The 72,089-nt window shown below is 42.0% G+C and overlaps 1 long non-coding RNA gene and 2 pseudogenes across 1 annotated transcript; all 3 read right to left on the bottom strand.

The window, feature by feature from the left end:
- Nucleotides 1-23,598: 23,598 nt before the first annotated feature.
- Nucleotides 23,599-24,137, bottom strand: LOC148021125 (uncharacterized). The gene is made up of 3 exons (XR_015694730.1): nucleotides 24,017-24,137; nucleotides 23,818-23,919; nucleotides 23,599-23,725 (listed from the first exon to the last, which is right to left on the bottom strand). It is a non-coding gene; the product is annotated as an uncharacterized LOC148021125 (long non-coding RNA).
- Nucleotides 24,138-26,766: 2,629 nt separating this feature from the next.
- LOC148021126 (protein phosphatase EYA pseudogene) lies at nucleotides 26,767-27,568 on the bottom strand (annotated as a pseudogene).
- Nucleotides 27,569-35,748: 8,180 nt separating this feature from the next.
- Nucleotides 35,749-36,470, bottom strand: LOC148021127 (protein phosphatase EYA pseudogene; annotated as a pseudogene).
- Between the last annotated feature and the right edge of the window lie 35,619 nt (nucleotides 36,471-72,089).

The raw sequence follows: 72,089 nt of genomic DNA on the forward strand, positions 1-72,089 counted from the left end.
ACGAACTAGAGTAGATAAGTATAGCTGTCATCTAGCTATTATTCATGGGCGGTGTACCAACCGCATCTGCAACTGACAAGTCGATGACATAAATGCATAACGGTCACCCTGGCATATCACGAGTGGAGCTCGATATCTCAATACTCCCCCTCGAGCTCAATCCCAATTCCTGCACACCAAGCAGGTCCCTGAACTTGCGCAGCTTCTCTGCGCCCAATGCCTTCGTGAATATGTCAGCTACTTGATCCTCTATGCTGACATAAACTAGATCAATAAGACTTAGTAAAACCCTCTCCCACACATAGTGATAATGCACCTCAATGTGCTTTGTTCTAACATGATAGACTGGGTTATTTGCCAAGTGTATACTACTCATGTTGTCACAATAAATGACAACTGGCCCATCTGTAGACTGATGCATATCATAAAGTAGCTTATGCAACCAAGCTACCTCACATGCAAGCCATTGCTGCGCCCCTGTACTCAGCCTCTCTGCTCGATAAGGCAATTGTAGGCTGTTTTTTACTGCTCCAAGTGACTGCAGCACTCCTAAAAGAGAACACATATCCACTGGTAGATCATCTATCAGAAATACTACCACCTCAATCAGCATCAGTGTATCCATACAATTGTATCTAAACCCCAGTCTCATAAAGTAGCCCATACTACAATGTGGACTTCACATACCTGAGTATGCGTCTAGCCGCATCCAAATGCGGTTTCCTTGGAGCCTGCATAAACTGACTTACCAATCCAATAGCATAGCTCAAATCTAGCCAGGTAATAGTCATATAAATCAAACTTCCTACTATGTGTCTGTACATAGTAGGGTCTTCGAGAAGCTCACCTGCATCTGTGCTCAACTTCACATTCTGCTCCAAAGGAACTGAAATAGGCTTACAGCCTGTCATCCCATATTTGGATATGCTTCCTTTGATGTAGCCATAGCAATGACTGCTCTTACGGTTGCCATCCTTGCAACTGGACTGAATGTTTCTTCATAATCAATGCCATATGTTTGTGCATACCCCTTGACTACTAATCTTGCCTTGTATCTGTTCACAGAACCATCTGCATTGTGCTTCTCCTTATAAATCCACTTACAACCAATTGCATTCTTATCTTTAGGCAAAGGTACCAATTCCCATGTAGCATTTGCTTCCAAAGCATCCATTTCTTCATCCATGGCTTTCTCCCATTTTTCTTTTCCCATGGCTTTCTCAAAAGAAGTGGGTTCTGGTTCCTATATCACTTTGACCATATATGCATAGTGAATGGCTGTAAATCCATCATATTTCAGCCTATCCACAGGATACCTAGCTCTAGTAGACCTGCGCAAAGTAGGTTCACTCCCAGGTGCTCTCAAAACATCCCTGGTCTTCCTTACTCCAGGTGTAACAATAGAAGGAATACCCAACTCATCATCAATGCTCTGTTCTGAGCCACTGGATTCACCATCCACATAAGAGTGACCTGCATTCACATCAAACATGGGCTGATCTACCTTCTCTTTTCCTTTTCGTGATACGTGCATACCACTATCTGCATTGCTTTGAGAAGATTCTCATGATCTCAATCTGCCTGTCCATGGCGAAGAATGTGAACCACTGCTAGAGGACGCTCCAGGTCCACTAATATCTTGTGACTACTGCTGTGAATTCTGTGCAGCATTACCATTTTGTGCATCTACATTATCAATCACATTTACTGGTTTATACCAGCTACTCATCTCATCAAAAACAACATCTCTGCTCACTGTAAACTTACGAGTACAAGGGTTAGAGAATAACCAATAAAGATGCACTTCTCAGCTTTTGGATCCAACTTGGATCTCAACTCATCTGGCACATGAACATAGGCAATGCAACTAAAAATTTTCAAATGAGAAATATCTGATTTCCTACCAGTATACCTCTCCTTTGGAGTCATGCCATGTATTGCTGCAGTGGGAGTCCTGTTCATTATGTAGACTGCAGTAGCAACTGCCTCAGCCCAGTAAAAATCTGGCAGGTCTTTTTATTGAGCATGGCACGAGATACCTCTCCAATATGTCTGTTTTTTTCTTTCTGCAATTCCATTTTGTTGTGGGGTATGACTACATGAATATTGCTGCTTTATGCCATGCTCCTGCAAGGACCTTGCAAACTCATTTGAGAGGTACTCTCCCCCTCCATCTGACCTTAGGCATTTTATTTGCATGCGTGTTTCTTTTTCAACCATAGCTTTAAGAGTTTTGAAATGCCCAAAAACTTCACTTTTCTTTTTCATAAAATACACCCAAATTTTTCTACTATAGTCATCAATAAAAGTGACAAAATAATGACAGCCTCCAATAGATGCAGCTTTAGTAGTCCACACATCAGAGTGGATTAATTTCAATGGCTTCTTACTCTCTTGAACATGTCTAGGAAATGGTTTCCTTGCCTGTTTTCCAAATTGACAGGCTTCACATACCTTATGCATTTCTGCAACCTTGAATTTATGCAATCCTGCAATAATATTTTGCGCTTGCATTGATTTAAGTCGTTGTACATTAACATGACCAATGCGTTTATGCCAGATATCAATATCTGCAACTACACCGATCCCATGTGCAAACATTGCTGCACTCAATTCAGGCATGTTTGCATCCAATGTAAACATTCTGCCCTTCTTCTTTCCTTTTGCTATCAAGCGACATTTGTTGTTCATATCCTCAACAAAGCATCCATGAGAATTAAATCTGACCTGCAAGCCCTGCTCAACCATTTGACCAACAGAAACCAGGTTCTTGGTGATATTCGGGACATGAAATACATCTGACAGGTATCTCTTTTTCCCATCCTGCATAGACAAAGGAATATTTCCAATCTGCACAATAGGATGTGCAGTATCATCACCAGTCTCCACAAATCCTGGTTTTTTCATTTTCCTTGCATCCTGCATCCATTCTGCATGACCTGTCATGTGGTTTGATGCACCTGAGTCAACATACCACACATCCTTGCTTTCTTCTGCACTTGTCACAGAATTAGTCATGTGCTGCACCATAAACAAATGTTCATTTCTGTCATCACCCTGTCTACTAGAAGATGCATAATTCCCTTGTTGCAATTTTCCATTCATGATGTCATTCTGCTTTTTATAGCAGTCTTTAGCCATATGACCCATTTTACCATAGTAGTAGCATTCAATATTGTTGTTTGCATTTTGGTCTCTTTGCCATCCACCACGACTTCTTTGGCTCCCCCTGCCTCTAGAGTTACCACGTCCTCCTCCAAAGGACTGGTTTTCTTGAGTTTGCTGCATATTCTGATTTCTACCACGGTCTCTAGATCGACCTCCTCTACCTCTGCCTCTACCTCTTCTAGCATTTGAGTAGAAAACAGCTTCTTTTGAAGTTCCTCCTAAAGAAGATGCACCACCATTTCTCTGCTCCTCAGAAATTAGAAGAGCAATCAACTCCTCAAAATTAGGAAATCTTTCACGGACGGAAATGGATGTTCGGAACTGTGCATAATCCTTTCCTAGACCATTCAAGGTCACAGAAACTAAATCATCATCTTCCACTGGCGACCCAATGGAAGCAAGTGCATCTGCAATCTTCTTCACCTTCATGTGGTAGTCATTGATGCTCATAGTTTCTCTTTGCACATTATGCAACTCTTGCTTGAGCTGCATTTTCCTAGCTTGCGTATTTGTGCTATACATTTTTGACAATGTATCCCATGCCTCCTTTGGCGTACTTGCATCTTGAATATGCACAATCATAGAGTCTAAAATGTTGATAGACAGCCAGTACATAACTTTCCTGGCTCTCTCATGCCATGCTTTAAATGCTTACATTTGCTGTTGATTGGGAACATCAGGAAGAACTGGTTCTTCTTCATTTCCTGCAACGAATTCCCAATATCCTTTTCGCATAAGGAAATTCATCATTCTGAACTTCCATGCTTGGAAGTTGTTCTTGTCAAGCTTTTCAGTGACAATCTTTGAAAGAGAATCAGACGCCATTACAGAACATTGCAAAAAATTGTGTCACTGCAAAGAACACAGCTTCAGCCTCACAAGGGCAAATTTGCAAAACTGACAAAAGTGGTATTTGACCACACAGTCACTTCCTAGTGATAATTTTGCATCAACAGGCAACAAGGATGATTCTGTAACTCCCAATGTCTCTGTGCACAGGGATATGATGCAATTTCTATAGTAACTTTTCACTGACATGTAGAACAGTGGTCGCACATGATAAAACATGGCATTTTCCTGAGTGCATGCAGAAAACTTCCGCCTCCAAAACAAGCCCCGAAATGGCCTCAAATAAAAAAAACAGAGCAACCAAGGGCTAAAGCCTCATCCCGCAGCATATATTGCCCTCTTGCTACACTGCGAAGGGCGTCTCAATCTGAGACAATGCACTCTTGCACTTTCCGGCTGTGCTAGCTATAGAGTCTTGCTCCCAAAACAGAAAAATGAAAGCAACACTGGTCCTCTTACCAGAACACCGCGAACTTGGTTTGCTTTCTTGAGCTCCTTACCACGAACAAGGCTCTGATACCATGTCAAGATTGTGGGAGAGAAGGAAGGAGTCTCACTTGTAGCTTTCTTGCTTGCACAATGGGGGAATACACACAAAGGTGGAGGCTGAAAACAGTTTTCCTCTTCTTAGTTGTGTAAGCCAAAAGAACTCAAGTACATAGAAATAGAAGAACCCTATATATGGGTCTCAAACCAAACTCAACTAACTAAGGTGGCATACTAACTGAGCCACGAACTAGAGTAGATAAGGATAGCTATCATCTAGCTATTATTCATGGGTGGTGTACCAACCGCATCTGCAACTGACAAGTCGGTGACATAAATGCACAACGGTCACCCTGGCATATCACGAGTGGAGCTCGATAGCTCAACAGATAGTACCCCTAGTACCATCCGCAACCTATGTGATTAAAACCTACATATCATCTTCTTTGTACAAACATTAAATGACAAAGAATACAACTAAATGAGTAGCTTTCAAAATTTGTCTACTGTGGAAATAATAAATACTTCTTTCACTATACAAGTGTGATTTTACAAACTTATTGCTATAAAAATGTTCAAATATCCATGGATCAATCACTTATAACAATTAAAGTTTTTTAAATCAAGGCCAAAGGAGATTGATGCTTCAAAGCTAGTCCATTGCTACGTCATGTTGTTCCAACTTGATGAATGTTGTTTGGAATCAAGTCATCTGATGAGAAAGACACTTCTCAATGTATACGTTCACTACCTCTAGGTTCATTTGAATCTAAATGTATATGGTAGTGGTGTGACTCTCACTCTTAAATTGCTTGATCCTATTAGAGATCAATACTTTGGTCTCAAACATCATCATGATTGCACATCCATAGGGGCATACCCTCCTTATAGTTGCTACTTTCAAAAATCCACAAGATCATGTTATTGTAATGCATGTATAACAACTTCTCAACCCTATATACCAACAATCTATTTCCAATAGTGTTGTGTACATTTTTATATGTGCTCCTCACTCTGAGTTGAAGTTGCTAGCACATTGCGCTACTACATGCACTATGAAAGGTCTCAAATGTGGACAAATAGCCTCTGTATTTATGGTCCACCACTTCCATGCTGATTGCTCATGGCCATCTTCTACACAAAGGGATTAGAAAATAAACCTTCTCTTAGCTTGAATCTAGAGATCTCCTTGACACATTATTTGTTGTTTCTATGGCATCATCCACATAGAACATGTTGATCACAAATTGCAGAATTCTGCAACAACTACCTCACTATTGCTCCATAAATCTAGGCACTAATACTCATTATCTAACACATTGTTATGCGAGTAGTGATTGAGAGCAAGTCTCACTCACAACCCGATAAGGAGACGTTAAGGAGTGTCGGTTCGGGTAATTGATTTTGTTGGATGCAGAATACAACACATAAACTTTAAATGTTTCGACAAACACCACAAGCCACACATGATTGCACAAAAATCTCATACCTTGATAACCTTGAGCCGACACTCGACGCTTCGACATCCAAAATTCTTTGACTTCACAACTAGCACGACAAGAGTTCACACTCCCGCATGCACCCCTCCACTCTCCTCACAAGATACAATTTGTAATCAAGGGGGGAAAGGCCCTAAGACTCCTCTTTTGCCTTCTTATATAATTTTCTCATCCACACTCACATTCTCTATGCTTTTGGCTTTTCTTAAAAAGCTTAAGGCTTTTTGCCTTAAGCTTTTATTCGTTTTTGATTTTGGAAAGCTTTAAAACGATGTAACAATTGAAAACCTTAAGACCTTTAAAGCTTAAAAGCAAGGTTTTTTGCTTCATAGTTTCTTGCACCATCTTCATTGCGTGTGAATGTCAGAATAGCGCCAATGGGTCAACAGGCTGCCACCATTGCCTTCTTCATTAGTACCCGCCATCACCTACGTTCACAGTACATCAATCCCACAGGCTGCCCTCACTGGGTCTCGCCCTGATGACTCTTGTGTGTGCGCTTTGCCTGCTGGCAATGTCGTCATATTGCGTGTACTTGAACCTTTCATCCTGGCTTGGTCGACATCATCAATGAGTCAAACCACCATCTCATCAATATACTGCCACTTCTAGCCTTGACGGACGTTTCCCGCTAACCATGTCACCATGTTGCCTATCTTCATCGCGTTTTAAAATGCTATCATCCTGGCCATGACCTTCAAGCCGTAGCCCATTTAGACACCAATATATCGTCCATCGCCATCTGCTTGCCTATGTTCACCAGTCGTAAGCAGACTACAATTCTATCTTGAATGTCATCTGAGACCTCCCAATCTATTTGCCTTCTTCATCATGGAATATGACGTTCTGCAAGTCTACGAAATGCCATCTTCCCATAAATAAAGTTGCCATATAAGCCCGACATCAGTACCCTTCATCATTGTATTAGAACTGTTGTCAATGGACATAATAATGTTGATTGGTATAACTTTGAAGAACTGGGTGGCCATGAAGATCCAAAGCCCTCGTACCCTCGTTGCTCACAAATCCATTGGATTGCTTCCATAGAAAAAACCATTTCCATAGTATTAGGAGTTGCTCCTTTGAGGTTGTTAACTCATAATTTGGTATCAAGCCTTCTATGACTTTGAATAGATTAGACTTCATCTGTTGAGCCTTCAAAAACCACTTCGTTTCCTTTGAACATAGATACTTTGCTGCAATGTGATGTGTCCTAGCAAGAATATGCTTGAAATAGAACTTCATGCTCATCCACTCTTGATTTGAGAAAACATGCAATTGGTCAAATCCATGATATGCTACCATTCCAACAATGCTCACATGAAAAATATGGATGCACTGAAAAACTGTGCCTAGCCTATCTACAAGTGCTCATGTGTCATGCATAATGGAAACAAAGTTCCTTGTTAAGAATTAATCCTTAACCTCACTTCTCAACTTTCAGCAAAAGAAATGTCAATCTTCGCTCCACCCACCATAATCTCACCAACACTCAAGAAAATGATGGTTCTCATAAAATTGACCAAATAAGAACAACCCATCTCAATTGGTGACGTCCTTCACGACCCTCAACTCACCCAACCACCTTACCCACTCAACTAGAGGTTCCTAATCTATGATGAATATCCCAATTCTCGTGCGTGCAAGAAATGTGTGTGCTCAATGACAAGTGCTCTCTCAAGTGCATGTGCAACTAAGATTTACTGCATGTAGTTGCAGCACGGGGGATTCGCTAGTAGTAATAAGGAAATGTTACCTGTGTGCAAGAAATATATAAAAATACACCTTATCTACCCCCTATTTATGGGACCTTACCTTATAAAATGTACCTTCCTTCCCTTAAATAACCCCCTCCCTTACACTCACGTGGTACTATACGATAAGCTCTAGTGGACTCCTCGAGAGTTGCAGTAGGCCTCATGTTGTGCCAGTGCTTAACGATGGTGCGAAACATGCATAATCCCAACCCATGGCATGGAATTATTTGAAAAAAATCAAGAGACGACCCCCGAGTGCAGTAGTACATCAACAAGTGCAACATGAAGTGCTCATGAACCCATAATCCCTGTGATGTGCAAGAGTCTTCACAAGAAATCAAACCTATTCCACAATGTTCGGTAGCTCTACTGGCAAACTCTAGCCCCAACCTGTTCAAAAGAATACCAAAATCGACCAAGGCTATCAAGTTTCCACACTCAACATACCAAACAAAATGACAAAAACAAATCCTAAGCTAGACAAACACAGAAAATCCAACTACAAAATAAATTGTCATGCAAACAACTAAGCTAGCAGAAATCAAACCTAACCACAGTTTGACTAGGGGTTTTTAGTTTTCAGAAAAATGCTTGACAATGTATGTAACAATATGAAATGGTGTATGGCCTACAACCCATCTCCTTTGAATATGTTTGGATAGCACATTTCCCTGAGATTCCTTTAGTAGTTTTTGTCAGGACCTTGCAATGCCACCCCTTAGTCCATGCTATGTATGGCATACATGATAGGCATCATTACATGATACGCATTAACCATAAACTGTTGCTAGTTATCCTTGTTTTTGCAATTAGAGTGCCATTCATAGACTTATTCCTCACTCGGATATTTTTCTCAACCTCTTAGTCATACATGTCCACATACCAAAATGTCTCTATCACAATACCCTTGTTTCGTACTAAGGACTCGAAAGTATAAAAGTGAGTACAAAATCCTATCTATGTAGGATGATTTATTATGCATGACATCCAAGCCCACAAAATCCTAGGTACTCTACTTCTCTTGAGAACAAACTTAACAAATCTCTTGCAATCATCAATATTGATAACAAAGAAAGTTGTATCCTTCTTTTCATACTAGTCTTTTAATAATAAATTAAGTGAGTGGGTGTTGCACCTACTACAAGTAACCTTGGAATATCACTATTCTACAAGTCTACCTACATTTCTCTAGTTCTTTGAAATATCCAAAATAACTTGACTACATGACAATGCCCTACCTCTTCAATAGTTTGTAAGAAATCTCTGCAACATACTCCCTTGATTTAGCTTTTTCTATATTATCTATGGCCTTTAAGAAAGTTTCCTCCCTTCATGAAACCAAAATGATGTTTATTAATGGTAATCATTGAACATTGAACCAAACATCCCATACAATAGTACATCTAGTCAGGCCCAAGTTTCATAAAATGGCCCTACGACTCACTCCACCTCTGAGCAGCACTTATCAATAACATTATGCCGTCTTGATTAGTGGTTTGGTATTGATGCACATGCATGGATTTCTTCACACTACTAAGAAAATGGTCCCTAATGTAAGTTGCAATGCTAGACTTCACAATATGAGAAAATTTACACTTCCAATGCATATATACACCTGATAGGTTTTTGGAAAATTTTCTCTCTATCCCTGATGACTTCTTTTTGCATCTAAGATCTATGTTTGCATTATATTGATCAAAGAAAGAAGCATCGTTATCTTTGAAAATTGGGTAGTTAGTGCCCTCACATTCTCAAATACTATAATGTACATGGAGGCAACAAGTAAGTGATCAATGACTACTAAATAATAATGCCACTAACTACAACTTATAGCAAATTGTAATAGAATAGAACAAACAAACATGTAAAAGATGAAACAATCCAAGGAACAATCAATCATTTAAACCCTCCCTAAACATAAAAATTAGGTACTATTAAAAATAATAAATATACACTTACATGCAAATGCTATTACTATATTGTTTTGATAACTATATATAGAATTGATCATCTTTTAGATAAATACAAATTTAAAATAGAGATTTATCTACTTTTAATAAATACATAATACATGTGACATGAAAAATTTATGAAAAAGATAATTAGCTATGTAATAATGACATGAACATTAATAGCTTTTATACAATAAGAATATGCATACATATAATTAAACATGCACTATAACTCTAAACATTGAAAGCTTTTATAGCACACAAATATGCATAGACACATACGTACATATTGTGCACACATACTTATATTATAATTTACATATGTAATTGATCAATAATTTGTATATAGAACTTACAAGTAATAAGTTTAACATTAAATCACATGTTTAAACTAATGACAAACAAAGACTAATGAGCCAATTTTTTGTGATTAGGGACAGCATAGTCCAAAAATAGCATCAAACAAGAGTTATACTATGAACTAACATTGTCCAAGTTAGGATCCTAGCCCATTAAAAAAATGTTCACATATGTTTAATTTCTATTTTCTAACCCAACACTTCACATCTAGGATAACAAATTCCCTCCTCAAATTGAGGGCAAGCACTTGATCAACTCTAAGTCATTATTGTCAAAGCAGTCGTAGTTTTCATGCCAATTTTCAAACAAATGCTCGATGCTTTGGTGATATAGAGATGTGACATTGCAAAATTATTGCTCACCACGTCCTATTCATGACCCATGTTTGTGCCTTCTTACTCCTCTTTTGAATCCTAACAATGTTGGTTATGGATTCTCTACTTCTTGAGTAGCTAGAATAGTACTCCTTCCCTCAAATATCTTGCAAATGCTCAAATGCAAACGATACCCAATTAAATTTCATGGCAGTGCCATTCGAAAAATATATGGTTGAACTCTTTGGAAAAGATTTTAACAAGCACTCACACATTAGGAAAAAAAGAACTCACAAATGGGCCTTTTAGCCCCCCCTCTCTCCTCCTTAAAACAAGGAAAAGAGGAGAGAAGAATAGTAAAATAATTCTCCTCTCTCTCCACTTTTGCAATCTCGTTTTGCCTTTTTTATATTATCTACAAAGATATACTCAAATCCCTTCTCTCTCCTCATTCAAGAAGTCTTTTTCAACCAAATTTTATATTAAAAAAGGAGTTAGTTACGGGAGTGTGGTGCTTCGTTTTCAATGCAAAATGATTAGTAGATACGAGATAATTGATTTTTTAATTGAGAACAAGGAAAATGAAATTTCGGAAGTTCCTTTTAAGATATTTTGGGGAGTTTTTATATCCTAGCTTTTGGTCAAAAAACAAACCAACTGGTCAAATTTCGTGTTTTTTGGAGATGTTTTTTGAGGCAAAATAGAAATATCTAAAATACGAAAAGTCTTGGACATCCCTACCCTTTGAGCTTTTTCCCCCCATATCTATACTCTCTCATGGCTCTATTGTGACCTCTTCTTTGTGTTTATGCAACCTTCATTAGCAGAGTGAATTACTTACACCCTCCTTTCCCTTGGCACCTTTGTGTGCCTCTTTGTGCATCTCCACTCTACCTCTTGTGACAACCAAGTAGGCTCCCCATTTCTATTAATCGTAAAATGAATACAAGAAAGAAGGAGCTGCATATTGAGGTAGAGATTGAATATGCCTCATTATTTTTCAAAAGAACCCAGCGTACCAGTGTCAACCCTCAAGTTTTGCAGAGTTACAGGCGAATGGGATTGAAACATGTGGATTTGTGGGTTGATGGGAGAAACTACCCAATTGACCCCTTAAACAATGGACCTCCAACTTTCTCAGGAATCACAAATTTGCTGAAGTATGTGTGCGAGGGTGAAAATGGGTTACTTAGTTATACTAGGCGGCTCAATGATCAAACGTTCAAAGTATTTACAACTTGCCAAGCAACCATAAAAAATTTTCATGATGTGATCGCTGCACATCAACTTCATATACAACAGCTCATAGGACAAGTGGTACAACTAAATGACACTGTAATTCAACAAAACATTCAAATTATTTCAACGCAAGACACTATCCATGACATTGGTATCTCATATGAGGAGGCAAAGGCACAATTGGAAGACTTGAGAAAGATCAACAGCAAGTCAACACAGGAGTGCAAACGAAAGAAGAAGCTAATCAATGAGTTAATTCTGAATAGTGGCCAGTGGAAGCGACATATCAAAGCATGTAAGGTAGCTCCGAAAGAGAACCTAGGTGAGGGTGAGGTTGGATCGTGTATTAGTAGATTGTTGAATGCAAGTAGATTGGAAAACACTTTGAGCAATCATAAGTTTAAGGCTATGAAGGAAAAGGTGATTGAGTGCACATTAAAAGATGTGTCAAATGAGTTCTCAGCTGCGGATGCACAATCTATTTGTGACAGGGATGGCATTAGCACAACGACTTACTCAAAGATATTCAAAGGTGTGAAGGCTGGGTTTGGTCGTGTGCTAAAGAGAAATAGAATCGTGTGTCTTCCTTAACCTTCAAAGTTAATAGAGGCCCTACGGCAACTTAATACAAAGGTTTTGGAGTTGATAGGAGATCCCATGCATGTTCATGTGTGGAAACACTAAAGGTTGGGACCAAAAATGCATATGAGGTGAAGTTCACTGAACTCAATAAATACTATTTAGATTTGAACAAGGTGCAGTCGGCAATGGCAATGTACTATAATATTTCTATTGAGGAATGTAATGGTAAATTGTAGTTTGTTATAAAATTAGATGAAAGTGAGGTCGTCAAAGGAGTAAAGCTTGAAAGAGCTAGTGTAACTTTGATGAATATAGCTTTACAATTCGACAAGAATTACCCAGGGAACTTTAGTGTTCAATCTGAGCGCCATGTGTGGTGGCTCGCTACATTTGAAGTTCCTAAGGAAACGTTTGAGGTGTTGCAGCTATTCTTTATGCACACAAGCATTTCAAGCATCATCGATCGTGAGGAACATGGTGAGATGCTCTTGGTTGAGGGGTATGGTCAATACTTGGTTGAATGACATCTTGCAAGAGACTTGAAAACTTTAAAATGCATGTGTGGAATCTCCAATGGTACAAATACAAAGAATCCATGCCTATGTTGCTTGACAGAGAGGGTGGAAGGAAAGGACGGAAAGAAGAATTGGCGAAAGGTGACAAGTGCTGCACCGATGTGCAATAGAGAAGATCCCACTTGGAAGCCCATCTTAAACATTCCCTTGGATCGTATTCACATTTGTTCATTGCATGCTTTTGTAAGAATCATGGAGAAACTTGTATATGAATACATTTGCTTTGCTTATAGGATGCAGCCAGAAAAAGAAGCCATTGCAATGTGTAGGAATGTGGAGCGAGTGCTATCAGAAATTGGGCTACACGAGCATCAAGTGACGATTGAAAAAGATGAGAAGAGATCATGAAAATCTGGTAACTTTCCAAAAAATCGTTGCTTTGGAGGAGCAAAGGCTAGAAAGTTTCTCTCAATACCCATCAATGAGGAAGGGAATGTCATGGTTTGTGGGCCGCAGGACAACGATGGGTGGAAAAGGTTACATTTTGTAGTTTCTGATCAAAGTAATGGAGGAAAAAACAAGATTTGGCCAAAGCCAAGATTTGGATAAGTCTTAACAAATTGGTTCCCTTACTTCGCAAGATGGTGTTTAACAATGAAGATAAGCAAGAATTTATAAATGCTATGCATAGCATCTACGAAAACATGGTGGAAGCATGGGGCAAAAGCTCTATCACACATTACATGGTGCGTACTAAGTTAATATTTTAAAATTGTATAAATTGTATAAACTATTGAGCATAGTTTTACTCATGTGTGATATGTGTCTTTGTAGCATATCCTTAAGGCACATGGGCCATACTTTGCAGAAAAGGGAAGCATCAAAATTTGATCCACACAAGGGATGGAAAATTCACATTGGATAGTGTGTGGTGCATACCAAAGAAAAGCTAATCATGCAGGAGGGGTGAATGGTAGCAATCCAATGATCCAATTGCTATCTTGGTGGTATAGGATTATAGTAGCGGATGAAGCTAAACTCTCACAAAAGAGAGCAAATGAAAGTACTGATGAATCGATTACAGACATGATGGAATCACGTCATGTCACTAAAAGAGTGCGTTATGAAGCCTCAAGTGCCAAAGAAAACCATGCCAGGTGGCTAGAAACAAGGCTTAAAAAAAGGCAACAAATGGGTTCGAAAAGAGCTAAGATAGAAAGATGAACAATGTGAGTTAGTGTGAATGCAATTCATAATTTAAGAGAGAAAAAGAGAGTGTGCATCTATGTGAATGAGTCTCACAGTTTAGGGTTATATAAAAGAGGATTTCACTTTCTATAATATTCATTGAGTTCTCACATCTCTTGTGTAGGAAAGATGGCTAGGTCTAAGGTAGTTGCAAATAAGCTTCCGCTCAGAGCCCCATATCGTGTTCATCCCCTTGGAGCATCTACTAGCTCAGATGCACCCCTTTCTCAACCTAATCCACCTTCCTCAAGTCACCCTCACGAGGGTCCTTCTCAACATCCCGACAAGAAACACAAGTGGAAGCCAAGTACAGTGGCCTTGAGAGAAATTAGAAGGTATCAACGCTCTTTTGATCTCATCATTTCGAAGGCGAGCTTCTCAAGACTTATGGGCGAGATTGTGCAAGACCTCTACTGCACAGAAAGCAGGAGGTGGTTTTTGGCACAAGGTCAAGATAGACTTGATCGCTTCACAAAAGAATGTCTTCATGCTCTACAATGTGCTGCAGAGGCCTTTTTAGTTGACTTGATGACTAATGCTCAACGTTGTGCAATACATGCGAAGCGCATCACTGTAACTCCCAAGGACTTCCAACTTGTAAGAAATCTTCAAGCAGTGAAGAATGCATTCATTCCAATGGAATGAACACAGTTTGCAATGTTATTTTTTTTGGCATAGTGTTATCCTTAGGCATTGGACATATGACTATGTCCCAGTGCAAAACTATTGTATACACCCTTAAAATATGAATTAAAATTTTACACTTGTCCTTCGCTCTCAACTTTGACTGTGCATCTTCATTGTATTTTCACTTCTTACTTACAGTTTTTGTTAGTACTATCAATTTCAAAAGGAATAACATACAAAAATTTTCCATTTCTTATTGTAGACTTTACTCCTAATGCCTTTGTATAGTCTATGTGGTGCGAAGTTTCTAAGGGCCAGTAGTCGCGATGTTGATTTCTCAATTATCAATCCATCCATAACTTTGGTGTGGGATAATTTTTTAAATACTCAACTGTATCTGAATGCGACGAAACTTCACATGTGCACTTGTTAGGTGGCCAAGAGCCCAGCCTGTGTGAAGTTTCATCGCATTCTGATACAAGGTTATGGATTTACGATCACACGATGGACAGTGCGTATAAAGTTGCATTAACTTGGTTTTGGGGTTTAAATGGGTTAAAAGTTCATTCTTCTTCTCATTTTCACATCTTAATTTCTTTGCTTCCTCCATTTTCACATCCCCAACCTCTGTCTCTTCTCCATCTTGCCCTCCTTGAGCTTGCATGGCACGCACCAAGCAAGCATGTCACCGTTTTGGCCCTGGGAAGACATCACGCCAAGGCTCGCTACCTGGAGCACAAGGTGGAGCCTCCTCTAGTGCAACAACAGGTGCTCCCCATAGAGCACAACAACCACCACAGAAAAAGAGGAGATGGAAACTGGGCACCATCGCCCTTCGAGAGATAAGGAGAATCCAATGCGAATACGAGCTTCTCATCCTGAAAAGTTCTTTTCATAAAGTTGTTCAAGAAGTCATGCAAGACTTGGAGCTGAAAGGGATGGGAAGATTTTGGGCATGAGTGAGGGATGACCCACCAGCAGGAAGGTGGACTGCTGCAGCCATGGAGGCCCTACAAATAGCTGCAGGGGGGTTTCTCATCGACATATTCGATGATACACAACTTGCGGCCATCCATGCAAAGCGTGTCACAATCACAGATAAAGACACGAACTTTATCATTCGACTTCGACATGGCAAGGGGACTCCACCATAGTTTACTAGATTAACGATGCAAGGTTTGTAATGAGTGTTAGAATGCTATAACATCTTGGAAGCCCAAAAAATTTGTATACTCTGCCACATTGGAATATTTATTTATATATACATAATATCTCATGCGATATGTACTGAATTCAAATAATTGAGTAAAGTTGTTTTGTTTTGTTTCTTGAAACGCATGACTCTTAATTTTTGTTTAACGTACGAATACATCAAAAGTAGTAATACGTATGGATACAAGTTAGGTTATTGCTTATGCACAATCGCAAAGTGCAGTACTACGCGTTGAATTATGTTAATATATGTAGATGCATCATTCACGTACCACACATTATCGTCACACTTACACAATCGCAAGTGCAGTACTACGCATTGAATTACGTTAACATATGCAAATGTATCATTCACGTACCACACATTATCGTCACACTTATACGAACCACACATTTATTTAATAACTATTTATTTGTAGGGACAAAGTAAAGTATCTTATATTCATCAAAAAAATACATGTGATGGGGCTGTTAGTGATGGTAGATACAAAAAGCCGATAGCCAACAAGAACTCTCAATTGTTCCTTGGCTTTTTCATCGGTGGACAAGAGGGGCCAGCTTCCGATGAAAATATGAGTTCCTTCTTTGCTTTAAAAATGATGCACTCCCCCTTCAGCTCTTTCTCAAGGAGAAGTGGATCCGACACTTTAGTGAGGCTGCCTAATGTCGCAAGCACACACATTGCTCTACCACGTGTTTGGTTAAACAAGTAAAGAAGCTTTGACAGCTTGATTAGCACTACCTTCTCCAAGCTAGATGTCACAGGTATCGCTCGAAAAGGTCCAAAATTGGTCAAAGCTCAAATTTTCATGATTATTTATTGCCGTCTTGGTCAGCACTTCTTATGGAAGACCACCAAATCTGCAACAAGGTTACTAATATACTCCTTAAGAGTTGAATCCTTGCATCGATCCGCATGCCGAGCTCCTCCTTACCTTGATGCAAACTCATCTATATACAGTATGTCCTGAATGAAAAAGTCAAATCAAACAATATATTTAGCGACTAACCTAGAGTTATCAGAAAGTGATGAAACTTGATGGTAGGGTGCGTCGGGTCCCCTGGAGTCCACTAGTAAAAACTTGGCAAAAAATGATGCCTGCAGCTGCCCTGTCCCAAGTTTGGCATCTGGGGTCACTTTCTGGCGGCCTAAAAAGTGGCCCCAGATGTTAGACTTCGAACAAAGCAGCTGCAGGTATAATTTTTGGCCAAGATTTCACCGGTGGACTTCGGGGACCCGACACACCCTATCATCAAGTTTCATTGCATAAAAATATATGGTAGTTAGAAATCTCACCTTCTCCAGATCATCTTGTATCTTCATTTCCTCGTATGTCAGGGAGGCACCTCTTTGGGCAGAGGGATCTACAAACTCCTTGGTAGGAAGCTGGGGCCTTGGTCCGGACAAATCATGTTGTAGTGCTTCAAATTCAACATCAGGCACAAGGTAATATTCATCAACCAAGGTAATATGCTCCTGTGCTGCTATGATCGCACACACAGTAGCTAATCTTGTGCCATCATATCTTCCAATCTCTACCATTATTGGATGTACATCCATGTAATCATAATCGATCAGGTATTCCATTGAATCCCTGACTAGGATCGAAAACAACTCTTCTTCCTTCATTTCCAAGTATTGCAATACATCTAATAGAAGCAAGTATTGTACACCATCTACTTCAATGGGTGTCAAGGAGGCAAGGTTGGGTTTGTCGACTTGTGGCTGTTCTGAAGAAGATGGCACCATGAGAGCCAACCCTTGCTCTGTCACCACTCGATGTTCCTCTTCAACATTTATGAGCTCTTCCATCGGTTCTTCTCCCGTGTATGTGATAGAAACAACCTGTGGAGTTGTATCTTCATCGCTCTCCTCCTCTAGGGGTGTATCCAATGCAAGGAGGTAAATTGCCAATGCACAATCACACTCCACGGGATCCAAAGGTGATGTACCTGGTGCACCTCCTATGGGAATAGTGCATACTCTATGCGAAGGATCCATATGGGCTAGATACCTATTCACCACTTTTTGGTGATTCTTCCCTGCATGAAATACCATGAGCTATTCCAGAGGCACCCAAGTCATGTCGCATCCCTCGATGGAGTATGTGCATGTAGCAATGGTGCTCACAAAGTCTTCCAAAACTTGAAGGGGGGGATCCAACGATGAGAGCACGCTTTCAAGGTTGAAGTTCTTAGAGAAAACTTGGAATATCTCGTCACCCTGGTTGGCAAAGTTAGTCTCGTGGATCCACTCATCAAAGTGTGTGCGAGCATCCGCTGTAGCAGGTAGGAGGGACGTGGTGGATATAAAGAGATGAAGAGAGAAAGTGTGAAATGAAACAATGAAACAATAACTAAATTAGTTCTACCTTAAAAACCTTAAGTTTTAAACCATTAAAGGGTTGTTTGCATACGATATTTAGTTATGGCTTTACTTACATATTTGTAAAGTTTACATGCATATATAAATGTGCTGATGTGGAAAGTGTATAATAAGTGTATGATTTTGCATAAATACCATAATTTTTAAATATTGCAAGTTTGTAAGCGACAATATTCTATTGGCCAAAAAAATCCAAAATTTTACAAGTGTTGGATATTCCAACTTGTGGTGTTGGGATTTTTAAGGAGACTCTATAATTTCTAAAATATGTGGAGCTACATATTTTCCGCTGGCAACAGTATCCTCGGCTTGGGTTCGAATTTTCCTACCATCTAGTTTAAAATAGAAGCTAACAGGTGGATTCTGCATTAATATTGTAATTTCCTGCTGCATTATACTCAAGGGCCAATCATCCTCCATTTGCAACACTTGGGGCTCGCAGCTGTCACAAATGACAGTAACATCCACAGCTGCACTTTCTCACATGTCTTGATCAAGGCACAACCATTTACCCTTGAGCATCCTCCATCAACGATACTTGAACACTAGGCATAAATTTTGTCATGCGACAAAGTACCTGTAATTGGAAAGGAAAGTTAGCCGATTCATCCCAAAGTAAGATAATAGTTAACTAAGAGAGAAATTTTTTACCTAAAAGCCATATCACTTGTTGTGACTAGACACTTCACTATGTCAAGACTGTGAGTTATTTTTTATGTCCAAGTTTTGCTTAGAATCCTTGTTACATAATCCTGTAATGTATTTTTTATGACGTACGTGCTTTTGGTACGTCTCAAACCCTTAGATTCCTTGAACATGTGTGCAAAAATTGCAATCAGTATGAACCAGCTTACATGTACATTCTTTGAGCCAGTGCTTGGCTTCATATAATTCAATATGTCTATTAAAATTTTTGTGCTACACATGTGCAAAATGTGGCTACTACATAATGGCCATTCTATGCTATTGAGATTCGATATGTGCATAGACTCAAGGGTTCCATATTCTCGACTCCCCTTGGGTAATATGTACTTGGAGTCATAGAAAAAAACAAGGTCCTCAGCGAGTTGCTTAGTTGTACGCCCCTCAAAGAGAAATCTACCAATTTTGAGGTGGTAACACTTAAAAGAACCAGTGAAACTCTCAACATTTTGCCACTCACAACAATCCGAAGGGTACACTTCTGTAAATACAAGACAAGCTGTTACATAGGTATCATGAAATTTCTCATTCTCAATGAGTTGTAACTACTTATTGTTTGCAATGTTTCGTTGAAAGGGCACAGTGGGTGCAATATGTATTTGTTTTTGCATGAATACATGTTGTACAAACGCCTTTGTTACAAGGTAAGAATCAACATTCCTTTGTCTAAGAGCTAAATTTTACCCGTCCAGTGCTTTGATACATCTACAATTGCAGATGCTTTCACTCTGAAAGCTCCCTTTATACTTAGACGCATATGTACCCAAGACGAGCAATGATACGTATCAATGATCCAATTCCCTTCTTCATCTTTTCTGTTACGTACTTCTATCGAGAGAATGCTTGTTCTTCTGTCAAGCATTATAACCTACGCATTAGATGTAAAGAAGTATGTATTAACCCCTAAATAATAAGCATTTTAAGTCTGTCCAGTAATCACCAATATGCCATACAAATCAACATGACATTAAGAGATGTTTACACTTTTGTAAATAGACATAAACATTGATATCGAAACGCGTGTGGATATATACATCAACACAAAGTATAGATTTAATTTCAAGTCATCACTTTAATCATACCATTTACATGAAATATAATGAAAAGAATAGCACAAGAATAATCAAAAAAATTTGCCAAAATAAATTTTATTATAATGAAGAGGAGTTTGATTTGACTCAATACATTGTATGAAATGTGCGTATTATAGAGTAGTTGTTACAAGGATAGCAGCCACATGGCATGCAAATCTTAATAGGCACATTGGATTGACACTTGAGATATTCTAAGACTCAACACATTGTGTGTTATATGGATGATATGATACAAGAGTTTCATGGATCATTGCCAATTGGCATGGAGATCCAAATGGACACATAGGACCAATAAAGTAGATGATTTTTGAACCATCGACTTCCAGCAGATCCATATCATCCCAACACAAAGGAATCACTCACCACATCAAAATAGTTGATCGAGAATTATATGCTTCATCTAAACCTTGTACAATACCTGCATGTACAAAATAACACTTGCATGAATCTTTTTTAACAAAAATACTTGCATGAATCCCTTTTAACAAAAAATATCTAGATAACTGTATGAATAGAAGCAATACAAAACATGGCCAATTTACCTATAAGCTGATCTGCTGAAGATAAGATTGAATCATTGCTAATCAAAATCCATTGCAAATGATGGACATAAGAAAACATCAATTCCATCAAACATAAAAGTCACTAATTAAATGAATAAATTTTGGCACCATAAAATATAGTAAATTTACTTGTAAAATGAGCTACAGAATCTCTGCTTTACCTTATGTTAAGTGCTGCAACAATAATTGATCCTTAAGTTAGAACTAGCATCAAACACTATTGTAAAGATAGTAGAAAAGGGATAATGCAAAGAGGAAGAAAGAGAGAGTTTGTGAGTATGCGGGAGAGAGAAAGAAATGAGCATCTATCCAATCTTGCCCAAATTGATCTCTACAAAAGACAAATTTGCAAGAGTTAGTATTTACATGAAGGTATACTGAAAAAATAGTAGAAAAGGGGAAACATAGAGAGAGAAAGAGAGAGGGAGGGAGAGATAAGCACTTATGCAATGTCACCCAAAACGATCTCTGCAATAAAACAACAACAAGGGTTAGAACTAACATTGTGTTACATTGAAAAGATATCAGCAAAAAAAAAAAAAACCAAACAAAGAGAGAGATTAACACCTTTGCCTCTTGCTCCAAATAAAATCTGCAAGAAAACAACAATTAGAACCAACATCAAATTCTATTGAAAGCACAACATAAAAAAGAAACAGCACATAGAGAGAGGGGGGAAAGAAATGAGAGAGAGATGAGCACCTCTGTCTCCCGCCCCAAACAACCTCTGCAATAAAACAACAACAACAGTAAGAAATGACATCAAACCCTATTGAAAAAATAGCAAACAAGAGAAAATGCAAAGAGAGATGGCCACCTGTGTTTTGCCCAAAATCTGGAGCTGTGTGGAGAAGAAAGTGTAGCGGTAAGCAGAACGCTCAAAACCCTAATTACTCATAGCAGGGAGCTTCAATGGAGACGAAAAATCACGAGTATAGAGAAGAGAGGGAAAGTGGTATATTGCTCAACTTTTGGGTCAAACTGATTTCGTGAGAGGGAAAAAACCAAAATTGAAAATTCTCCAAAAAAAGGGGAAAAATACGAGGTGAGAGAAACTCAAATTTTGTGTACTATTCATTCTCCCTTTTTTTGATCCCCCACTATCCCTTTTTTTAAATAGAAAACCCAAGATTTGGAGAGAGAAGATTCACCCTCCATGGATGTCAACATCTAGCCTTTCTATTGGACAATCCAAAATGCCCACATCTTAAACTATATTATTTTTAAGGGCCCATTTGTGAGTTCATTTTTTTACTAATGTAATCTTCATATTGGTGGGTGTTTTCTATTAGATACTATACTAAAACAACACGACCTACTTGTAGCTTTAGCATGGATGATGATTCACTTAATCTGATAGTGGTGGCTACTCTCGTGTGAACCACTCCATGTTTGAAACATCATCCCATTTCAGTACTTTCGGATCCACATCTTCCATGGAAAGTCCATAAGCCTCATGGAAATCTATGATAGTTGGGAAAAAGCTTTCTTTCTTTGGGTACAAAAATTTTGGGAGCGCTCCATTGGCCCATAACATATACACATAATGGGAGATACTACACATTGAGTCTCTTGCAAAGAGGAAGGGAGAGCAAGAGAGACAAAGAGAGATAGAAATAGAGACACACATACACACATAGATTTGAAACCTACCTAGTCTCTCCTTTTCCTTGCATACTTTGCATGCACCATCTTATGGCTCCTCACTTTCTAGAAATGATTAGATTTTTCCGTCTTCGGAGGTTGAGATCACAATGAGTCAAGTGGTTCTTCTTTTGTTTGGTTGGCTTTTGGTGCCCTCCCACATCTTTCCTTGTGGAACCCCCTACCTACTTCCCTCTCATTATGATTGCACCATTATTCCTTATCCAATTCTTTCGCATTATCATTGGAGCACCACCTTGAAACTAGCATGTAATGCCCCTTTGAGAAGCCTCATCCTCTAAGCACCAACTAATGAAAAAAGAGGGGGAAATTTTCCTATTTAGCTTTAAACACTCCATGCTTCCTTTTAGATTATAGATATCTAAAAATGTCTTTGTGTAAAAACTTATCCATTTAAAATTTGCAAAAAAGTAAATTAACAAATTGATAAGACTTTAGAAATTTTACTAGTTTTTAAAAGACTAAAGGAATTTTTTAATAAATTGGAATGGGGTAGTGACATAAGTTTTTTATTATTGTTATTTTCTTATCTATCATCATGATTAAAATCTCCCTTTTTAGTCTTGTTATGCTAGCAAGATATGCTATTTGCCATATGAAAATTAGTAGAAAAAGTGGATCATGTTAAATTTATTCTTACACCCTTCTCCTACCCATGCTCAATCCTAAACCATATAATTATGTGCCATATGATATATTATTCCCCTTCCTAATGTAATGTTTTTAGCAAAACCCTACCTTCCTAAAGTTTTTTACTAGCTAATATTCAAAAATACTTATTGTGTTACTCATTTATTATTCATAACTTTTTAATCCAAAAAAGATAAAGAAAATATCCAAGTGGCTCTTTTTTGTCATGAACCATAGTATGCTATTGAAATGAAGAAATCTTCTAATTGAAAATAGACCATGACTTCTAGCCAAAATGACAAAAAACCATAGCAATCACTACAAGATATAGACCTTATAGCGACGTTTAAAGCGACGAAAATACAAATAACAAAATTTGCCCCCGTCGTCGCAAAAAGCGTCGTTATTGACGACGCCATAGAATCGTCGCTATTTTCGTCGCTATATGCGTCGCATATAGTGACGGTTGCAGACAATTTGCGACGCTCATAGCGACGCCAATAGCGACGCGAGCAGTAAATTTGCGACGCAAATAGCGACGGTAAACAGAGAAAAAAAAAATTTGTGGCCTTGCCACATATAGCACTGTGTGCTGTATGAGAGCCATACAAAATAGTTTATGCACTGTTGCATACAAAGTGTTTGCAAACAAAAAGAATGTATACTGAAATCATCAAACTGATACATGAAATAAATACATGATCGCATAAAATGCGATTGGTACAATCATGAAACGATATCACTAATACATAGAAAATGTCTACATAGATCAGGCGACTAAAAACTAAAGGTGTGTGAGCTCTAAGGATCCAAGGGCGAGCTACAAATCATTGTCCCCCGAAAGCTCGTACCGCTACAAAGGAGCATCAAATGGATTCTATAGAAAAAGAACAAACATATCAATCCACCATACAATAATGCATTAAAATATCTCATGGTAACTACGGACAAGAAAGATGAGTGACTTACAGGGCCGCCGCATCTATACAATCGGTCGATCAATGCCCTGAGACCGTGCCTCTCTGCATATCAAGTCTCAAGGCCTTGCGGATCGCGATTTGTAATGGAGTGCTGCAAAGAAAACAAAATGCTAAACTGTTAGAAACATGATTGTCAGTACAAAGAATATCTCAAAAAAACAAATAAGCAAAACAAAAGAGAAACTTACAAAGTCTTGCAAATATGTCCTGTGGCCGCTACTCCCAAGATGATGCACCGATTCGGCCTCGATTCGTGCCCTCGCCTCCTCCCGCTGCTGACTCCAACGTCCTGGCGAATCTGTAGCCTCCTCCCTCAGTCGGCGCCAGTCGTCTGCATCTAACCACTCGGGCTTTGGAGCCCCACTCTTGATTGCCTTGCGTGTGTCGGATCGTCTATGTGACATGTATGCACGCATGCAATCCATCATCCAGCCCGTAGAGAATCTATCTACTGCGGCTGGCACCGGGAACTCCTCATGCAAGGATGCTACTATGTAGTCCTTGTTCCCCTCCAGTATGTTCCTCCAATAATCCAGGACGTTGTGCCGAAAAACTTATTGGCACAACTCCCTCATGCGAGCCATCACCCTCCTCCCCTCATCATTCATGATGATGGCTCCTGACCTACTATCCACTAGGTATCCATAGCCCCTAGGAGTCTGCCTAAGATGGGCCCTCTCCCATCTCCGTCCACGCTCTTGGGCATATCCAGGAGACCCCTGTACATCCGGTGTACCGACGGGGGTACCCTCTCCCGGAGTGCCACTCAAAGGGGTGCCACCAAAAGGAGTGCCACCAAAAGGCGTGCCATCTGCCGACGGCTGCGCAAAAGCCGGAGTAACTGGAGTGGACGTCCCCACAGGTGTGACAAATCTTGGAGGTGACGCCGCTCTAGCTGAACGACGAGACGGAGACACCACGTCCGGGTCTCCACAACAGTACCCCCTTGATCCTCCTGCAGTCGCAGTCCCTCCCTCTGGCCCAAGTCACGAGCGTCGAGATCGTCTGCTCGAAGCTGAAGCATCTGATCGCGCTGAAGCTGATCTAGCAGAGCGCCCTGACGAAGAACGAGACAGCTCCTGATCTGCCATCTCTCTGCATCTCGCGAGCTGATCTGGAGACATGCGTGCCATCATGTCCTGAAACTCCTCATCGCTCATCCCTCGACTCATCCTGAAAATGTCGATACCTGCACTAATAAAAAATGATGTTAGAATAATCAATTTAAACTATACAAAGCACATTAATATAAATCATTTTTGAAAAATCCCTCTTAAAATGCATATCTTATCTACCTTTATGGAAGATCTAAACAACGAATTGAGTAATACAATTCTCCAAGAATGAAGTATTCTATGGTCCCATGTTAATCTCCTGACACAACTCTGCATACACTGGAAGGTCGATAGACATATCACCACAAAAGAATGAGTCTGCCTCGTTCTCAAAAAATTCTACGACTTCTGTATTTCCATCATTGTTAGCCGATGCGGGCTCCAAGCTTGCGGTGGCCTCCACCCCTTGTAATATCGATCCCTCTATTTGCATATTTTCTTCATCTATGCCTAGAACATCGCTTTGATCATATACTCTCGCACCTCGAGGAGTTGAAGATATAACATACCACCATCGAGGTTGTCGGGGGTTTAGATAGAAGATTACCTGTTCACAAACACTTACAAAGCGAGTTTGACATAAACCATGTCGTATTACAATTAGCAAGCAAATGACTATTTTTTTGTATCTGTTCACAATGGGCAACACAAAGGTGTCGCGCAAATCCGTCCATTTTTTTTCGGAATCTATTTCGAGAAATCTAGATGGACCTCGTCGAATTGTTGCTCCAGCTCCTCCAAGTACCACTTTGAACCACTGCACAACATCGAATAGTATCATGGAGAAGCTACGGTAATCCACCGTAATAATACTTTGCAAGTTCCCAAAATACTCCATCTCATCCACAACCATGTTCGGATCCGTTGCTTGTCGCCGGCTCTCTTGCTCAAACCTTGCCATGACACCACAGTCCATTGTGGAGCGCATTTTGTCAATACGCTCCACCCGAAAATGCCGTCCGCGTGACCACGCTGCACTATATATTTTGTACTGCACATTGAAACACTCAAATTAGATGTGGCATCTCCTCCATGCCTTCGGGATATCGTATCGGTCGGTGATGCGTACTGCGTCGGAATTCAGCTCGCGCTTCCTCTCGATCTTGCCTTGCAATCTGGTACTTGGCGAGCCAAGTCTCCATGGAGGCATGGTGCAACATACAAAAGCGATTCGCCTTCTCTTCCATTGAGGTATCCATTCTTTTTTCTACCCCATTTCCAACCACCACATCTCCAGTCAGCCTATCATCGTCCTTCAGCGTCCATAGCATTTCATTGTCTGGTTCCACCATTGGTAGCCATTGTGAGATATGCACTAAAGCCTCTGACACCAACCAACCTTCCGCCATGCTACCTTCTGGACGAGCTCGTTGTCGCACAAAGCCTTTTAAGGTTTTCATGAAGCGCTCCAGGAAGAACATCCATCGCGTTGTCAAAGAGATCGCGCAAGGGCTGCAGAACACGGGGTTCAAGGTACAGCAAGAAATGAGGCTAACAAGAAGAACTCAAATGTTGGATGTCATCAAAAGCAAAGAACTATATTGCCTATTCCGATCTCCTCCTCGATTACTCAACGGCCAACACCTAGAATCCTTGGCACTAACACAATATTCAGTGTCTTTGAAAGCCAATAGTTGCTATTTCAGATATTGATCTTTCCCATAATTTCCATGTAAGCTTCCTATACACAATCATAATTCCTGAAACATGTATTTCAATTGCCTGTACCTCAAAACTCCTAAATAGAGTCAATCTATTAAGCTTTGTTCAGAAGTTAAGCGTTCTCTCACAAACATACACCCCATTATACATTCTTTTGATTCAAGTTTGCTTTGAGTTGCTCATGACCTGATGTGACAAGATACAGCAAAAAGCCTCACAGTTCATATAAGCAGAAGTACAGAACCAAAAGCTGTTGAGCAACTTATACAATAAAAGGAAAGGAGAGTTGAGTGGGAAGAGCGCAGCTTTATATGACATCCAGAAATTGCAATGCAACCTGCAAACTCCAAAGTTGCTGGTTTAGAATCTTCAGTTGAATCAGGCCTTGTCATCATGGTATTCCCATGAGGTAACCAGAACATTCACAGAAGAGGTCGCACTGCATATGCTAGCATTCTCCTGAATCAGTAAATCGCCTCCATGGGATGGTTCTAGACATTGTTGCAAAATTCTCCTCCCTGATGTGAGCCATCCATCAGTGTAGGCATCGGTCAATTCTTAAAGTTCATGCCACTCCTGTAACTGTTTTGCACCAAGTAAAGAGTCTAGACCATTGCTGTAAAGGTAGGAGATATGGCGATGCCGGTAAGCAAGCTTTCTATTGTTAGCTTCATCGCGAATTTCATTCAAGCCGTCAGAGGCAAAGTCATAATTTGAGATATCCAATCCATCATCATACTTTCTCCAAGACTCTAGTGTGGGTTCATTGTAGTCCTCAATCTGTTCGTAGAAGAAATGATCATCACACACTTGAATGATCAGTTTTTCTCAGCGCCTGCCCAGTTTGATGCCATAGCGCGAGTCCTTGAGCCCCTTGAACTGCTCTGCATACTTCCCATTCGATAGAGTCTGAAAGATAATCAGAGTCTCATCCAGATCTCAGACATAGACTCTGGAGACCATTGGAGCTGTGTTCAAGCCACGATCCGAAGCATGAAGCAGCTGATTTTCATCCCATGTGTATTATATCAGATTGATCCACAGACTTCGTTTATTGTCACAAAGCTCCGTTTGCCGGACATGGATGGTTACCTTCTGGAATAATATCGCTGTTCTTGAGCTTTGACATGAGTCAGATCAGCAGCTTAAACGGCATGATCCCCTCTGTCGTGCCTCAACTAACCGTGTTCTTTTTCTCAGATTTCTCGTCGTCTTATCCTCAGCGGAAACAATCAGAATGCCGTTGGCATCGGTATTGTAGCAGACAGTGAGCACACCACGAAGAGCAGGGACTATCGATTAGAGTGCCGTCTTTGCTGTGTGTGGTGCCTCTGATCAATGCCATCTCTCACAGAACCAGCAGCTCCTTTCGTCAATTTCCATCCCAAAATTCCCGTCAGAGAAGTCCCTCCTTCAGCGAGGTGCAGCTCTCATGTTCCAAACACGCCATGCCTTCTGAATCGTCGATTCCAACACGAAAGATGTGAGTATCCCGACTGTCGATGGAGGCAATGGCATGAAGGTGGAGTGCATAAATTGATCATTCTCTCCTTGATACTCTCTAACCTCTGCTCCCGTCCTCCCCCACAGTGATGCGCTCTACTCCTTCGCTCTTATCCTCCGCAGAGTCATCCCGAATGCCCTCCTTTTCCAAGAATAACAACCCATTTCAAAAATAGCTCTCCCATTTCGAGCACGGGGAGGTCCTGGATTCAATGAACTTTTTCCCCCCCCTTTCGCCATTCAAATCCTTCTTTAAGAAAGATGAGATTTCTTCCATAAACATGGGTAGCAAACCTTGATTCATTGTTGTTTTCACACGTGTATGTTTCAGCAAACAAATGTTTGAATAAACTGAAGTATGTTATTCATAACACTCTTGTCCCCTTGATCTCTTTCTTTTGAAGTCCCAAATTGTAATGTGTGCTTTAAAATCTTTATTGATAAGAAATCTTTGGATGTTTCCATATGTATCCATTCCTCCTTCGATGCATAGCGACCAACCATATGAACGGCCTCGTTTGGACAGTATATCATAGTCTCAACAAAATCAGGGACCTTATCACTAGAGTCCTGATTACCATCTGGTTCAGTGAAGGACTCATTCTAAGCTTGCCCCAAGTCTCGGATGCTCCCACGAACAGGACGGTCTACAAAGGGTAGGATAGGTTTTCCTTCCTATTACAAGCATCGAATATGCAATACATTTAAGGGAATATATACATACATTGAATGTAGTTTATTAAAATGCGCCACACAAACAATGAATCACACGCAGAAATTAACACAAATGCACAACAAAAATGGAGGTGTTCACGGCTCAGATGCGCAGCATCACGACATCCATCCCCTCTAAACCTGCGCATCCTCCGGATGTGCCAACTATCCAGGATCATTCAAGTCCACAAACAGGTCAAGTCCATCTCTGATTCTAATGGACCCGTTTCTCCATCAGCTTCATCATCTATGTCCTCTGTTTTTTCAGCATGTCTTTCTCCTACCTGCTCATCTTCTGTCAATGCTTCAAGTTCATATTCTTCATCTTCTCTTCTCTTAAAAATCTTGACTCGTTTTCCAGCAATAGGCACCCTCAATAATGTTCCATCTAATTCAACCAGCTCATAGGTACCATTGTCAAAAACCTTTTTCACTTCATACGGTCCAAACCATCTTTGAACCATTTTTCTCATGCTATTATGCTGATTTTCTAGACTACTGTCGTAGACTAGAACCCAATCTCCTTCTTTTATGGCTCTAGGCCTCAAGCGATGCCTTAAATCAAACCTGTCCTTATTTCTGAGACGGGCTGCCTTCAAACGGTCAATGGCTAGCTGCACATCTTCAGTCCTTCTCTCTAATTGACGAATCCGAAGGGCTAACAGCTCTTCCCTTGATAAATTCTCATGCCAAGGAAGAACACTCCAAGTGAGAGCACAAATTTCAGTAGGCATGACAGGTTTTTGCCCATACATCAACTCCGCAGGCATGTATCCAGTAGTCACACTATGTGTAGAGCGATCAGCCCATAATGCAAAAGGTAGTAATCTCGGCCAATCTCCAATCCGACCTCTACAAGCTTTTGCCAATGCTTTAACTATTGGCGGATGTCCTCTTTCACTTTTGCCATTTCCCTCTGGATTATAGGCAGTAGTAAGAGCCAATTTAATCCCAAGCCGTGAGAAGAATTCTCTAGCTTCATCAGCATCTAGCTCTCCACGATCAGCTGTAATCTTGCCTATACATCCATACCTGCAAAATATTTCTTCCAACAAGAATTTACATACTGTAGTGGTGGTCTTCGTCCGCAACGGTCTACCTTCAACATAGTTTGTAAGATCCTCCCTAGCCAAGACAAGATATCTCATCTGCCAAAGTCCCACTGGCAAAGTAACCAAGTCTATCACCCACTTGTAATGCATACATAGTGGATAAGTCGGATGCAACTCATCACGATGTCGCACTATAGAGTAAAGCTGGCAATCCCTGCAAGTCTCCACAAAGTGAGAAACATCTTTATACATCCCTTTCCACCAGTATCTGTCTTTGATTTTCTCATAGGTAGCCCATACACCTCTATGTCCAGCCCATGAGCTCTCATGAAACTCTCGCATAATCTATATTTGCATCGCTATATCACAAACTACTCTCAAGGGCAAGCCTCCTCTCTTTCTTGGATGCTTCCAAAGAAAACCATCTTTCAAGAAATACCCATAAGCCTTCCTTCTGATTTTCTTGAATTCATCATCTGTCCAATCAGCTCTTCGAGTCAATGAACTTAAATACTGTCCAATTTGCAGCCACTCATCAACATAAAGTTCTTCAATAAAAGCTTCAACAGTAGATACATGACAATCATGAATAAGGACAGAAGCAGCAAGCTCTGTCTCATCATCTTCTGCAAGCATTGACTCCTCATCCTCATATCTCGCTCTAGAAAGCATGTCAGCAACTGGATTATCTTTCCCTGCTATGTGTCGAAATTCTGGATTCAATGATTTGATATAGGCAATCCATCGAAGCATCGCTATATCTGGAGTCGAGCAACTAGTAATCATGCCAAGCAAAGGCAAACAATCTGTTTCCACAATAACTGAAGCTCCAATGAAATACCCTTTATCACACTTCAATGCAGTGACTACTCCCCACAACTCTCTTTTGATCTGCGGATATCTCCTTTGTCGTTCATTAAGAACTTTAGCTCCAAAGCGGATAGCATACCTATTTCCATCAGCATCATCCTGTCCCACAGCCCAACCTATACCAATAGGGCTAGTATCAACTGTCAACATGATCGGCCGTCCACACTGATAATCTGCCTTGCGTAGAGTAGGAGCTGAATGCAACAGCTTCTTAAGCTTACGCATGGCTTTTGAATGCTTCTCATCCCAATGAAATTTCTGCCCCTTTCGAAGCAACTGATAGAGAACATCTGCAATATGAGCAAAATGAGGAATCCAAATCATGTAAAATACACAAGCTCCCACAAATCTCCGCACCTCTGAAGTAGTCGAGCAATACTCTGCAATCCTGTTTATGGCATCCACCTTTGCAGGAGAAGGCTTTCTGCCATAATATCCAACCATATGCCCAACTATGATGACTTCATTAACAGCAAAGACAGATTTCAGCCCTGAAAGTGTCAAATTTACCTCCTCTAATCGTGTCAAAATTTGCTCACAAGCAATCAAGTGATCAGCCACAAACTGTCTACATCCACCCAAATCAAGACTTTCATTCTTTTCTTCTTCTGCACAACCCTTAATAGGCACATCATCTAGAAAAGGCATGGTATACTGCGGAATATAGTCTCGAAGAACTCTATGCATAGCATTCATCATATGAGCAACTGAGTTTGTAGCACCTTGAGGTAAGGTACACATCCTCACAAGACCAATAGGTGTCCGCATAGTAGTAATATCCCTGCTTTCCAAGGCAAGCTGAAACTGATCATAACCTGAATACAAGTCACCTAGTGAATAGATGGCTCGTCCTGCAAAAGCTTCAGCAAATTCATCCACAACTGGACCTGTTCCCACATTCCTGATTGTCACCTTGTTCACGGGCTGCATATCCTGAATAAATCTCAAAGTACCATTCTTCTTTGGTACAGTAAACCACCTGTTAGAATAGGGTGCAGAAGAGGGCTCCAAAATCCCCATTTTAATCTTCTCATTCAGCAACTCTATCAGCTTTGGCAAGTGTGCTTTAGGCACAGGTATAGGACGAATATTCCATGGTACATGAGGAACAGTGAAGATGACCATAGGTGCAACCAATTCGGGACTAATGCAGCCAATTTCATGTGGAAAGAAAGCAAATTCCTTACCATGACGTCCAAGCATCTCTCTAAAACATTCTTTTTCCACTGGAAGCAAAAAATCTTCATTTCCAATCTTCAATTCTGCAAGAGTTTCAGCTGTAAACTTATGTCCAATATTCGCAGGATCCCTCAACATAGGCTGCTTCATAGCTTTTTCAATCTGCTCATCACTATCAGAAGGAAGCGGGCCTGCAACCGGTTTAACCTTCTTATCAACTGTTTTATATTTTGTGTCAACCTTGGCATCATTCAAGCACTCTCTCCTTTGCTGCAATTTCTGCAAATTTTCAGCATCTTTTAACTCTGTTGGCTGAAAAATTTCAGCCTTTAGCTCTATGGACTGCATGGGTACAGTCTGAAACTCTGTATGCAGAAATTTTTCTGCATTCAACTCTGTTGGCTGAAAAATTTCAGCCTTTAGCTCTATGGACTGCATGGGTGCAGTCTGAAACTCTGTATGCAGAAATTTTTCTGCATTCAACTCTGTTGGCTGAATGGATTCAGCCCTCTGCAATTTTGTTAGCTGATCAAGATCAGCCATAAATTCAGTTTGCTGAGTTTTCTCAGCCTCTAACTCTGTTTGCAGCATAAAACCAAAAATTTCCTGAAACATATCCAAGGTTTGCACGGGTATGATCTTTGAACCCTTACATACATCAGTTTTCAGCATTGCTCTCATCTCAAACAATGTATCTGCATAAGACATCCCTTCATACAATCCATCCACATGCTCTTCTACTTGCAAAATACCTGCATTCTTCAACTCTTTCTCCTTACGACCAATGTACTGCCTGGCAGCTCTAGGCAAATCTGAAATTTTCTGATAACTTACCGAACTATCTGAAGTAAACCCAACAAAGTTATTGGAGAAAGACTGGCTGCCAGGAGGCGAGATCTCCTCTTTTCTCCGCTCCGTACCACTGGCGTCTCGCAAGACAGCGGTACCTAATGAAAATCCAACTCCTTCGCAGGTAGTGGTGCCTCACGCAAGGAGTCCCTGTTCCTCGGATGATTTACCCCAATAGTCATAAACTGAACAGCTCGCATACCATCTTTACTGCGTATCCGTGCATAAGCTGATCCGTCATCCATCACTTTTGTTTCCATTCTTGCCTCTGTAATGAAAGGCTGTCCAAGAATAATCGGATAAGAGCATGAATCCTGAACAAAGCAATGATAATCCTCTTCAACATTACCAATAGAAATTCTGATACTCGGACAAGCAGCATACATATCTCCAGAAGTATTATTGGCGGCTCTCATGCGCCAGCCATGCTCTGCATCCATAGGCCACTTGCCACTCTCATAAACACCTCGAGCAATAAGATTAATCTCAGAACCATGATCAACTAAAGCAATCAAGGGAATTTGTTTCTCTCCAATCCTTACCACTGTCTCAGTGGTTGCTCTAGCCCAATGACTTCGTGAAAAATGGCTGCGAGAAATGAGAATAGGGGTCTCATCATCTTCATACTGCATAGGCTGCACTATTTTCTCCAATTGCGGATCAACAGAAGCATTCTCAACCGTCACTACATCATCATGCTCTTTCCCAAGAGCTCCATGCCACAATCCCTGTAAAGCAGGTCCTTCCATCACATGACGTTTCCTCCGCAAAAGATCCTGCATCTGATCCTGTATTTCTCTTCTAGCAATCCCAAGAGCCTCTCCAACAGTAAAAGTGACTTCACTATTCAAAATTCTTTCATGAAAAATCTTACTCATATCCGTTTGCATATCAAGGTCTGACAAGAGCTTGAATCCTGGCTCTTTTCTTGATTGCTTCTTTTCCTTCTGCTTGTCTCCCATTGGTTGATCGGAACCTGTTTGAGTTGGAGAATTTGGCATAGGTGGAGCTGTAACAGGTGGTGAAACAAAGTCACCCCCTCTAGTCTTTTTGGAGGAGCTAGGACCCTCCTCATCTCTTCTTCTCTTTTCTTCAACCATGGCATCTAAACCCTGCGTTTTAGCAATATAAGCAAAAATAGAATACCTGTCAACAGGAGAATCCCATCCTGTTTCTCCTCGGATGCTAGAGCCCACACAAGTCATAGTAGAAGTTTGAACTTTCCCTCTTCTCGCTATCTCCAAGGCGGAAGACCATAAGGCAGAGTCTCCATCAGATTTCTGCTCAAGCTGGACTCCAAAAGCTGAAGCATCTCCTCTAACACTCACATAAGCTGATCGCGCAGCCATATCATCAACAAGCTTCTTCATACCTCCCTTACCAAAGTTCGTGTCAAGAGGAGCGCCAGTCTCTGTCAGCCATATCTTCCCATCTTGTCCCCAGAACACTACATTCTTCCTACGTGCTTCCTGAAAAGCATCACAATCTCTGCAGTGTTGGTGCTCTGTGCTATCACACCAAATACATCGTCGCCCTTTTCTTTGACCAGCTGGAAAAGCAGTCACTGGAGCAGGTGCTACAGCAGGTACTGACATAAGTTGCTCCTTTAACTTACCAACTTCAGCTTTAACTGCTTCAATCGTCAAATCCGCCAAGCCTTTAATAACATCATCTACAGATAAGGGCACTGGAGCAGCAGGAACTGGTGGATTCATAACAGGAGGAGTAGGCTTAGGCAAAGAAGTAGCAGGGGTAGAAGAAGAGGTCTCCAAGGATTTTTCAGGAACTAATCCGGTATTTCGATGCAATCTGACTCTCCTGCGCTGCTTCTTGACAAGAGCATTCACAGCATCAATAACATGTCTCCACTCAGTCTTTAAACCTGAATCAGTAGCTTGATCTTCCAAAAGATCATCCAACTTTTCCTGCAAATCAGCATCTGCAGCTTGCAAAAATAACTCCACTTTCTGCATCTCCAAAGCTTGCTGTTCAGTCCCATCCAATTGATCATAACGGCTTTCAAATTCTCGCAGAAGAGCGGTAACAGAAAGTCCCTTATTAGGCATAGAAACCCATGCTAAAAAATTCCTGCGATTCATAAGACCTGTATCCTCCAAGAAATATTCATCTTTTAATGCCTTTTTAAATTCAGCCCAACCTGCATGTGCCTCTTGAATTTCTGCAATTCGCCCTTCAAGAGCGCGCACCACGATCAGCAAGAAGTAGCGGCTCCAAACATCTTGGGAAACTCCAAAAAACTTCATCTTTTCTTCATATAAATGCAGATAAGTTGACACTTGCTGGCCATTAAACTGCTTCATCTCCTGTTGGACAGCTTTCAAAGCATCCATGGCATCACTGTCACGTTTTGCATGAACTTGCTGCTGCATATACATGGTAAATGACTGAAACAGGTTCTTCATGACATTATCATCTGTCATCTCTTCTTGCGAGTCTCCCATCTTGCTGATGACGCAGCACTTCACGTCGGGTTCACCAGAAATGTCAAAGAGATCGCGCAAGGGCTGCAGAACACGGGGTTCAAGGTACAGCAAGAAATGAGGCTAACAAGAAGAACTCAAATGTTGGATGTCATCAAAAGCAAAGAACTATATTGCCTATTCCGATCTCCTCCTCGATTACTCAACGGCCAACACCTAGAATCCTTGGCACTAACACAATATTCAGTGTCTTTGAAAGCCAATAGTTGCTATTTCAGATATTGGTCTTTCCCATAATTTCCATGTAAGCTTCCTATACACAATCATAATTCCTGAAACATGTATTTCAATTGCCTGTACCTCAAAACTCCTAAATAGAGTCAATCTATTAAGCTTTGTTCAGAAGTTAAGCGTTCTCTCACAAACATACACCCCATTATACATTATTTTGATTCAAGTTTGCTTTGAGTTGCTCATGACCTGATGTGACAAGATACAGCAAAAAGCCTCACAGTTCATATAAGCAGAAGTACAGAACCAAAAGCTGTTGAGCAACTTATACAATAAAAGGAAAGGAGAGTTGAGTGGGAAGAGCGCAGCTTTATATGACATCCAGAAATTGCAATGCAACCTGCAAACTCCAAAGTTGCTGGTTTAGAATCTTCAGTTGAATCAGGCCTTGTCATCATGGTATTCCCATGAGGTAACCAGAACATTCACAGAAGAGGTCGCACTGCATATGCTAGCATTCTCCTGAATCAGTAAATCGCCTCCATGGGATGGTTCTAGACATTGCTGCAAAATTCTCCTCCCTGATGTGAGCCATCCATCAGTGTAGGCATCGGTCAATTCTTAAAGTTCATGCCACTCCTGTAACTGTTTTGCACCAAGTAAAGAGTCTAGACCATTGCTGTAAAGGTAGGAGATATGGCGATGCCGGTAAGCAAGCTTTCTATTGTTAGCTTCATCGCGAATTTCATTCAAGCCGTCAGAGGCAAAGTCATAATTTGAGATATCCAATCCATCATCATACTTTCTCCAAGACTCTAGTGTGGGTTCATTGTAGTCCTCAATCTGTTCGTAGAAGAAATGATCATCACACACTTGAATGATCAGTTTTTCTCAGCGCCTGCCCAGTTTGATGCCATAGCGCGAGTCCTTGAGCCCCTTGAACTGCTCTGCATACTTCCCATTCGATAGAGTCTGAAAGATAATCAGAGTCTCATCCAGATCTCAGACATAGACTCTGGAGACCATTGGAGCTGTGTTCAAGCCACGATCCGAAGCATGAAGCAGCTGATTTTCATCCCATGTGTATTATATCAGATTGATCCACAGACTTCGTTTATTGTCACAAAGCTCCGTTTGCCGGACATGGATGGTTACCTTCTGGAATAATATCGCTGTTCTTGAGCTTTGACATGAGTCAGATCAGCAGCTTAAACGGCATGATCCCCTCTGTCGTGCCTCAACTAACCGTGTTCTTTTTCTCAGATTTCTCGTCGTCTTATCCTCAGCGGAAACAATCAGAATGCCGTTGGCATCGGTATTGTAGCAGACAGTGAGCACACCACGAAGAGCAGGGACTATCGATTAGAGTGCCGTCTTTGCTGTGTGTGGTGCCTCTGATCAATGCCATCTCTCACAGAACCAGCAGCTCCTTTCGTCAATTTCCATCCCAAAATTCCCGTCAGAGAAGTCCCTCCTTCAGCGAGGTGCAGCTCTCATCTTCCAAACATGCCATGCCTTCTGAATCGTCGATTCCAACACGAAAGATGTGAGTATCCCGACTGTCGATGGAGGCAATGGCATGAAGGTGGAGTGCATAAATTGATCATTCTCTCCTTGATACTCTCTAACCTCTGCTCCCGTCCTCCCCCACAGTGATGCGCTCTACTCCTTCGCTCTTATCCTCCGCAGAGTCATCCCGAATGCCCTCCTTTTCCAAGAATAACAACCCATTTCAAAAATAGCTCTCCCATTTCGAGCACGGGGAGGTCCTGGATTCAATGAACTTTTTCCCCCCCCTTTCGCCATTCAAATCCTTCTTTAAGAAAGATGAGATTTCTTCCATAAACATGGGTAGCAAACCTTGATTCATTGTTGTTTTCACACGTGTATGTTTCAGCAAACAAATGTTTGAATAAACTGAAGTATGTTATTCATAACACTCTTGTCCCCTTGATCTCTTTCTTTTGAAGTCCCAAATTGTAATGTGTGCTTTAAAATCTTTATTGATAAGAAATCTTTGGATGTTTCCATATGTATCCATTCCTCCTTCGATGCATAGCGACCAACCATATGAACGGCCTCGTTTGGACAGTATATCATAGTCTCAACAAAATCAGGGACCTTATCACTAGAGTCCTGATTACCATCTGGTTCAGTGAAGGACTCATTCTAAGCTTGCCCCAAGTCTCGGATGCTCCCACGAACAGGACGGTCTACAAAGGGTAGGATAGGTTTTCCTTCCTATTACAAGCATCGAATATGCAATACATTTAAGGGAATATATACATACATTGAATGTAGTTTATTAAAATGCGCCACACAAACAATGAATCACACGCAGAAATTAACACAAATGCACAACAAAAATGGAGGTGTTCACGGCTCAGATGCGCAGCATCACGACAGCGTATGGACAGGTCCAGCAATCTCCACTTCGTCCACAAGATGCACAAGAAGGTGAACTTATATCGTGAGCATGCTAGTGGGCATGTATTTCTCAAAGAGACAGACCATCTCAACTGCTCCCCGCCTTGCGGATTCAATAGAGGACGTCTTAATCTCTTTCTGTGAGATCCATTGCACCAAAGTCGACAACTTGTAAATGGCCCCGCGAATTTCTGGAGTAAGGCATCCCGCGATCGCGATCGGTAGGACAAACTGCCACAAATGAGAAAGAATTATGAATAATGGTCACTTTTCAAATTTCAAAATGTCCATGCTAATTAAAATCCATTCTATTCACAAACCTGACATATCTTATGCCAATCATGGGATTTTGGCCCAGACATTTGGTCATCTTTAGAAAATGCGGACCTCAGAGAACGCATCATACCCGTCGGAGTGCGGATAGACTTGATTACTTGCTTCACAATGCGCTCTTCTTTGGTAGACAAAACCCAGGGAGCGCGAGGAAGCTGCACTCCCCTTCAGCACTCGATTGCGGCTAAAGCGCCTCCATCTTACCTACCTCCTTTAAATCCATTCATGACCCTATAGTGTCTCTCTTTCCTGTGATGTGGTCCCATAGCAAGCTGCCCACATTTTTGAAAATATACATGGGATCCAACAAGTGGTTGACCTGTAAGTGGGTCCAATATGGCAACTCGTAGAAAACTGAGAACTGTCGCATTCCATTTGGATGTGATTCCGGGTTTACCATTTTCAGCTCATACCAGCTTGCAGCGTTCATACGTGCTGGAGGTCGTCCAAGAAAACCTTCCCTGAGTTCATGATCCTCCGGCAAGAAAGCGGCGTGTCCTTGATATACTATCTTCTTCATGGTTCGTGACCTTCAGGAGTCTAACTGTGGCCCACACAATGGATATGCATGATAACCTGAGGTAACCAGACCTGTAAGGCGATCCACGACCTAGTGAATACTTGATTGAATGAAATAAAATATAGATATTACCAGCGAGAATAAAGGTCTGCTCACCTGAGCACTCTCCCAATCCTGGAGAGTCATGCATTGTCCACATGAGAATGGCTCGAATGTTGGCTGACCGTCAACCATCGCGCCTGCTCATATCTTGCACCGTGACCCCCTCCTCCCACAAAATCTTAAGCTCATCGACTAATGGATGAAGATACACGTCCATATTTTTTACTTTGTAGCAGTCCGGGACGAGCAAGCTAAGGATGAGATGTCCTTTCTTCGTAGAAAGCCATGAAGGGATGTTGTAGTTGACAAGCACTATAGGCCACACACTGTAAGAAGTCAAGCACAGGCCGAATGGGTTCACACCATGCATGGCGAGACCAAGCCGAAGATTCCTTGGCTCTCGCGCAAAGCCTGGGAAGGTAGAGTCAATGTGACTCCATGCGCGCGAATCCGCTGATATTCGTTTAACTCCATCCGTGGACCTATTCTGCACATGCCACGTTGTCAAGCTTGCCATGGCAGACGTGCGAAACCTGTAGTTTATGCGGGGGATGAGCGGAAAGTGTCTCAGAACTTTTTGAGGGATGGTTTGCCCTTGCAAGTCCTGTCGATACCTGTGAGTACCACACTTTGGACATGTCTCCATAGTCTCGTATTCATCTCGAAACAATATGTAGTCATTGATACATGCATGGATGTTATTGTAGGCCATGCCAAGCTTCTGTAAAACATGTCGTGCATCATCACGAGACTCAAGCATGGTATTTGTAGGTGGCAATATATGATATTTCAATAACCTGAAAAAAATCATAAAACACCTTGAAAAAACACAAATGTTTGCAATAATACTGTTTAAAAAAAAATCAATGAAGCCTGTGTGCAAGGTACCTGAATAACTCACTCACACTCGTATCGCTCCAACCGTATTTTGCTTGCACACTTAAGAGTGCAAGAAATGTCTTCAACCGAGATACTCGGCACCCATCATATAATGGTATGGATGCTTCCTCTCTAAGCGGGTCAGATGTCTCAACATCCATGGGAATCAATGCATCGATCATTGCCTCCATCTCAGGCTCCAAGATTGTAGGCAGGTCGGAAAGGTTGTCTGTCTCCTCTGGCATTGACGGTATAGATGGGCCTTGCGAGTGGTCGATTGGCTCCTGCAATCCATCCATCGCACGTCCACGAACTCTTCTAATTGGCCGCAAAGGGTGCACTCCCCCTTGGGTCGAGACATCACCCCCTGGATAGGAAATTTGCCAACAAGACCCAATCTTATTGTGTATGGTTTACAATTAGCTTGAGAGTACAATGCATGATTAATATTAACTTCAAATTACCGTTTGCTGAAAATTCGCAATCGCCTGATCAATTATCTCAGATTGAAACTCGCCAAATCATCGTACGTGTTCTATAGACAATCGACGTTTTCGTCTAATTGCCAACTTGCATTGAGAGCAAGGACATGGGACACGCTGATTAAGATACGTCTCGTGGTCTTGAACAATAAGACCTTTTTCATTTTCCATCTTATCTACATTACAGCAAATGAGGCTTAAATGGATAGCTTTATGGAGATGTATGTCAAGTTGCAAGTTGACCATAAATCTTGCATTGTATATAGTAGTTGAGAGATTTTCCGATGTTATATCTCGACCTTGTATCATGCTCAAGGATTTGTTTATCCCGGTAGATAATTATTTGTTATATCTCGGCTTTGAGTATAAGTAATCCATTTTAAAATTAATGCGCGCCATTTATGAAATTTAATAACTATAGTAATAAAATTTATTTCAATCTATTCTACTCATAGTCATAAGACCTGAGAGAAATTATCCTATACTCAATTTAAGGGTTTCTTCTTCTATAACAATACTTTTGGATTCATTTTGATGAAGTACCTTAATGACCATTAGCTAGGGTATCATTTTCTTTTAGTCCTTCCGTTGACTAGTTGGCATGATTTCTAATTTGGCATGCCTATAAAGTTAATACAAAAACAATGAATTATGCATATCACAATTAGATCCCCTACTTGGACATTATGAAGGAATTGACCATTTTTAAGCCATCTTAAAGAGTTACCAATGTACGTGACCCATGGCAAAGCACATTGCATACTATTATCAATAAGTCTATTATCTTAAATTTCCTTCCCCTCCCTCTCCCTCTCTTTCTCTCCCTCTCTCTCCCTCTCCCTCTCTTTCTCTCTTTCTCTCACCCTCACCCTCTCCCTCTCGTTCTCTTTCTCTTCCTCTCTCATTTCCTTCCCCTCCCTCTCCCTCTCCCTCTTTTTCTCTTTTTCTCCCTCTCCCTCTCTATCTCTCTTTCTCTCTCATTTCCTAAACAAGCAAAAAATAAAGTGATTTAAACATCCTCCAAGCAAAAGGGAGAGGGAGAGATACAATGCACTCTCCCTCTCTTTCTCTTTCTATCCCTCTCTCATTTCCTTCCCCTCCCTCTCCCTCTCGCTCTCTTTCTCTCTCATTTCCTCTCCTAAACAAGCAAAAAATAAAGTGATTTAAACATTAAACAAGCAAAAGGGAGAGGGAGAGAGAGAATGCACTCTCCCTCCTTCTCCCTCTCTTTCTCTTTCTCTCCCTTTCTCATTTCCTCCCCCTTCCTCTCCCTCTCCCTCTCTTTCTCTTTCTCTTTCTCTTTCTCTCCCTCTCCCTCTCCCTCTCCCTCTCTTTCTCTCTTACTCTCTCATTTCCTTCCCCTCCCTCTCCCTCTCTCCTAAACAAGCAAAAAAGAAAGTGATTCAAACAACAAACAACCAAACCCGTCGTGAGAGAGTGAATGCACACACTCTCTCTCACCCTCACCCTCTCCCTCTCGTTCTCTTTCTCTCCCTCTCTCATTTCCTTCCCCTCCCTCATTTCCTTCCCCTCCCTCTCCCTCTCCCTCTCCCTCTCTTTTTCTCCCTCTCCCTCTCTATCTCTCTTTCTCTCTCATTTCCTAAACAAGCAAAAAATAAAGTGATTTAAACATCCTCCAAGAAAAAGGGAGAGGGAGAGATACAATGCACTCTCCCTCTCTTTCTCTTTCTATCCCTCTCTCATTTCCTTTCCCTCCCTCTCCCTCTCGCTCTCTTTCTCTCTCATTTCCTCTCCTAAACAAGCAAAAAATAAAGTGATTTAAACATTAAACAAGCAAAAGGGAGAGGGAGAGAGAGAATGCACTCTCCCTCCTTCTCCCTCTCTTTCTCTTTCTCTCTCTCTCTCATTTCCTCCCTCTCCCCCTCCCTCTCCCTCTCCCTCTCTTTCTCTTTCTCTTTCTCTTTCTCTTTCTCTTTCTCTTTCTCTCCCTCTCCCTCTCCCTCTCCCTCTCCCTCTCCCTCTCCCTCTCTTTCTCTCTTACTCTCTCGTTTCCTCTCCTAAACAAGCAAAAAAGAAAATGATTTAAACATTAAACAAGCAAAAGGGAGAGAGAGAGAGAGAATGCACTCTCCCTCTCTTTCTCTTTCTCTCCCTCTCCCTCTCCCTCTCTTTCTCTCTTACTCTCTCGTTTCCTCTCCTAAACAAGCAAAAAAGAAAATGATTTAAACATTAAACAAGCAAAAGGGAGAGAGAGAGAGAGAATGCACTCTCCCTCTCTTTCTCTCCCTCTCCCTCTCCCTCTCCCTCTCCCTCTCCCTCTCTTTCTCTTTCTCTCCCTCTCTCTCCCTCTCCCTCTCCTTCTCTTTCATTTCCTCTCCTAAACAAGCAAAAGAGAACGATTTAAACCTTCAACAAGCAAAAGAAAGAGAGAGGGAGACTCACCAATGAGATATGGCGAGCGTGGGGCGGCTTCTCTTTGCAATGAGGGCTCCTCCTCTCCTTCGCGAACAACGGCAGTGGCGACAGCGGCGGCAGCAAGTTTTCTTCCTCTTCTTCTCTCACAAAGCCTTCGCTCTCTCCCTCGCTCTCGCTCTCAAAAGTCGAAGCAAAAGAAATGAAAACGGCGCTCGGGTTTCGGCCGCGTTTTTTTTCTTGCGGCGTCACTATTGGCGTCGCTATTTGCGTCGCAAATGTGACGCAAATAGCGACGCCAATAGAGACGCCGATATCCGCCGTCGCTAATCGACGTCGCTAATTGCCCAATTCCTTGTAGTGAATATCGTATATTGAAATGATGCAAATGGCATAAAGAAACCATAGTTGAAATCCAAGAGAGCACAAGGCAAAATAAGTGGCTCTTGATGAAGCCACACTCATACATGAGAACTCACCATCATGCTTAGGTGGACATAAATACATACCTTCATACCATGTAGGAGGTCAAAGCTCCTCAACATAGGAGAGTACAAATGATGTGCCAAAGTTAAAATATATGCCATCAAGCCAAGTGTCCCACTTTTATACCAAACCAAATCCCCTAGGTTTTAGTGTAAATGGAAAGCCTAAAAACTTGCTACATTACAAGCCATCTCAACCCAAAATAAGTTCTTTCCTCAAAACTTAAAATGTAACACAAGATACAATGAAGCTCATGGTGATGGAAACCCATGTTACCTCATTGTATACTCTTCTTCTCCTCTTTAATATCACAAGCCAAATCACATATGAATCCATTTTTCATCATTTTGAAATGAATTAAACGCTAAAATAAATGTGATCGGAGAGCTTGGGTGCCTTACCAAACATCAAATTTCTACATCTATGGCTGTGTGTGTGTGTGTGTGTGCGCGTGTGCATGTGCGTGTGTGTGTGCATGTGCATGTGCGTGTGCGTGTGCGTGCGTGCATGTGCGTGTGCATGTGTGCGTGTGTGTGCGTGTGTGTGTGTGTGTGTGTGATATGCCTTATCAAACTTTGAAATTCTATATCCATGGCTGAGAGAAAGAAAGAAAGAAAGAAAGTTATATTAACATCTTCTAAAGACCAAAACTGGCCTATGAGACAAACTGTGATACAACTGATGAGGTCCAACTATCCAAAATAAAAGTGCTGAATGAAAAGCTAAAAACTGGAAACTGAAAATACGGTGCTGTGAGTGTGATAAGTGTCGTGTATGTGTATGTGCTTATGTAGCTCTGGTACTCCAGATAATGGCTACAAAAGGGGAACAAATGTCGGCTGTGATAGGGGAACAACTGTCGGCTGTGATAAAGTGGTGCGATGTGTATATGTAACAGATGCAGGGAGATATACTATCCTGGGATGTAGTAGCAGTCGTCGAAGTCGCTAATAGCAGGTGATCCCTCCTGGATGCAAGATGTGGTACATCGGCGGTGGAGAAAGAGCAAACTGGAGATCTGAGATCCAATGTGTCGAGTGTCGTCGGATCTCAGTCTGCTATCGATGTAGATCAAGAATCCTCCAGATCTCCTGTCGGTGTGGCTGTGGGGTCCGAAACCCATGGTTCCTCGTGCGGCATCGGGTACGCTGGTCCTCAGCCTGCTGTAGTGTGAGCCCGGAGGTCTGGCTGGAGGCTGGTACAGTAGCTCTCACTCTATCTGTCTGAAAGAACTGTGTAATAGTTGTCTGGGTGGGCCTCTCTCTGACTGGGACCCGCTGTGTGCTCTGCTCTCTGATGTGCCATGCCTCTCCCAGAAAACGGCCAAATGATCTCTGATCCATATCAGTCATACATCCCTGAAGTGAGCTGCTCAATGTGTATCTAGATCTCAACTCTGAGTATGCCGGGCATCTGAGAACAAAATGCTCCTCACTCTCCACCTCTAATCTGCAAAGGGGGCATATCCTCTCCTCCCGTGGGATGCCACTGGCTCTGCCACTCTCAATCATAAGCTGATGTGATGATACCCTGAGTTGTCCAATAAGAACTCTCAATCGATGTGGCATATAGATCTGCATATATCTCGGAATCTCTATGAATCCCTGCTCTGATATCCTCAAGAACTGTGTATAATAATGTGCCATCTTCGATGGCAGTGGGCTGTGCAGGGCTGACCCATGTCCTCTGTATATAAATATGCCATATCTCCTGTCTGATGACTCTGTTCCTCTCAGAGAGAGAGAGGGTGTAAGTGGGAGCCTGAGTATCATATAGAAGAGGTGTGAGTCTATCAATGTCCAGCCCATGTCTGTCAAACCAAGCTCTAGTCTGTGCATACCATGATGTGGTATCCCCCGCTCGAGCCATCTCCTGAGATGCCATATATGCTCTATATGCAATGCGATCTCTGTCCATATTCTGAAATCGGTGTAGGAAGCAGACTGTCTGAAATAATGCCTCGACTAGCATGGGCGGTGTGGCAAGCTCTGCTCGCACAATGTCATGTGGGACTGAGGCCTTGCTGCAAATCAATCTAGATATCATGATCACCTGAGGTCTCTCCATCAATGTCCATACATAATCGGCAAGGCCTGGCCCCCATATAGCTGCTCCATACATCAGTGCTGGAGTGACTAGAGTATCAAAGAGCCACCCCTTGGTGCGGGGCTCCTGGAAATGTGCCTGATGACACTGTCGCTCCATAAGAGCCAATGCTGAGTATCCTCTAGTGAGGCGGTCACGAGCTATCTATGTCATCGAGAAAGTCCCTGAAGCTGCTGTAAAGGTGACTCCCAAATATACATATGATCCAGTGACCTCAATACTCCCTCCTGCTGCCATGAAAATACTCTGTCTGCGTATCTGAGCTGATGTATGGAATATAAGAACCTTGGTTTTACCAAGGTTCACTGTCATGCCTCTCTGTATGCAAAAATCATCCAATGCTAATAAATGCTGTTGTAATCCCTGAGCTGAGTCTGAGACCAACACAATGTCATCTGCATATAGTAAGATATGAACTGTGGCTCCACTGAGATCTATACCTCCACCGGCTCGCTGTTGAATAAACTCTGCTATCTCATCAATGTATAGCCCAAATAGAGTCGGTGAGAGTGGGCATCCTTGCTTCACACCAATGGTGCTCACAAGGGGATCTGATATACCTCTCGGACATCTGACTCTGCTAGTAACCCGCTCATATAGTGCATAAATACCCCCCATCATGTCATCATCCACCCCCAGATCAAGTAGGCGTCTGAAAAGCCTCTCTCTCGGAACCGTGTCAAAGGCTTTGTGGAAATCCACAAAGCAATAGTACAATCTCTGTTTCTTCACTCTGTCTGGTCGATCAGACAACGGAGAGTAAAGATGTGGTCTATGGTAGAAAATTCCCGTCTGAACCCTGCCTGTCCGGGTGTGCGCATGCACTCTCTCTCTGCCAGCGTGCTGAGCTCCTCCTCCATCACCGTGCCATAAAGTTTGGACAAAATTGGCCCAATCATGGTGGTCCTATATGTGTTAGGATCCATAGGATCCCCTGACTTGTGGATAGGTACAATGGTGTGCTCTGTCCACGAGTCAGGGAACCCCTCAGACAATGCACAGTTGAAGAGGTGAGCAATGAGTGGAGCCAATGTGTCTCTGCCATATATAATATGCTCTGCCTGAAGATCAAACTGGTCTCGAGCGCGGCCATGCTGTAACCGTGAGATAGCATGTTTCACCATACTAGTGGTGAAAAAGGATGAAATACCTGTTCTCGGTGTACATGGTGTGGGTATTGTCAAGATTGTGGGAGAGAAGGAAGTAGTCTCACTTGTAGCTTTCTTGCTTGCACAATGGGGGAATATACACAAGGGTGGAGGCTGAAAAACAGTTTTCCTCTTCTTAGTTGTGTAAGCCAAAAGAACTCTCATACAAAGAAATAGAAGAACCCTATATATGGGTCTCAAACCAAACTCAACTAACTAAGGTGGCATACTAACTGAGCCACGAACTAGAGTAGATAAGGATAGCTGTCATGTAGCTATTATTCATGGGCGATGTACCAACCGCATCTGTAACTGACACGTCGGTGACATAAATGCACAACGGTCACCCTGGCATATCACGAGTGGAGCTCGATATCTCAACACTCCCCCTCGAGCTCAATCCCAATTCCTGCACACCAAGTAGGTCTCTGAACTTGCGCAGCTTCTCTGCGCCCAATGCCTTCGTGAATATGTCAGCTACCTGATCCTCTGTGTTGACATAAACTAGATCAATAAGACCTAGTAAAACCCTCTCCCACACATAGTGATAATGCACCTCAATGTGCTTTGTTCTAGCATGATAGACTGGGTTATTTGCCAAGTGTATACTACTCATGTTGTCACAATAAATGACAATTGGCCCATCTGTAGATTGATGCATATCATAAAGTAGCTTATGCAACCAAGCTACCTCACATGCAGCCATTGCTGCACCCCTGTACTCAGCCTCTGTGCTAGATAAGGCAACTGTAGGCTGTTTCTTGCTGCTCCAAGTGACTGCAGCACTCCCAAAAGAGAACACATATCCACTGGTAGATCGTCTATCAGAAATGCTACCAGCCCAATCAGCATCAGTGTATCCATGCAACTGTATCTCAACCCCAGTCTCATAAAATAGTCCATACTGCAATGTGGACTTCACATATCTGAGTATGCATCTAGCCGCATCCAAATGCGGTTTCCTTGGAGCCTGCATAAACTGACTTACCAATCCAACATCATAGCTCAAATATGGCCTGGTAATAGTCATATAAATCAAGCTTCCTACTATGCGTCTGTACATAGTAGGGTCTTCCAGAAGCTCACCTGCATCTGTGCTCAGCTTCACATTCTGCTCCAAAGGAACTGAAATAGGCTTACAGCCTGTCATCCCATATTTGGACAGCATGTCCAATCCATACTGCCTCTGCAAGAGCTGTATCCCACTTGGTGATCTAATCACCTCAATGCCCAAGAAATAACGCAGCTCTCCCAAATCCTTCATCTCAAACTTCTGCTTCAATAGCATTTTCACATGAAGGATATCTTCATCACTGTCACCTGTCATAATCAAATCATCAACATAAATGACAAGTAGCATAATACCTTTCTCTGTTTTTCTCACATAAAGTGAAAAATCTGCCTTGGAAATCTGAAAGCCAATAGTGACAAGATAATGTCCTATCTTGTCAGACCATGCTCTAGGTGCTTGCTTCAAGCCATACAAGGCTTTCTTGAACCTGCAAACAAACTCAGGATGAACAGCATGCACATAACTTGGTGGCTGCTCCATATAGACCTCTTCTTGTAAATCACCATGCAAGAAGGTATTCTTTACATCCATCTGATGTAAAGACCATCCCTTTGATGCAGCCATAGCAATGACTGCTCTTACGGTTGCCATCCTTGCAACCGGACTGAATGTTTCTTCATAGTCAATGCCATATGTTTGTGCATACCCCTTGACTACTAATCTTGCCTTGTATCTGTTCACAAAACCATCTGCATTGTGCTTCACCTTATAAACCCACTTACAGCCAATTGCATTCTTACCTTTAGGCAAAGGTACCAATTCCCATGTAGCATTTGCTTCCAAGGCATCCATTTCTTCATCCATGGCTTTCTCCCATTTTTCTTTTCCCATGGCTTGCTCAAAAGAAGTGGGTTCTGGTTCCTGTATCACTTTGACCATATATGCATAGTGAATGGCTGTAAATCCATCATATTTCAGCCTATCCACAGGATACCTAGCTCTCATAGACCTGCGCAAAGTAGGCTCACTCCCAGGTGCTCTCAAAACATCCCTGGTCTTCCTTACTCCAGGTGTAACAATAGAAGGAATACCCAACTCATCATCAATGCTCTGTTCTGAGCCACTGGATTCACCATCCACATAAGAGTGACCTGCATTCACATCAAACATGGGCTGATCAACCTTCTCTTTTCCTTTTCGTGATACTTGCATACCACTATCTGCATTGCTTTGAGAAGATTCTCCTGATCTCAATCTGCCTGTCCATGGCGAAGAATGTGAACCACTGCTAGAGGACGCTCTAGGTCCACTAATATTTTGTGACTGCTGCTGTGAATTCTGTGTAGCATTACCATTTTGTGCATCTACATCATCTATCACATTTACTGGTTTATACCAGCTACTCATCTCATCAAAAACAACATCTCTGCTCACTGTAAACTTACGAGTAGAAGGGTTATAGCATCTATACCCTTTTTGCTGCAGAGAGTAACCAATAAAGATGCACTTCTCAGCTTTTGGATCCAACTTGGATCTCAACTCATCTGGCACATGTACATAGGCAATGCAATAAAAAAATTTCAAATGAGAAATATCTGGTTTCCTACCAGTATACCTCTCCTCTGGAGTCATCCCATGTATTGCTGCAGTGGGAGTCCTGTTCATTATATAGACTGCTATAGCAACTGCTTTAGCCCAATAAAAATCTGGTAGGTCTTTCTCATTGAGCATGGCACGAGATACCTCTCCAATATGCCTGTTTTTCCTTTCTGCAACTCCATTTTGTTGTGGGGTATGACTGCATGAATATTGCTGCTTTATGCCATGCTCCTGCAGGAACCTTGCAAACTCATTTGAGAGGTACTCTCCCCCTCCATCTGACCTTAGGCATTTTATTTGCAGGCCTGTTTCTTTTTCAACCATAGCTTTAAGAGTTTTGAAATGCCCAAAAACTTCACTTTTCTTTTTCATAAAATACACCCAAACTTTTCTGCTATTGTCATCAATAAAACTGACAAAATAATGACAGCCTCCAAGAGATGCAGCTTTAGTAGTCCACACATCAGAGTGGATTAATTCCAATGGCTTCTTACTCTCTTGAACATGTCTAGGAAATGGTTTCCTTGCTTGTTTTCCAAACTGACAGGCTTCACATACCTTATGCATTTCTGCAACCTTGAATTTAGGCAATCCTGCAACAATATTTTGGGCCTGCATTGATTTAAGTCGCTGTACATTAACATGACCAATGCGTTTATGCCAGATATCAATATTTGCAACTACACCGGTCCCATGTGCAAACATTGCTGCACTCAATTCAGGCATGTCTGCATCCAACGTAAACATTCTGCCCTTCTTCTTTCCTTTTGCTATCAAGTGACCTTTATTTTTCATATCCTCAACAAAGCATCCATGAGGATTAAATCTGACCTGCAAGCCCTGTTCAACCATTTGACCAACAGAAACTAGATTCTGGTGATATTCGGGACATGAAATACATCGGACAGGTATTTCTTTTTCCCAAAAAGCTGTCTTCTACTCAAATGCTGGAAGAGGTAGAGGCAGAGGTAGAGGAGGCCGATTTGGAGGCCGTGATAGAAATCAGAATATGCAGCAAACTCAAGAAAACCAGTCCTATAGAGGAGGACATGGTAACTCTAGAGGCAGGGGGAGCCAAAGAGGTCGTGGTGGATGGCAAAGAGGCCAAAATGCAAACAGTAATGTTGAATGCTACTACTATGGTAAAATGGGTCATATGGCTAAAGACTGCTATAAAAAGCAGAATGACATCATGAATGGAAAACCGCAACAAGGAAATTATGCATCTTCTAGTAGACATGGTGATGACAGAAATGAGCATTTGTTTATGGTGCAGCACATGAACAATTCTGTGACAAGTGCAGAAGAAAGCAATGATGTGTGTTCTTTTGAAGTTCCTCCTGAAGAAGATGCACCACCATTTCTCTGCTCCTCAGAAATTAGAAGAGCAATCAACTCCTCAAAATCAGGAAATCTTTCACGAACTGAAATGGATGTCCGAAACTGTGCATAATCCTTTCCTAGACCATTCAAGGTCACAGAAACTAAATCATCATCTTCCACTGGCGATCCAATGGAAGCAAGTGCATCTGCAATCTTCTTCACCTTCATGTGGTAGTCATTGATGCTCATATTTTCTCTTTGCACATTATGCAACTCTTGCTTGAGCTGCATTTTCCTGGCTTGCGTATTTGTGCTATACATTTTTGACAAAGTATCCCATGCCTCCTTTGGCGTACTTGCATCCTGAATATGCACAATCATAGAGTCTGAAATACTGATAGACAGCCAGTACATAACTTTCCTGGCTCTCTCATGCCATGCTTTGAATGCCTGCATTTGCTGTTGATTGGGAACATCAGGAAGAACTGGTTCTTCTTCATTTCCTGCAACAAATTCCCAATATCCTTTTCCCATAAGGAAATTCGTCATTCTAAACTTCCATGCTTGGAATTTGTTCTTGTCAAGCTTTTCAGTGACAATCTGTGAGAGAGAATCAGATGCCATTACAGAACACTGCAAAAAGTTCTGTCACTGCAAAGAACACAGCTTCAGCCTCACAAGGGCTAATCTGCAAAACTGACAAAAGTGGTATTTGACCACACAGTCACTTCCTAGTGACGATTTTGCATAAACAGGAACCAAGGATGATTCTTTAACTCCCAATGTCTCTGCACACAAGCATACGATGCAATTTCTACAGTAACTTTTCACTGACCTGTAGAACAGTGGCTGCACAGCATAAAACTGGGCCTTTTCCTGAGTGCGTGCAGAAAACTTCCGCCTCCAGAACAGGCCCCGAAATGGCCTCAAATCAAAAAAACAGGGTCGCCCATGGCTAAAGCCCTCTCCCGCAGCATATACTGCCCTCTTGCTTCACTGCGAAGGGCGTCTCAACCTGAGACAATGCACTCCTGCAATTTCCGGCTGTGCTACCTGCAGAGATCTGCTCCCAAAACAGAAAATGAAAGCAACACTGCTCCTCTTACCAGAACAACGCGAGCTTGGCTTGCTTTCTTGAGCTCCTTACCACGAACAAGGCTCTGATACCATGTCAAGATTGTGGGAGAGAAGGAAGGAGTCTCACTTGTAGCTTTCTTGCTTGCACAATGGGGGAATACACACAAGGGTGGAGGCTGAAAAACAGTTTTCCTCTTCTTAGTTGTGTAAGCCAAAAGAACTCTCATACAAAGAAATAGAAGAACCCTATATATGGGTCTCAAACCAAACTCAACTAACTAAGGTGGCATACTAACTGAGCCACGAACTAGAGTAGATAAGGATAGCTGTCATGTAGCTATTATTCATGGGCGGTGTACCAACCGCATCTGCAACTGACACGTCGGTGACATAAATGCACAACGGTCACCCTGGCATATCACGAGTGGAGCTCGATATCTCAACAGGTATCAGCGGCTGTGCGGGTACATGATATAAACTCTGTGCGTATCCATGCCATACTGCACGGTCATGTATTGGTGTGGGTGAGCGTGGTTCTCTGATTTGCCTCCATGCCTCTGCACAATCTCTGCTCATAAGAAGGTGGTATATATCCCAATATCTCTCCTCCTCCCATTCCACATAAGGAGGAACAAAAATGAGAGGAAAGTTTGAAGCACCCAACTATTTTACTTTTTGAATTTAGCTTCAATATAATCATCATGCAATCACAATCACATCATTAATGTGAAGTGGACAAGATCCTATGACATTAACATAAAGGCTACCAAAATTATAATACACAAGGTAAAAAGTAAATATTCAAAGAAATTTTAAATTAAAAATATTTATATCCTTTTAGAAAATAATTTTATACATTTTTCAAGAATAACAGCTTCATTACATAGAATTTACTCGTGTTGGTCTAGAGCGAGTCTAGAGCATTCTCTCTGTATATCCTAAAAGGCATTTTTGAGACTTGAAAGCTTTCGTAATGCATGTATGGTGGTTTTCCATCTATGCCTCTTATGGGCTAGTACCATCAAACTTTCTACTATTATACAGTTTTCTATCCATTGTAGATGATGAAGCCATTTGTGTAAAATAACAACTAATTATCAAGTGATAGCAACCAATAGATCAACAAATTGCATCATAAAACCAGTAGGCTTTCCGCAACATGTGCTCAGTATAACAAGCAACGATAAAAAATGAACCACTACTCAGCAATAATGCACATATCACTATTCAAATATTATAAAGATCACATATTTAATGAAAGTATGGCATTAGAACATCAATGCTTCCTCACAAATACTGTAGCAGAACAAGATCCAACTATTCAAAAGTTACATTAAAAGAATAATCTCCCAAAAAATGTTTCAATTCATCAAAGAACGGTGTTCTTCCTAATTTAGGAGCAAATATGTAGAGAGAGTGTGACAATCTATGTACCTCAAGGATTGCTATAGAATAGACATGATAATATCCATTCTTGTAACAAATGTTGCACATAGTAGTAACCAACACCGACCTCCAAAACTGTGAAATCTATAATATGCAATCTTGGTGACATTGGCGGGAGACTCCCTCCTACTCTAATACTAACTGTTGGAGATGCAAGAAGAATGGAGATTGTATAGAGATCGATATATATTTATATAGTTAGGGTTAGTGAGTATGATGGGTGGCTAGCCAATTGAGCCAATTAGTGATAGAGGTGAATATTCTCTTAATGATGTCATTGGAGAGCTCACTAAAAAGCATATGATCTCACATAAGAAATCTACATATCATCTCAAGATAATGGAAAAGTGGAAAGCTCAAATAAGATCTTGCTATGTATTCTCAAGAAGATTATTAGGTGAGAACCATAAAGATTGGGATACCAAATTGCATTCTTCTCTATGGTCCTTTAGGATAGTTTTTAAAGTAGCCATGGGATTGAGTCCATTCAAGCAATGGTTCACATGTGACTCATTATGCCTCATTTGAGGGTTCGTATGAGTCATAAATTATCTCTTGAAGAATCGGCTCACAATAGGTTATAGTAATTAATGTAGTAAGAAGAAGATTGAAACATTGCACGTTACTTGTGTGGAATGGTACATGCAAGAAGGCAATCATGGGTTAGTTGTCATATCAAGAAGAATATCTTTAAGGAATGGGATCTAGTTATGGTGTATAATTGAGAGCTCGCTAAGCATCCTGGTAAATTGAAGTGAAGACATACGAGTCCATATGAGAAAGTCAAAGATGTGGAACAAAATACATTCATATTGGCAACCTTGCACAATGAGAAATTATTAAGCATGTTGTTAATGGTTTTTAAGTTAAAGAAGCTGATTTAACAATATTAGGATGATCCCAATGATGATTTAGAAATTTAGAAAGAAGTGGAAGTCAATTTACTTCAAATGAGTACTGTACTTTCTCAAGCAAAATTGCAAGATTCAATGGATATTCATGTGGTTTGTTAGCATTTTGGTAAGAATAGATGTTTTCAAACCTTTTGCATAGTTAATAATGTCTTGCTTTATGACTCATTAGTGGTGGCGACTGAATTTACTAACTTGGATTTTCCAAAAAAGCTCATAGTCCGACTATAGAAAGTGTTGAGTTCTCAAGGTATACTACAATTCCATTATGAGAAGTGCAGTCTTCTCATATTTTGAAGGATTGTTCTCAGAGTTGGGTATTTCGTGCTATTCTAGAAGATGGTATAAGTCAATTTAATGACTTTTTTAAAGATCTCTATGATGCAAATGATGCATGCATTGATGGATTAGGGTCGCCTTAGAGAAAATGTATTACATGTCATTCCTCATAGAGTTTTGTGAGACGATGTAGTGCCTCATGAGGAAGTGCAAGACTCTTAGTTTGAAAAGAGTTTGAGTTTGGGATATTCCAAGTGTGTGAAGTCATGACTTTTGGGTACCAAAAGGACAACTTTTCATCATAGTAAGGAGCATAGTGAGGAAATCCATGAGTCTATGCATTGTTCAGAGAGTGATATGGTCAAGGTAGCAAAAAGTATGGCCTGCTAAGCTCACACAAACTCATCACCTACATACTCATTGCTTGCATACCATCGGTTGCTGCCATTATCATGACTTTCTCATCCTCTTGAAACTCAACCCTCTCTTTCTTTCTTAATCTTGGCTAGATCTAGAGCTAGGAAACCTCAAAAGTTGCCTATGAAATGCCATTGTAGCTAGCATCATAATGAAAAAGAAGACCCTAAATAGGGTGATAGTCCTCATTTCATAGCATGTGATTTATATAGACATGTCAAACTACACACCTAGGGTAAAATTAGTTTGCATCCTTTTTGGCATGTAGGACTATAGGTTTACCTCATATAAGTGGACTACAAGTCCTAGAGGAGGTGGATACACCATGAGAGAATTATGTATGTAGCCATTAGGCCTAGGCTTTTGACATGATATTTGATCGTATGCTTTAGCCTTAGTATCTCATTACTCATAGATATGGATATGCAAATGGACGTTATACTTCATGCAATCTATTAGTTCTTATGGTTGTAACAAGTGTGTCCTAAAGGAGAGAGGCATTATTCTTGGTTCCTGTCCATGCTTTGTATGAGAGCTAAAAGTGTTGATGGAATGAAAATCATAATAGTGTGGACCCTAAACTCAATGTTTGATCTCTAATTATTCTCTATTTTTCTCTCATTCTATACTATCATTTTAATCATTTATTTCCTTTCCATGGTTTGTTCTTTATTCTATTCTTGTAGTATTTGATGTCGTTATGCAATTCTATTGAAATGCTTATAGCAACAATGTAGTCTTATCGCACATTTTGTATAGATTTAGGCTTGGAACACTTGTGCTAGCTTATAGTAATGATGTTTTGTAATCATAAGCAAGTATAGTTGCTTTCAATAAAACAATATCAATTTGCAAGCCATGGAAGGGGAGTTAGAGAGAAGGCAATACATATATTGCATGATGTGTTATTTATGTCACGTTGTAATGACTTCAAATGTATGTGCTTAGATATTTTTGCATGCTACCATATAGTTTGGGCCGCATACATGAGTATTTCGGATATGCATGCAATTTACTAAACACATACAACAATATGTAAGGGCACCCCAAGAAGTATGCATGATGCGTTAGCCTTAGCATGGTGTTGCTTTCATGTCCTTACCTAATGCAACTATGTTAACTAGAAATACAATAGTAGCAAACTCTAATACCACATAACAATAATGCATGCATTATGGTTCATAAGCACGCCAACAACAAATACATGGATACCATGTTGGGAATAAAGGGCCACCGAGACTGCACCCACACTGGGTGTGAATGTCCCTTTATGGGACATTGTACAATATACCTATCTGAAATGAATAAGTGGTACACATTGTAGTACCTATAAATGACTGTGTGTACGCGTCTCTCTCGCTCTCAATCTGCATCTCCATTGAGATACCTTTGAAACTTTGTCAGAGATAAGACTTCAACAAACTAGTATCAAAGCAAGGTTCTTGGTGAAGGAGCATTTGACATTTTGACTTAGTAGTAGTCAAGCTTGCAAATCCAACTCTTGGCAGCCATATGTCATTCTTAGAGGTTTTTCTTGGTCTCTCCTTTCTTGATACTCATCAAGGAAGCATTGGAGCTTCATTAAGGCATTTTTAAAGCCAATCTTGAGCTCATTTAGAAGAACATTTGAGCATACACAATAGGGTAGCTACTACATACCTCTTATCATTGGAGATTGGCAATTCTATGCTCAATGCCTTGCTTCAAGGCTTCTTGAGGAGGTTCTTAGTGGTTTATTAGAGATCTAAAAGCTCTCTTTTGAAGCATTGACACCCTGCAGGGTAGTAGTACAACATCACGTTGTTTGCGCCTATTTTGGACGCTCTTCTTCCTATTTTTTTGATAGCCATACATAGGTTGTAGCTGTTGCTGCTGATTTTCAGATTTGCAGCCATGGACATGAAACCCGAAACACGCAAATAAGCGGTAATTCAATTTTTTCAAAGGAAATTTGAGATTTCATGGCTTTTGATTGATAAAATGTTGTTCATGTGGGCTAAAAATTGTTTATGTTGCTTTTTTCCATGAGTACTTGTTGATCATAATCATAAAATCAGAAAAATATGCATCTTATGACTCAAAATAATACACTAAAACACGTAAAATATGGAAAATCAAGGAAAAATGATGTTTTTGGGCATAAAAATGGGAAATGAATAGGAACACCAACTAAATTTTTATTTTTGTTGCAAGAAGGAACTAAGGGCCACAGCCCATGAGAAAAATCACTAAAAATAGGGAAAAAATGCATTTTGGGTGCGAAAAATTAATGAAAATTAAGAAAACTATTTGTGAATGTTTGTGGGGACTGAAGCATGAGGATTTTCCTCAATTCAACCCCACCTTCTTGTTCTAATGTGTTTTTCCTGCTTTTTACACATAAAATGATGGCAAAATGCCCTATAAATCTATACCACAATGTAACATTTGATCGATGGGAGGGTAGAGTAGTTAAAATGTGTCTAAATGCAGAGTAAAATGATGAAAAGATTGCTGGCTTTTGGTTGCATGCCATATAGGTCGGTGAATTATTATAAAATGAGAGCCTAGTAGCACGAGGGTTTCCTCGGTGCTAGGTTTGTGCAACACCGCATAAGAACGGTAGTTGAAAATCATTAAGAGGATGTTTTCCACATGCGCACAATATTGATTTTATAATTGCTTGAGCACTTAGCATCCACAATATGCATAAATCATGGAAATATTTAAAGGTATCAGAAATCCTGGATGCACAGCAATTGCTTTCATTAGGACCTTGATCCACGTTGAGTGAGAGACAGGACACCCTAAGCCATAGGCTAGTCGTAGGGTCTAAGGGAAAGAGAAGTAAGACAATGGTACATTTCTGTATACGATTAAATGGTACCTTGAGTGGATTTTGTGCGAAATGTTTATATGTTGAGCGACGCATCGAGGGGCCAATCCCCAAGGTATAGGAGAGTCGCAGAGGGGTGGCGGCATTCAGCCGTTGGAGGACCCCCTATGTCTGTACTTCGTGCCATTAGGCAATGTGTAAGGGACTCCCTCTGAGGAGTAGTGAGTGAGAGAAGAGTGGACTACAAACGACGTAATACAAACGCAAGACATTTAGGAAGGCAATGTATGTGTCATCAACCCTCCTGGCCACGAGGCCGTGGGGTTGTTGAGCGCGTGAGATAGAGGTCCGGCTAGTGCACGAGCCAGTGCCAGCCTGTTCTGGGTTCCATCAATGGTGCATTTGCTGAGAGCTGCCTATAAGTGGCGGTTTTCGAATCTAGGGTTTCAAGGGACCCTAAATTATCCATAAAATGGGGTTTTAGAAGCCCTAGCTGTCAAGGGAAAACCGTTGCTTAAAAGGCACGGTTCCCAAGTTTTAAGAAGTGGTAATGATAAATCTGCTTTAGATAAGGACCAAAAGCTCTTATATAAAACCGTTATGGACTTTCCTTTTAAAGGGAAAGGTATGGAAGACCCTCTAAGAGGGAATCAAAATGACATGTTGAAACTTATAGGACTCCCTAGACCACTCAGTGAGTTGGCAGAAAGGGATGTCAATGAGGATATTAACCCCCCTACACCGGAAAGGGCAGGGATGGAAGAGGTTAAAGATCCTAAGAGGCTGGACCCAGATCATGATGAATATGAAGATTTTAATGACCCGGTGTTGATCCCAAAATGGAGGACTAAATGTCCTCCTCTTTATAGGGATCTCCCAGTGTTTTATGGGTTGCCAAATGAGGATCCAATGATTCATTTAAGAGAATATGACCTAACTTGTATTGCAAGTGGGTTTGACAATATACATCGGATGCTTGTATTCCCAAGTACCCTAAAGGGGGAGGCAAGGAAATGGTATTGGAACCTCCCAAGAGGGTCGATCAAATCATTTGAGGAGTCTTGTGATAGATTTCTAGATGAGTATGAAAAGAAGCTCCCTATGATTCAGGTCTTAGGGCAGCTTATGCAGTTTAGACAGGAGTCTTATCCTTCTGTTAAAGAGTATGCTAGAGCCTTTGATAGTATTCTTAGGCTTTGGCCAAGAAGAGACAGTGCACTACCAGATGATGTGCTATGTGAGCTCTTTCTGAATGGCATAGAGATTAATATGCAAATCCAAGTGGGACTGCGGAATCCTAAGTCGTTAAGGGAAGCAAAAATGCATGCCATCGATTATGAGGGTCATATTCAGAGATGTTGGGAAAACTTTTGGAGTTTTCCCCGCTCAGTACACGTGCATCCTAGCTTCCAACCATTTCTGCAAGAAGACAGCTCGCTTGTTGATACCAAGGTAGCCTATGAGGGGAACCTTGGTGGCCAAAATTTTAAAGGAAAAAATGGTCATCTTATGAGTAGTAATGACATGCCTCTCAGTGAACAGGTTCCAAGCCATGTAAGTCCCAGTAGGGCTTGCAACACTTCCATGAGAGATAGTTGTGATGGAAATATGGATCGCACCAATGGGCCTATGAGTGTTGATAAGAATTCTGTGTGTGGTTCTAATTTTGTTGCTAGTAAGGCTTTTGAGAGACCTTTATCATCTCTAAGTGAATCATGCTTCCGGGTGGATGTTGTTCCTTCCAGTGAAAGCATGGTTCTTATGGAAGAAAATTTGCAGTATGGACGTAAACAAGTAAAGACATCTTTTGTAAAGAGGATGCAAAATGCTAAAACTCCACATGTGCTTCACAAAGTTCATAAGGATGTGAGGCCATTTAGCCATAGGGATAAGTTTGCATTGAGTTCGTTAGACTAGTGCAACAAATTGAGGGAGTGCAAGAATATTAAGGGAAATGTGAGATGGGTTTTGAGACCCAAAATCTCCAAAAGTATGGCAGGAGTGTCAGATGCAAAGCCAAGGATCCCATCTAGATATATTCTGTTGAAACCCCAAGAGGGTAAGATTGGATATACATCTGACCATATACACTGCCTTGGGATACACCCATGTGATGTGCCTAGGCTTGAAGCTCTACCTAGTTTGGGTCGCAGCACTGATTTATGTGAAAACCCAAATAGAGAAGGTTCGAATGAGTACAAAGCTATGATTATTTCTCCCAAAGGAGCCACTCAGCCGCTTGAACGACCAGTTTATTCAGATTACAGTAAATGTGGGACGTGCGAGCCCACTAAGGTTGTTCATTCAGCTCATAGTGCCCAAGAAGGGATCGGTCTTATTGATGAGTTATTTGTGGAAAGGCTTGGACTTGTAGCTCTACAAGAAGAAAACCCTAAGATTAAAAAGAAAAAAAGAAAAAAGGAAAAAAAAATACAAGAGCAAGCTTTTAGCTAACTTGCATGAGTAGCATGGGGTTAGTCGACTTATAATATGCTATCTTTGGCACCCTGGGTAGTCTGAGAGGGTGTGATGTATATGCCAAGGACATCAGTATTACGTGGACTAAAATGACCTATCTAGTTTTAAGCTAGGAAGGCTAGCTGCTTTGAAGATTACGTCCAGATTTCGTTAGGCCAAGAGGGCCAGTTGTCTGTTTAATGCGGGTGCGGTTAATGGTTTCTTGTTTTAGTTCTGTGCTAGACAGGTTCGAAGAAGAGCTTGGAAGGAGCCTTTTGTTGTGTGAAAGCTTCTTGTGGCCCTATCCAGGTGATATCTCTCCTTTATGAGTACCGTATTTTTCTGCTATATGTGTCTGTGTACTTTTTGGGGGATTTTCTTTTCTTGTTGGGGACCAGCGTCCAAGGCATGCAGTCCCAGATTTAGGCTAAGTATGTTTGAGGGAGGTCGGAGTAGTCATTGCCTCCTGTAAAGACATTGCTAAGCGTCAAAAGACCTGTTTTAGAAGGGAGTTCTAGTGACCCTGTTCTGCTAAGCCTGCTAGGCAGCCGTTCTAGGAGTTCTTGTTAGTTGTGAGGCAGTTACTCAATTCGGAGTTCGGACGGGAAAATGGCCACAAAATGGTCAAGATATGAAAAGGTGGACACTTGGGAGGCCAAATTTGAGCATACCTTTTGAGTTTGGACCTCCCCCCCCCCCCCCCCCAAAAATTTTATGCACCTTATGAAGCAAAAAACGTGGAGAGAGAATGAAGAGGGATGAAAAAACGTGGAGGAAGATGGCGCGAAAAATGCGCCATGGAGGATGGAGAGGCAACTTGCCTGCTGCAAACAACCCCCCCAATGGATTATGGGGCTTCATTCCCTCCTGAATGCTGACTCTATCGCCGTCCTTCGCTCCTCAATTGATGGCCTAAATGCTGAGATGGAAATCTAGTATTTCTCTCTCCTCCCTCTCTCTCTTCTAAAGGCAAGTTCATGTGGGAAGAGGAAGGAAGAAGAAAGAATGGTGGAGGCTTGTCCGGCATTGATCGGATTGCTCCACGGGCTGGGAATGGTGACTTGTGATCGTCATGAGCATGAAGTGCTGCTGATTTTCAGATTTGCAGCCATGGACATGAAACCCGAAACACGCAAATAAGCGGTAATTCAATTTTTTCAAAGGAAACTTGAGATTTTATGGCTTTTGATTGATAAAATGTTGTTCATGTGGGCTAAAAATTGTTTATGTTGCTGTTTTCCATGAGTACTTGTTGATCATAATCATAAAATCAGAAAAATATGCATCTTATGACTCAAAATAATACACTAAAATACGTAAAATATGAAAAATCAAGGAAAAATGATGTTTTTGGGCATAAAAATGGGAAATGAATAGGAACACCAACTAAATTTTCATTTTTGTTGCAAGAAGGAACTAAGGGCCACAGCCCATTACCTATTTTAATTTTTTAGTAATTAAATAATATAAAAAATAAGGAAAAATACAAGAAAAATAGAGAAAAATCACTAAAAATAGGGGGGAAATGCATTTTGGGTGCGGAAAATTAATGAAAATTAAGAAAACTATTTGTGAATGTTTGTGAAGACTGAAGCATGAGGATTTGCCTCAATTCAACCCCACCTTCTTGTTCTAGTATGTTTTTCCCACTTTTTACACATAAAATGATGGCAAAATGCCCTATAAATCTATACCACAATGCAACATTTGATCGATGGGAGGGTAGAGTAGTTAAAATGTGTCTAAATGCGGAGTAAAATGATGAAAAGATTGCTGGCTTTTGGTTGCATGCCATATAGGTTGGTGAATAATTATAAAATGAGAGCCTAGTAGCACGAGGGTTTCCTCGGTGCTAGGTTCGTGCAACGCTGCATAAGAACGGTAGTTGAAAATCATTAAAAGGATGTTTTCCACATGCGCACAATATTGATTTTATAATTGCTTGAGCACTTAGCATCCACAATATGCATAAATCATGGAAATATTTAAAGGTATCAGAAATCCTGGATGCACAGCAATTGCTTTCATTAGGACCTTGACCCATGTTGAGTGAGAGACAGGACACCCTAAGCCATAGGCTAGTCGTGGGGTCTAAGGGAAAGAGAAGTAAGGACAATGGTACATTTCTGTATACGATTAAATGGTACCTTGAGTGGATTTTGTGCGAAATGTTTATATGTTGAGCGACGCATCGAGAGGCCAATCCCCAAGGTGTAGGAGAGTCGCAGAGGGGTGGCGGCATTCAGCCATTGGAGGACCCCCTACATCTGTGCTTCGTGCCATTAGGCAATGTGTAAGGGACTCCCTCTAAGGAGTAGTGAGTGAGAGAAGAGTGGACTACAAACGACGTAATACAAACGCAAGACATTTAGGAAGGCAATGTATGTGTCATCAACGCTCCTGGCCGCGAGGCCGTGGGGTTGTTGAGCGCGTGAGATAGAGGTCCGGCTAGTGCACGAGCCAGTGCCGGCCCGTTCTAGGTTCCATCACGTCTAAATGTGCGTGTATGAGGCCTTTTTGTTGTAGTGCATGCGCTTATATGTGAGAAGGCCGAACGCAAAATTTGGTTTGACAAGCATGTCAAGCAGCATGATTTCGAATAAGGCGACTTAGTGCTTCTCTACTCAGTTAAGGGACACAAGCAGAAAATGAAATTTAGAGGTCTTGGACCTTTCAAGGTTCGTGCGATCAGCGGCACAGGCAACGTCGATGGTGAGGGCATAGGCTTCTTCAACGGCAGTCGTATCAAGAAGTACTACCCCCCCACCCATCCTTTGCACGAGCCCCCAATGCTAGAACCGCCTGTCAAGATACGAGTGACCACAATCACGGAGGTTGATGATGAGGATGAGGAAGCCGTAGAACCCACATACCTCCATATTACGGTCATGGCAAAACAAACATGTGCTTTCAACGTCTTGATCAACGAGGGAGCAGACTTCAATGTCTTAACTCATGATCATTGGACTCAACTTGGCAAACCACAACTTCAACCCACTAATGCGAAATTAAGCCCATATGGGGCCCATTCCTACGAACTTCTCGGCAAGTGCAGAGCCGCCGTTTTTATCGAGTTTAAGACTGTTCCAATGATTTTTTACGTGTTGCCAAATGCTAAAAACGCAAGCACGGAGTCGTTGCTGGGGTGAACTTTCAAAAAGCAGACTCACTGCAATGTTGATTATGAGTCGCAGCACATCCACCTTGCAATAAGCGACGTTCACATTGTCACAGCTTTTAGCAAGGGCTGTGCGACCTCATCACTATCCGCAACGCCACCGATAGGAATATCTGTAACTAAGTCCAAGGAGGGGGGTAATGCGCGGCCGCCACCTCCCTGATTCCATGAATCACAGCCCACAACAGCAAAACCTAAGGCCCAATAGCTTAGATTTCAATGACAGCCTAAGCAGTTGCAACCGCCGCCTAGGAGTCGACACTCCTATCCTCATGAAACCAAAAACTCTAGACCTAGGAGGCCAAGATGCAGTCACAGAAAGCACCGCATGATCAAGTAAAGATGGGTTCCTAAAACCCACTTGCACGCGCAAGGCTACTACATGGGCAACACCCGGCTATGGATCCCTAAGGCCTACACGGCCAAACGCGCTACTCGTACGCCGCCCTCAAGCTTGATCAACCCAAGTCCCATAAGCCCTCCAAACCATTTGCCGCAACGCCCTCCAAAACCACAGCCATCCAACCCATCCACGCCTAAACCCAAGAAAGTCACATAAGCCTATCGGCCCAAACAATAGACTTTGTCACATGAGTCATCACCGGACCAAGTCAACCCGACTCCTCCAATCCTCCCTGAATGTAATAGCCCATCCATTGTGGCTACCCCTAATCTATCCATAATCCGAGTAGCTCAACCCCAGACTCAAACACACATCCAACCGCAACTCGTCGTTCCCACCAGTGCTAGTTCTAGCAAACTGCGACCGCCTGTCGGCCTTACGCCCTCCTATGAACACAAATCCTTTTTAGCACTGGCCGTTGACCTCGTGGAGGACACCGAGGATGACGTGGTGAAATGCATTAAACGACTAGACACCACCTTCATGTCATTAGCACTAAGCTACGAACGCTTGGACTTAGGATTATTGGAGGAACCCTTTGCAACTGAAGTTGAAACCATGCCCTGCTCCTGGGAAACCTTTGAATTAGCATTCGCAAACGCTTCCCACTCCAAGGAGCAAGCTATCAAGCAGCGTCTCATCACGTCATACGATCAACAAACCACTTTGGCGATCACTGAGCAAGAAATCACAATGTTATCAAAGCTTGTTGATACCGATTCCCCATTCTTGAAGCATTGGTACACTCTTAGGCTGGAATGGAAAGTTGAAGGGTGCCGCATATTGACCAACGCTGATCACCGTCGCGTTATCAAAACGGTGGAATACGACCCCACATATGTCACGCCAACCTCATATCGAGTGTTAACCACTCTTCCGGGCTGTCCCATAGAAGAACACATCAAAGGACACCCCTACCTCGACCGCTTGTTGACCGAGGAAGAGTTACACATTGCTAGCCAAGTCAACTCTGGTGACTTCCTAACAGATGTTCTCACATACATCACACAAGTGGAGATTAAACCCTCTGATCTGGACTGCGACGCTCACTTAGAGTACAACCCCCAATTCTATGATTGGCTCCTTCACAAGTAAATCCTACGCCACCATGCCAAACGCCCTCACCTTTCTGACTCTAAATCCTATGAAGGATTCTTCTTAAGCTGGAAGGGGAGGGGGAATTAGTAAAAAATACATAAATATATATTACGAAAAACATGCCAAAAATTAGCGGCTGAAAAGGAAAATCTACAATGGTTCTTAATGAATTTCTTCAAAAATCATAGAGTTTCTCTTTTTCAGCAGTCAGCAAATTACTATGTGGAAAGTACTGATGAAAATTTCGGTTTATGACAGGAACCAAAAATGTCGCAGCAAGACTGAGCCCACCTGCTCCCATTCACGAAAGAGGAGAGAACGCAGTACAGCATCACCTTGGAGAGCCACGCCTACAACCAATTGAAATTCCGTACTATTCATAATGTAGAAGGATTAGTGGCCAAGGAAGAGGAGGCTAGGAGAGTTGTGGAAAGCTGCAACTTCAAAAATTACCAGGAAAGATTTGCACAAGAACTCGACCACACGAGCTGTGTGGAATTTCTCAGGTCCTACGACCCCGATAACGAATGCGGCACCGTCACAGTGGGAAGAGGACAGAATGCCAAGCAAGTATTGTTCACCTAACCCCGGTTTTGGTGGAGAAGGCACTAGGACTGGAACCAAAGGTGGAAAAGAAGTAGAAGAGGGATGTATACACCATACTGGGGATGAGAAAGGAGGACGTGCTGACATACGACGGCATCAGCATCCAAGACATCCCCGATGCAGAGACCAGGTTGCAGGCAAAACTCATGCATGCGCTCTTTTCCAGCCTGCGCTATAACGCGTTGATGCACCGGATCAGTGTGCCAATACTGGAGAATGTGGCGGCCCATACCCTACACGAAGTCGACTGGAACGACTACATGCGCAAGACCATCGACCAGGTAGCTAGAGTGCTAGCCTTAGGAAGCATGCCCACAGGAGGAGAATCCCCAGCGTCGAAGGCCGCAGAAAGAAAGAAGGCCACCAGGAGAGGTCCAGTAATAAGATTGAGACCGAGGAAGAAGGGGAAGAACAGAAAAGCAAAAAGCAGGTCAAAGAGACCATGAAAAAGGCAACGCAAAAGAAAAAGAAACAGGATGAAGGCCGCAGGAAGGAGAAGGAAGACTTGGAGAAAGAGAAAAGACAATCCCTCAGGGAGGCCGAGGAGAGAAAAAGGAAGAGGAAGTAGGAAGAAGAAGAAACAACAGAGCAAGTCAGGCAGGTTAAAAAGGCGTCAAAGAAAGAGGCTGAAAGGAAAGAAGAGAAGAGCATGAGGAAAAAGAGAGACTAGAGGAAGAATACAAAAAGGCCGAAAAGGAAAGGAAAAGAAGAATCGTGGAGGAGGAAGAGGAGTTAAAAAGAAAGGAGGAGGAGGACTTGGCCGAGGCTACACGCCGATCCATCGAGTAGTAATGCAGGGCGGATGATCCAGAAGCTTGGAACCAGCCGAGGGAAGAAGGGCCTAGCTCCAGCACGCAAGCACCAGAACCCCTCCCTGCTGAACCCACTACGCTCACCCCTAGCATCCCCACTAGCTTGGAAGTGTCCAACCTGGTGGCCTGGATGCAATACTCCATCACTAAAGAAATGGCCCAAGGAAAGAGCACAGAAACCATGACCACGGGGCCAAAAAGGCCAGCCACAAATGTAGAATCGAGGCAGGACCAGAAGCGTCCGCGTATGGAGGCCGCAACCACCCCCACCCATGCAACAATGATGCCACCAGCAGCCTGTTATGACAAATACGTCACTGAGCTGCTCTCCCAACTGGAGAGGGCGAAGGAGGAAAAAAGAATGGCGGTGGCTGAGTTGGTGACAAAGAAAGAGTCAGTGTCGGCCTTCCAACTCGAGAAAATCCGCATCATTGCCATGCAACAATGCCAAATATTTGAACTCAAGCAAGAATTGAAAGCAAAAGAGGACATGAAAAGCTACAAACAACTGCTGGAGGACGAGAACCAAGAACTTGTGCAAATGCAGCGGGAATACAAGCTCCTCTTGATGCAATATAAGGAACTGGAGGCAAAAACCGCCACCATTGAGTAGGTGATGGAGGAACTAAACGCCAAAGAAGAGGAGAGAAGACAAGAGAGGGAGCAACAATGAAAAGAGATCGAGTCCATGACCGATCAACTATACCTCGAGAGGAAAGAGCAAGACAACATGAGTAAAGAACTCAAAGTCCAAGAGCAGAAGCTCGTAACCCTAGCACAGAAGCAGGGGGAGAGCATAGAAGGAATGAGCAAAAGTCCTGAGGAATGGGCCATGCAAAATGAGAAACGGGTGAAGGCACTAGCGCGGCGCCTCGCCTTGGTGGAGAAAGAAAAAATCTTGGCAGAAAGCAAAGCGGACACCGCCCAGATAGCCTTCACTGCCCAGCAACAGGCTTTTCTCAATACACTACTGGACACAACCCAACCAAAGGGAAAGGAGCCGTTGGAGGTGGTGCAGAAGAAATTGAGCATCGCACGCAGAGCCCTGCATGCGGGGCTATAGATACCACCCCAACCTGCGGAGGTTAGGCTCAGCTTAGAAGAACAACGAAAGTACCTGCTATTGGCCGGCCTAACCCCCTAGGAGGTAGATGCACTTGGCTTTGAGGAAGGGACACAGCTAGACGACCGGTAGGGGGAGGACACTAACATTGAATTCGTCATAAGAAGAACCAGCGAAGAAATAATCCCACAACCCCCCTTGCCGTACGATCAGGAACAGCAACAACTCGACCCGCCCCTGGACAGACAAGCCATGCTCAAGGAGCGACGGAAAAAATTGGTGGAAGAAGCCAAAAGGTAGCTGCAGGCCAAGCCAGTCGTGCAGCCATCCGCATCCCTCCCACCATGCCCCGATGACCTCCAAATGCAATTCCACGCGGAGCTGGTGATCTAGGAACGGCATGAAATCGAAAATGACCCTTTTTCTTTCAGTTTTCTTATACCTAATAGATTGAGAAGGGTCCTACCGATCAAAGTAATGGAGGAGATGATCACGACTGGTAGCCGACTGGGCCAAAAATGGCTGGATGACATGGCAAAGACCCCCACTCTGTGGGGTACGGAGGAAGCAGAGTTTTGGCAAGACAAAGTGTTTGAGGTGCCACATACTGTAAGGGGCTACAACTGCCAACCCCTCTAGAGAAGGCGAATATGCGATATTAACATGCTCGCCTGGATGGCATTTTGCAATACACTACCCTATGAGAGGAACGACCCCACATTCATGGCGTATCCTCGTAGGGTAGGCGTGGATTTTGTCGCCACCCTCCATGGGCGGCATGACTTCCCCATCATCTACAATTCCAATGCCACCTCCTTTGAGAATGCCCTCCTTTTGATTTAGGAAGCCTAACTAACTCCATGACGTGCTTTCTCGCAGAATTCTCCTCCTATCCCGATCCCGCTTTTATAACTACATGTAATTACCTTAGGCTTCTTAAGCTATTACTCAAGCAAGATCCGGCACCGCAAGAGAATGGCTTGCCCCCTCTCTTTTTTGATCCCAATGCTATTGATAGCTACGCTATGGCATGCTTAATGATGAGAGCTAGCCTACTCCCCTCCTTTTGCCTAGCTCTCCTAGAGGACATGAGTGACAGCCAATTTACTAGGTGTAATCACCCCTTCCTCTCCACCACCTCTCTCCACATCCACATGAACCTGAAAGGGTACATGCAAAGCCACCAATTTTTGCGCAAATCTATCCGCCCTCCTCCCCCCCCTCATTCAGATGAAGAGGATTAGGCCTGGCTGTCATTTATTCCACTACGGCAAAAAAAAAAAACTGACTGATCAACATCACCCACTTGTAGAAGCACTTACCATCACATAAAGCACGATCGCTGCACCTAGGGGTTCTTAAGTTAGGCGTGTCCAGTGGCTTCGGTCGGCCAGCTCCACTCCCAATCCCCTAGCCCTTTTTTCTCCCCCACTTCATGCTTAGGGCACATTAAGGACAGGACACACCTAGGGAGGTAACACTCACCTATGGTTAGAACTGTCACCCTAAGCCACTAGCACCGCACCCCCCTTGGCACAAATGGGATCCTCAAGTGTGGGACATCACCGCACCCACCTCCCCATTCCACTAGCATGAGCACAATGCACTAACACGCTGAGATAAACACTCCCCTTAGGAACAGCACCGCACCTTCTCCTTCCAAACATGAGAGAGTAACAAACCACCGACTCCGTAGGCTCCGTCAACCACGCAATGCCCGTTGGGCTCCTCCGACAAACAATGTCACAGCTCCTACAAGCACCTAAGTCTCCAAGTGGCCCTCACCATTGCATCACTTGGCCAATTGTCTGCCAACCTACAGCAACACAGAAGTGCCATGGGACTGGCACCCGTCTAGGAGGGGGTAAATGTTTACCCCAAATCGAGATGGCCCCAGGTCGAGATAGCGCAAAAAGGAAGAAAAAAGTAGATAAACATGGAAAAAGAGTAAAGAAGACATGCAGGTGACCTCTAAAACCAAGCCAGGGCAAAAAAGCGCAATTTTAAATGAAGGGCGCCTCAAAAAACTCAGAAAACTCTTGTAAAAGAGCGCCAGGCTCCCTCATGTGCCAATTGTAAAATACTAGATGGGTGTAGGCTAGAGGCATAAGGCTAGAAGAGGAACATGGAAAAAAAAAGACTTTGTCACAAGGGCTGGTCATGTAAAAAAAGGGATAGGTGCCCATGGGATTTTAGGGTTTGTATACATAAAGTTCAAAAAGTGAATGAGAGCTCATTCTTTTGGTGTGTGGCAACAAGAGTCTTCTTCTTCTTCTCTCCCCCTCACCTTCTTGCTTGTGTGTGCTCTTGAGAGAGGGAGTGTGAGAGTGTGAGGGAATGAGTGTGTGAGAGTGAGGGATCAAGAGGGTGAAGCTCTTCACCATCTCCTCTCCTCTTCTTCTCTTCTCTTCTCTTTTCTTGCGCACGTGGCTATGGAGGATGGAGCTTGGAGGTGGAGGAGGCTTGAGGATGCTTGAGCTCGTATCTAGGATCGTGGAGCTACCGGTGTATGTGAGAGAGGAGGCAACTCGTATCGGCATCAAGGTAAGCTCACTACACTCATAGGATCGATGGCGCGTCGGCTAGGTGAGAGATAGCCATTAGAGCTTGCTTGGAACGCTTGAAAAAATAAGCCGTCCGTGGGTCTTGGCGGTAGAGCGAAAGCTCCCACACATTTATACTATATTATTTTAACTATGGCTTCGCAAACCACCACAGCTTCTTCCTAACCTCCTAGGATTTTCCAAACCTCCAAGCTAATTTAACCTATTCAAATCAATTTGAATTTGAATTTAAGAGCCATTAATAACCTGATACAACTTTTTCTTCTTTCCTAGAGAGAGTCTCTATGCACTATAACCTAAATCTCGACCAACAAGTGAGAGAGGTTCTCACACACATAACCATAACAACAAGCAAGGTTGCACAACAATGTGTGAGGGTATAGGCTAGAGAGATGCAAAGCAAGTGATGGCCATAAGTTAATGTTGAGATATCGAGCTCCACTCGTGATACGCCAGGGTGACCATTGTGTATTTATGTCACCGACTTGTCAGTTTGCAGACGCGGTTGGTACACCGCCCATGAATAATAGCTACATGATAGCTATCCTTATCTACTCTAGTTCGTGGCTCAGTTAGTATGCCACCTTAGTTAGTTGAGTTTGGTTTGAGACCCATATATAGGGTTCTTCTATTTCTTTGTACTTGAGTTCTTTTGGCTTACACAACTAAGAAGAGGAAAGCTGTTTTCAACCTCCACCCTTGTGTGTATTCCCCCATTGTGCAAGCAAGAAAGCTTCAAGTGAGACTCCTTCTTTCTCTCCCACAAACTTGACATGGTATCAGAGCCTTGTTCGTGGTAAGGAGCTCAAGAAAGCAAGCCAAGCTCGCGGTATTCTGGTAAGAGGAGCAGTGTTGCTTTCATTTTCTGTTTTGGGAGCGGATCTCTGCAGGTAGCACAGCCGGAAATTGCAAAAGTGCATTGTCTCAGGTTGAGACGCCCTTCGCGGTGAAGCAAGAGGGCAGTATATGCTGCGGGATAGGGCTTTAGCCCTTGGCGACCCTGTTTTTCTAATTTGAGGCCATTTCGGGGCCTGTTTTGGAGGCGGAAGTTTTCTGCACACACTCAGGAAAAGGCCCAGTTTTATGCTGTGCGACCACTGTTCTACAGGTCGGTGAAAAGTTACCACAAAAATTGCATCGTTTGCTTATCTGCAGAGACATTGGGAGTTACAGAATCATCCTTGGTTTCTGTTTATGCAAAATCGTCACTAGGAAGTGACTGTGTGGTCAAATACCACTTTCGCCAGTTTTGCAGATTTGCCCTTGTGATGGTGAAGCTGTGTTTTTTGCAGTGACAGAATTTTTTGCAATGTTCTGTAATGGCGTCTGATTCTCTTTCACAGATTGTCACTGAAAAGCTTGACAAGAACAACTTCCAAGCATGGAAGTTTAGAATGACGAATTTCCTTATGGGAAAAGGATATTGGGAATTTGTTGCAGGAAATGAAGAAGAACCAGTTCTTCCTGATGTTCCCAATCAACAGCAAATGCAGGCATTTAAAGCATGGCATGAGAGAGCCAGGAAAGTTATGTACTGGCTATCTATGAGCATTTCAGACTCTATGATTGTGCATATTCAGGATGCAAGTACGCCAAAGGAGGCATGGGATACTTTGTCAAAAATGTATAGCACAAATACGCAAGCCAGGAAAATGCAGCTCAAGCAAGAGTTGCATAATGTGCAAAGAGAAAATATGAGCATCAATGACTACCACATGAAGGTGAAGAAGATTGCAAATGCACTTGCTTCCATCGGGTCGCCAGTGGAAGATGATGATTTAGTTTCTGTGACCTTGAATGGTCTAGGAAAGGATTATGCACAGTTTCGGACATCCATTTCAGTTCGTGAAAGATTTCTTGATTTTGAGGAGCTGATTGCTCTTCTAATTTCTGAGGAGCAAAGAAATGGTGGTGCATCTTCTTCAGGAGGAACTTCAAAAGAAGCTGTCTTCTACTCAAATGCTGGAAGAGGTAGAGGCAGAGGTAGAGGAGGCCGATTTGGAGGCCGTGGTAGAAATTAGAATATGCAGCAAACTCAAGAAAACCAGTCCTATGGAGGAGGACGTGGTAACTCTAGAGGCAGGGGGAGCCAAAGAGGTCATGGTGGATGGCAAAGAGGCCAAAATGCAAACAGTAATGTTGAATGCTACTACTGTGGTAAAATGGGTCATATGGCTAAAGACTGCTATAAAAAGCAGAATGACATCATGAATGGAAAATTGCAACAAGGGAATTATGCATCTTCTAGTAGACAGGGTGATGACAGAAATGAGCATCTTTTTATGGTGCATCACATGAACAATTCTGTGACAAGTGCAGAAGAAAGCAATGATGTATGGTATGTTGACTCAGGTGCATCAAACCACATGACAGGTCATGCAGAATGGATGGAGGATGCAAGAAAAATGGAAAAACCAGGATTTGTGAAGACTGGTGATGATACTGCACATCCTATTGTGCAGATTGGAAAATTTCCTTTGTCTATGCAGGATGGGAAAAAGAAATACCTGTCCGATGTATTTCATGTCCCGAATATCACCAAGAATCTGGTTTCTGTTGGTCAAATGGTTGAGCAGGGCTTGCAGGTCAGATTTAATCCTCATGGATGCTTTGTTGAGGATATGAAAAATAAAGGTCGCTTGATAGCAAAAGGAAAGAAGAAGGGCAGAATGTTTACATTGGATGCAAACATGTCTGAATTGAGTGCAGCAATGTTTGCACATGGGACC

Source organism: Lygodium microphyllum, chromosome 18, assembly GCF_053477565.2.
Source record: "Lygodium microphyllum isolate KBCC chromosome 18, Lygodium_microphyllum_v1.1.10, whole genome shotgun sequence".
NCBI lineage: Eukaryota > Viridiplantae > Streptophyta > Polypodiopsida > Schizaeales > Lygodiaceae > Lygodium > Lygodium microphyllum.